This window comes from Anomaloglossus baeobatrachus, chromosome 4 (assembly GCF_048569485.1).
Source record: "Anomaloglossus baeobatrachus isolate aAnoBae1 chromosome 4, aAnoBae1.hap1, whole genome shotgun sequence".
In the NCBI taxonomy this organism is placed as follows: domain Eukaryota; kingdom Metazoa; phylum Chordata; class Amphibia; order Anura; family Aromobatidae; genus Anomaloglossus; species Anomaloglossus baeobatrachus.
In genome coordinates, this window is record NC_134356.1 from 262,356,754 (window position 1) to 262,428,842 (window position 72,089).

A 72,089-nucleotide genomic window follows, 5' to 3' on the forward strand; every position below is an offset into this window, starting at 1 on the left:
GATTCTGACATCAAAATAATGGAATGATATGTCCCTTTACACACACATAGTCCGACAATTAAATTAATGAAAAATATTAATTTATTGGAATTATAGCGATAAATAGTATAAAACCGCTATAATTATATTAAATATAACTATTTTCATTATGATTCAAATTAGTATTTTTTTTCTTTTTTTTTTACCCTTTTTTCATAGTGTTTGTATGTAAAAACTTTATTTAGTAGTGTCTTTGTAATCAAAACGCATCTGACTTTAAGCAATGGAAAAGCAGGTAAAAAGCGCTAAAAACGCGGCTATAACGCGGTAAAAGCACACGCTTATTAACCGCGATTTTGTGGTCAAAAGCAACTTTGGCAAAAGCAATTTCTGCCAGAGGATGCGTTTAGAACTGCAACTACGACGACGCAAAGTGCACACATAGCCTAAGACTATAAACTAAGTGTGCTTGCAGCAGTATGAAGAGTTTGATTTTTGTGTTTGGCAGTTTAATTTTGGGGATTTAGTATTTTTAAAAACCTCACAAATCACAAGAAAATAGTTTCACCACAAATGGCATCCATGCTTTTCTGTGCCACGCATGCTATTGCAGTTCAATGTGATAATAAATAGGACTGACCTGCAGTTCTGAATATAGCATACAGATAGGAGCAACAAAACATCTGGCCAATTAAATCCTAAAATATTTATCTTAATTATGTAAGTTAGATAGATGTTAAAATAGATAGGCTTCATTTTGTCTTGATGAGCAGCACATATATCGGTTTAAGAACCCTATGCTCAATAGTTAATAATATTCCAAACCCATTGACCGGCACAGCCTTCCATCTAATGTTTATGGCGACCTACCAACTCAACCCGACACATGATGCTCTCTCCCCATAGAAAACACATGAATGTGCTGACAAGTCCAATGGTCATATGTATAGGGGAATCAGCAGAGGTGGTATGTCGGCCAACCATGTGAGATCACTTGTTTATGACTTATCCTGGTGACTGCAGGACCCAGAATGTACTCGAGGCATAAATAGGAAAAGCTAGCTTCATTTCTACAATTCTCAGTTTCGAGAAAAAAAATAAAAACTATATATATATATTTTTATATATATATATATATACATATATATATATATATATATATACTGTATATATATTCTGTGAGATAAAATAATAATAATAATATTTAAATTTTAAGACATGAAATTAAACAGGTATCTTCTTTTTTAGCAACCTGGATACATATAACATTTCCATTGTTCATAATCCGTTTTCACTACAGGGCTGGAAATCCAAGTTGATCCTGTGGAAAATCTGTGCTCATTTGAGTACAATAAAGCTGTGTCTGTAAGTAGAAAGTCTAAATCCTGTTGAACATCCCTCTGATGTAATGGAAGAAACTGAAGTCCAGGCAAAATATTTTATACCATTAACAAAGTACCAATAAGACAAAATCTATGAATTATAGCATTCTCCTGTGCAACCTCTTATCAATGTTAGTTCACATTTCCCATTCATGACCTGTTGGAATGTTAGGAAATTCCATTTGGGAAATGTATGTACAGTATTATGGAAAGATTAAAATGAAGACTAGAGTTATAAGTAACTATAACAGAAATTTACAATAACCTCTGCACGACCCGGGACATATCAGTACATCGTGCTTCTCAGGGACTTCCCGACCTTGGACGTACCGTTACATCCTGGCGATACTGTTGGCAAACGAGCTGTGCCCACACGATCGCCGCCGGGGATTTGGTTTCCTGACAGCCAAGCCCCGGCTCTCACAGACAGGGATCACGAGGGCCTGATCGTTGCCATTGTGATCCGAGCTCGTCATGATGACTTCCAAGTTGCCAAACTATGGAAAGAGCCTGGAATCATACCAGCAGCATGATCCCAGGTGCTTCTGTCAGTGTGAAACTAAAAGTATAATGTATTGCAATGCTGGAGCATTGCAATACATTATGCCAGAGATCAGGGGAATAAAAAGTAATGTTCCATATAGGGAATTAAAAAAAAAAAGTATAAAAGTATAAAAAAAACTGTAAAAATATTTAAAAAAAACAAATGATTCCAGCAAATATGTATATTTATGTGGAAAAAAAAGTACATATATACATACTGTATATTTGGTATTGCTGCATCCATAGCATCCTGATCTATAAGACTGTTACACTAAATAACCCCTTCGGTGAACACTAGCATTTTAAAAAATCCTGAATTGCTGTTTCCTCTTGATTCTGCCTCACAAAAAGCAGAATAAAAAGCAATAAAAAAAATGATGTAACCCAAAATGGCATCAATTAAAACTCCAACTTATCCCACAAAAACAAGATCTCACATGACCCTGTCAGCAGAAAAATATAAAAACTATACACTTCAAAATTTGGTGATGCAAAAAAACGTTTTCGGAGCTGTACATAGAAACCCTGATGTAAGTGCTCAGCTTAGAGGACAGGATAAATGTAAACTGATCAAAAATGTTCTGCACACCAAATTGCCACCAAATAGCATTCAACTCAATCCACAAAAACACAAGTCCCCCTAACTATGTGGAATTTTAGTACTTTGAACCAGGACAAACAGTGTTTTCAGGCTAAAATTTTACTTTAGCCCCAAAGTTTTAATTCACACAAAGGGTAACAGTAGAAAATGGACAGGACAATTTGTTATGCAATTTTTCCCAAATACGGCAGTATCTCATATGTGGTTGTATACTACATATTGAGCACATGGTGAAAATCAGATGGAAAGGAGCACAACTTGGTTTTTAGAGCACAGATGCCATTATAGATTTTGGGCTTCATTATCCGAACAACTGAGGGGCCAGATCAGCAAAAATCCCACAAGTGACCTCATCTTGGAAAACTTTATGCATAAGGAATTCATCTAGGGGTGCCTTGCAGAATTCTATAACATTGGGACGTAGAAATATAACCTTTTAATGGTAAAAATATATTTTTTTATTGGCTGCAAATTTGTCAGTTACACATGGGTTAAAATGTGAAAATGGACCCCACAATTTATTGTGCAATTTCTCATGAACGCGGTGATGCCCAATATGTCATCAGAAGCTACTCTTTGGCTACACAGCAGAGTTGAGCAGGAAGGAGCGCTATATGACTTTTAGGCCACAGATTATGATAAAGTAAGTTGCAGGTGACATTTGTAGAACATGACTCAACAGAAGAAGGAAATCTCCAAATTTGTAAGGATAATATACTAATAAGATACCCGAGTATACAGAATGTGAAAACCCCCAAAAATACCTCAGTATAAAAACAGCAGGAGACTCCTTCCAAGATGACCTCTGGTCTGGTTTGTGTTTGATAATCTTCTAATTTTATTACCACATATATTTACGTTATACAACCATAAGGGGTTACATTTTTTCCTTAATGCACTTTATTTGCACTATTGAGATTATGTATATTTGTTCATAGATGACTTTAAAGGGAACCTGTCACATACAATATGCATTCTGACCTATCAGCAGACGGATGTGTGCCCTAATTACACCTCCCTACCCATCCCTGTGTTGTAAAATTGTGTAATATGAAAGTAATAAAAATCATTTTATTACTTCCATATTTCCTATGTAAATAGCAGAGCTTGTTGCCCCATGGGTGTTGCATCGCCCTGATTGCGTTTGCATACTTTCCATGGTATCACGCCCCTGTGGGCGTGATACTATGGATTCACATGAGTGACATCCCCCGGCATTCCTTCAGACTCCGCACGTGTTTTCACTTACCATTCCCGCAGCCTTTTCCGGGTCTACACTTGCCGGCTTCAGACGCGCTCTGCGCATGATCAGACTCCTCTGATCATGCGCAGAGCGCGTCTGAAACTGACAACGAGCACCCGGAAAAGGCTGCGGGAATGGTAAGTGCGCACAAACGGGATTCTAAAGGAGGGACGAGGGGGCGTGATACCATGGAAAGCATGCAAACGCCCACAGGGCGATGCAACGCCCATGGGACAACGAACTCTGCTATTTATATAGGAAATATAGAAGTAATAAAATGTTTTTTATTACTTTCATATTACACAATTTTACAACACAGGGATGGGTAGGGAGGTGTAATTAGGGCACACATGCGTCTGCTGATAGGTCAGAATGCATATTGTACATGACAAGTTCCCTTTAAGCCCACTATTCAGCCCTAGTAGCCTGTTCTTACTTATGTTAAACACATGCATACCTTCTATCATTAATTATATATACTTTTGGTTTTGGACTGAATAATAGATACTTTACTAGATCTACTTTCAGCTTCATTGACTATGCTTTGAACTGGTGATTGTTTGATTTTATGTCACTTCATTCAGCCATAAAGTCTTACATGCATTACATTGTGCACTGCATCTGCACTTTTTGAGACCAGTATGGGCAGTTCATTCTTCAGACCCGTATTCTACACATGAGACAATTTTTTCACATTTTTGGATGTCCTCCTGCTTCTTCTGTTCATCTTCCATTTTAAAATGTCTGTCTTTTATTGTTTATATCATATTTTGCATCAACATATTTGATTATTAGTCTGACATTTGCAGAGCCCCTAATGTGTCAGAACAGCAGAAACCCCCCAAAATGACCTCCATTGTAGAAATTGCACCTCTCAATGAATTTATCTACAACTGCTGTGACTATTTTGTAGCATCCATGCCATACCTTTTTGTTTCTGGGGAATTGCAAAAATTGTCATGTGGTGTGCTGCTCTATTCGCACCAGGTGTCATGTCGACTTTGAACTCTGTTCACACTGCAGTCTGACACGCCACCTGGTGTTTCTGTGCTGCTTAGTCAGAGTCGGGCGTCCACCAGTTTTATGCTCGTTGGTAATCGGTCTGGCAGGACTTAATTCCTGCTAGCCTGTGTGTTGCTGCTAGGGTCACAGGTTACTAAAGGCCTATCACAGCCACCTCTGACCTTTAAAAAATGGTTCCTTCATGCCGAATATAGCGAAAGCGATACCGGTCTTTATCCACGGTAATTCAGCTACTGGAGCACTGTTGTATGCTATCTTGGTGTGTCTTGAGGATACCCTTGTCATTATGTATTTCCTTCTTTTCTTTATATCTCCCCTGTACACATATTGTCTTTACCTCCGAGAGTGACTGCTCTGAGTGAGTTTTAGTTCCTCGCTGTCTGTCTATTTGTGTGGGAATTTATCACTCCAGTCCTGGCCCCTTCCGGGGTGGAGCTAAAGGGGTAAAAGACCAGGGCTTCTCAAGAGTTGGGGTTCACAGGTGTACCTGTGGGATAACGGACAGTTAGGGGCTTCCCTAGCCTGAAGGCCAGTTTAGGAGTCCCAACTTTATTACTATTGTGACACAAATATGCCAGTTTAGTGCCCATACATTGTGCCCCCATATATTATAACACCCCTACACATACACACCGTGTACAATGCTAAGTGAGCTATCCCCACTCCAATAATGCCACACACATGGTGGCTTACTGTGGGTTAGCACACAGTGGGGTTCAGAAGGAAGGGGCATTTGGATTTGAGAGCACAGACATCACTGGATTTTATTTGGGGGTTGGAAGCCATTGGTTTTCTAGAGTCATCGTCGTACCAATAATGTGGGACCCTCTATATTTCCAGTGACAGATGACGGACCTGAGTAGGGTCTGGGATTGTGTGGGATAAGTTAGGGGTTTTATTATTAACATTTTGGGGTACAGAACATTTTTTAATACTTTCAGTATAAGGCTGGGATCACATTATTGTGTTCTGCGCTGAGCACTTACGTCGGGGTTTCCACGTAAATCCCTCAAAAGTGTGATTCAGATGAAAGCCCCGACGGAACCACTCACTATAATGAGGCAGAAAGAGATACTTTTCACTCCGTTTGGCATCTGTTCCGGCGGTATCCATCTTTTTAGGTGTGCACAGAATTATGGGCATCCACATTTGAGCACTAAAAAGATGTCTAAAATGATGGGACACGTCCATCTGCCTCATTATAGTGAGTGGTTAAGTCAGAGGGTTTTTTCTGAATAGTGGTTTTTGGAATTTGCATGGAAACCCTGACATAAGCTCTTGGCGGAGAGTGCAGGATAAATGTGAACCGAGCCTTATTCCGATTTTTGGGAAGTAGACTGAAAATATAGACAATAGTACAAGAATACTTCTTATTTTTATTTATTCGTAGTTCACCGTGCAGTATTAGTGACAGGACGGATTTATTCTTCAGGTCAGTGTGATTACAGTGATACCAGATTTATAGAGGTTATTTATGTTTTGCTGTTATCACACAGTAAAAATACTTTTTTATAATAAATAGTTTTTCAGTAGCAATCTTCTGAGAGATATACCTTTTTGCGTTTTATTCAGGTTTTTCATACGCAGAATTAACAAAATCTAGCAATTCAGTTATTGTTATTTATATTTGTTTGCGCAGTTCACTGTGCGTAAAAGTGATCAGACCCAGTGGCGTAACTACCGCGGTCGCAGCGGTCGCGATCACGACCGGGCCCGGGTGGTTAGGGGCCCGGCGGCCGCCAGGCAGATCATCAGCCAGCTCCTGTCAGTGTAAGAGGAGCTGCGCTGATCTGCCACAGACCACGCGGCCGCTATTTGACCCGCTGCCGCCGCCAACACCGGGCCCCCAAGCCTGGTGTTAGCGGCGGCATCGGGGCCCCCTGCCTGGTGTCAGCGGCTGCGGCGTCTCCCCCGTCACCGCGCACAGTAATGATGAAGCATAGCGTGGCCGGTGCCGCGCTATGCATCACCATTCTCCCCCTGTGTGGTGACGTCACTCCCGCGCGACTGCTGTGCTGAGTTCACAGAGTGCAGGACGGGAGGATGCCGACCGCACCGCAGCACCGGGAGAACGAGCAGCGGGTAGGACGAGCAGCGGTGAAAGAGGAAAGTGGTGAGGACAGAGCAGCGGCTGGGGATCGAGGAGAGCGGTGAGGACAGCAGCGGTGGAAGGAAGAGAGAAGGTGAAGACTTGTTGTTATTTTTTGTTTTGTTTTTTTACTACAAATTAGTGAGTAAACGGTGGCCAGAGGCTTGGGAAGGCAGTTCTGGGGAAGCTGCATTATTATACATGGAAGCCTGAAGAGGCTGCTTTATACATGGAGGTCTGAGGAGGCTGCATTATATATAGAGGCCTGGAGAGGCTGCTTTATACATGGAGGTCTGAGGAGGTTGCTTTATACATGGAGGTCTGGGGAGGCTGCATTATTATACATGGAGGCCTGGAGAGGCTGTATTATACATGGAGGCCTGGAGATACTGCATTATACATGGAGGCCTGAGGAGGCTGGGTGCATTGTTATACATGGAGGCCTGGAGAGGCTGGTTGCTATATTATACATGGAGGCCTGAGGAGGCTGGGTGCATTGTTATACATGGAGGCCTGGAGAAGCTGGCTGCTACATTATACATGGAGGCCTGAGGAGGCTGGGTGCATTGTTATACATGGAGGCCTGGAGAGGCTGGCTGCATTATTATATATGGAGGCCTGGAAAGGCTGGCTGCATTATTATACATGGAGGCCTGGAGAGGCTGGCTGCATTATTATATATGGAGGCTACCTTATACATGGACTATGGGGGTGATTTTTAAAACATTGGGGACTATGTGGTGCAGTATAATATATGGAGAACTATGGGGTGAATTATAATATATGGAGAACTATGAGAAATTCATTATAATAATTGGAGGGCTACTTTATACATGGAGGATTATGGGGGTGCATTATAATACATGGAGGACTATGGAAGTGTATTCTAATATATGAAGGGTTATGTGGGACCCTTTATACTATTTGGAAGGCTATGTAGGGGCCATTATTGTATTTGGAGATCTATATACAAGGGGGGACAAAGATACAAGCAGGGGATGGGAACGTTTTGTGCTGAGGGAAAAAGGCTCTTTCCCTCAGCACCCAGCTTTCCCATGCTCTGCTGTACATCTCTCAGCACCCAGCTTTCAAATGCTCTGCTATACATTTTCTCTCAGCACCCAGCTTTCCCATGCTCTGCTATACATCATTTCTCAGCACCCAGCTTTCCCATGCTCTGATATGGGAAAGCTGGGGGCTGAGGGAAAGATGTATAGCAGAGCATGGGGAAGCAGTGTGCTGAGGACAAGATGGATATCAGAACATAGGAAAGCTGGGTGCTGATAGAGGGAATTCAGATCATGGGAAACCTGGGTGCTGTGGGTAAGAGCCAAGTGTCAGCATCATTATCCTGTACCCCGAGTGTCAGTGTCATTATCCCGTACCCCAAGTGTCGGTGTATGTGGAGGGGGGGCCCAGATCTGAACTTTGCACCGGGGCCCATCAAACTCTAGTTACGCCCCTGATCAGACCAATTTATTATTCTGATTAGTGCTTTTACAGTGATACCAGATTTCAATATTTATTTTTCCTACTTTTACACATTAAAAACTATATTTTACAGAAATAATTTTTGACATGTGACATTTTGATCAAATTTTATTGTCAGTATGATGAAAAAATACATTTTGGCATGTTATGTACTATTATTTTTTGCGGTTTTCTCCATATGAAATAAATAAAATGACTTCTTTACAGATCGGGTCGTTCCTGACAGGGTGATACCAATTATGTGTACGTTTCTTTTTTTTATTTTTGTTTCAACACAAAAGCTTCGTTTTTAATGACGAAACGTCTTTATGTGATTTTTGTGCACTTTTCTGTCTGGTTTTTGTTTTTTTAATTTACTATCTTATTTTATTTAGCTTTTTTACTTTTTCACTAAGTCCGATGTTTGGGACATTAATATTTTTCACTTTGATCTATTGTACTGCAGTACATGAGACTTGTCAATGTCTCACTGACAGAGACTGTTAGACCCTGCTTTCTGCAGGATTTAACAGGCCACCATACCCTGGGGTTATCAGATGACCTTTGCGTACCATGGCAATGATCGGCATCCGTGATTACGATCGTGGGAGGCCGATCCAACCAGAGGTGGTCTTTTAACTCTCATTTAGCCTATTGGGTACCGCTGTCGCGATTGGCAGCGGTATTAAAGGGTTTCATGGGCCCAGAACAGTTGCAAATCCAGTCAGGGCCGATGCCCCCAGGTGTCAACTGCAATATACAGCTGTCACCAGTGGGAATTTCACCCACGGGAGGTGCTATTAACTTATTCCTCAGTGCTATTAAAAAGTGGCACTGACGAATAAAGCCTCTGAACGACCGACATTAAAAGGCGTATCGGCGGTTAAGGGGTTAAATAGGCCATTCATAACACATTTCCTTTAAATGTTCAGTAGTGGCTTATATCATCATAATCTTGCATAACCCTGTATAACTAGCGCCTTCTCGTTCCTAATATAAGTTGATACGATTTTGCCTAGACTCTAAATGTAACTTTTCTTGCTTTTATGCTTTTCTGTATCCCATGAGTGGGTAATGATCAATGGAACTATTTTAAGGTCCATTTACAATGCATTTATCTTAGCTTAATTTAATTAAGTCTAATTCGTGAAGTATCTATTACCATTTCCATTATCCTATGGAATGGCTCTGCGCAGAATTGTAGCTGTATCCCAGATGTACTCTGTTAACAGTGAAAATGGCAATGGACTATGCTTCTTAATTCAATTTTATAATTTCTCAGTGTGATCAAATGGTTTTTATACAATGTGTTACATACCCCAAATCTGGTATTTTCTATGCATACTGTCCTATAGCATGGATCCAGAAAACCCATCCAGTCACTTTCACTGGAGCATTCTGGAATGTCTGTTCTGTGGGCAATAAACTACATGTCATTCATGACCTTTTTACCTCTCGCACTCAGTCCTTCTTGGGCCTCACCAAAACATGGCTGACTTCCTCCAACATTGCCTCCCCTGCTGCACTGTGTTACAGTGGCCTTCACTTCACCCACACTCCTCGCCCTGGCAACAGGGTCTTCTACTTACTAACAACTGCAGCTTTAACCCAATTTTACCTTTACCCTCTCTTATCCTCCCTTGTTTTGAAGTGCATTCTGTCAACATCTGCTTTCGCTGCAACCTCCAAGTGACTGTCATATAACAACCCCCAGGCCCAGCCACTGCCTTCATCGACCAATTTTCTACCTGGATTCTTCTTTCTCTCTGTGACTTCAACATCCCCACTGACACCTGCCAGTCAGCAGCTTCCAAACTCCTGTCCCTCTCTTCATCCTTTGGTCTAATTCAGTGGTCCACCTCTGCCACCCAGAAAAATGGCCCTACACTGGATCTTATGTTCACCCGCCTATGCTCCCTATCTAACCCCCCCTCTCCCCCAATCTGACCACCACCTACTGACCTTTTCAGCCCTGTCCTTCACACCTGCTTTCCTTGTCCAGCGTCTAGCACAGCTCCGCAGAAACCTTACACATCTTGACATCTACGCCCTTTCTGACTCTATTCTACTGCTGTCCTCCATATCTTCACTCCATGACACAGACAGTGCCACCGTTTTCTATAACGCCACTCTTGCATCAGCTATTGATTCATTGCTCCTCTAATGTATGGCAGAATATGACAAATCAATAGACAACCCTGGCACAATAATCTCACTAAAAAGCTTTGGCAAGTGTCTAGGGTTGCTGAGCAGCGCTGGAAGAAAATGTACTCTCAGGAAGACTTCACTGCATCCAAAAAAGCAATTCACACATTTCATTGTGCCCTCACCTCTGCTAAGCAGGATTATTTTAGAGGCCCTCATATCTTCTTTATCCCACAACCGTAAACAGTTATTAACTCCCTCCTCCGCCCACCACTGCCCGCTCCGACCTCCCTCATCTCTGCGGAAGACTTTGGCACATATCTCAAAGACAAGATTGACCAAACAAGGCAAGTTTTTTCTGCTGAATGACCACAACTCCTTCATATAACAGACTATTGCCCTTTTGCCATAAACGTCCTCCCCACCATCATTGAAGGAGAGCTTACACATCTTCTCTTGAAATCCCACCTCACCACTTGCACACTCAACCTCATCCCAACTCCTCCCCAACTTCACCACTACTCTCAAGCCTTAACCCATCTTTTCAACCTATTTTTAACCTCTAGTACCATTCCTTCTGCTTTCAAACACACAAACAATCACACGCATCCTAAAGAAACATACCCTTAATATGACCTCTACTACCAGCTATCGCCCCATATCACTACTCCCATTTGCTTCCAAACTCCTCGAACAGCACGTCCATGCTGAACTTTCCTCCCACCTCTCATCTAACTCACTCTTTGACAACCTACAATCCGGCTTCTGTCCACACCACTATTATGAAACTGCCTTGACCAAAATTACTAATGAGTTACTTACTGCCAAAGCTAAAGACACTTCTCTGTACTCCTCCTTCTAGACCTGTCCTTAGCCTTTGACACTGTTGACCACTCCCTCCTACTACAGATCCTCTCTTCCCTTGGTGTCAAAGACCTTGTCCTCTCCTGGATCTTCTCATACCTTTCCAACCACACTTTTACTGTCTCCCACTCCTACACAACCTCTTTATCCCGCCCTCTCTCTATTGGTGTCCCTCAAGGCTCTGTCCTGGGACCTTTACTCTTCTCCATCTATACCTTTGGCCTTGGACAACTCATAAAGTCCCGTAGATTTCAGTACCACCTACATGCTGATGACACTCAGATCTACCTTTCTGGCCCAGATGTCACCTCTCTGCTGTCCAGAATCCCAGAGTGTCTATCAGCCATATCCTCCTTCTTCTACTCTCACTTCCTAAAACTTAATGTGGGCAAAAGTGCCCACCGGACCACAGGGGGAACCTCAGTTTACCCTTTGGAAGCAGGGTCTTGACTAAGCACCTGCCGTGAGGCAGAATGCCAGGTGCCACTCCCATGGCAGCGACTGGGACTGTGGCAGCTGAGTGGTGCAGGGTAACAGCAGGACTGGGGGAACAGCAACTCAGAGCATCACAAGGGGCACAGTCCTGAAGAGGAACAGGCAGGATTGGCACCAGCAGACCAAAGGACATCAGGCGCAAGACACCAGGCGCTGGACGTCATGCACGGGTCATCAGCTGGCACAGGTCATCGGGTGGCACCAGATATCAGCCACAGATCATCCGCTAACTCAGGTCATCAGGTGGCAGCAAACATCAGGCATGGGTCATCTGCTGGAACAGGTCATCAGGCGGCCCCGGTAGTCAGACACGGGTCATCAGGGATAGGTCCAGAGGCTCAGGAACTCAGGTAAGAGTTGCAGCAGGGTGGTTCAGGAACAACAGACCTGAACCACAACAGGGTGATATGGGCACACCAGGCATGAACCTCAGCAGGGTGATGATGATACAGCAGGTACTCAGGACTTCAGGGTGAACATGCAAACATGACTTTATTCACAAGATACAGGAGGACTTTGGGTACATCACATGGTAGGTAACACAACAGGACTTCAAATACAAAACATACGGACAAGGCTGGAGTCTAAGAACATGCTGGTAATTGAGTACGCCAATCCCTAAATACGCAGGTACGTGAATATGTTGGATCCTCGGTTAGCCGGACTACAGACAGGTTACCAGACTCAGACAGGTGCCCGGACTCGGACAGAACACTGGGCTTCAGCAGCAGCAGACACCAGCACTGCAGCAGCAACACAAACAGGACAAACACTTATGTAAACCTCATAAAATGCAATACCGTGCGATGCTCTGGTGCCTCCTATCAGGGGGAAGGAGCCTAAAATAGCTTATGCCTCCCAGCGATAGGTTAGGGACACCTTAGCAAGGTGTGCACACCTTAGCAAGGTGTGCACACCTCCCTATAAAGGAACAGGAAGTGTGTGCGCACACCCTCTAGGCTGGAGAGCAGGAAACCCCACACAACATGTACAGAGCCTGCAGCCAAGGCGAGAGCAGAGTCGACAATCACGTTGGTATCTATGGGGGGACCAAGCAGGGGACTGCATTTATACATGGACGGCAGAGAAGAGGGAAGCAGGTACACTGCACAAAGAGCAGAGTTCCACCAGCATATTAGAGGAGCGAGCGCTACACTGACACTCACAAGGGCATCCGCGCGGGGGGGGGGGACGAGCTGGGGACTGCACCACAGGTGGGTGGTGGAAAGGAGGGAGACAAGGGGTACTGCGCAAGAATGTAGAGGAGTGCCGGCATTCTAGGGGAGCCAGCGCTATATGCCTGCAGTCTCCAATAACCCCACTACCTCACCACTGCCGGAGCAGCTGCCTCACCACCGCCAGAACTGCCGCCTTACTACTACTCCACCTACTGTCTTTTCCGCACTATCCTATAGAATGTAAGTCCGCAAGAACAGGGTCCTCTCCCCTCTGTACCAGTCTGTCTATTGTAACTTGTATATGTATTTTGTATGTAACCCCTTCTCATGTACAGCACTATGGATCAATGGGGCTCTATAAATAAATATTATTATTATTATTATTATTATTATTAATAATAATAATAGACACCAGAAGAGTCACAAATAAAATGTATTAGCCATTATGGATGATGTAATTCTCCTCATTCATCCAGAGTTTTTAAACAAGTGTAAAGGTTTGTGCACATAGTGCCTTTTATACATAGACACAAGTGGCAAATTTTAAACAGGCGTCCATTTTCTGGAAGTGGCTTGGCAGTGGTATTGCCATTATTCTTGCAGAGACTCCTCTGGCAACTTTTTCTCTATACCGGGAAATATAGAGTCCTGATGACTTTTTCAGCATGTCACTTGTTTTAACCACTTCACAGTTTCTGAACCCTGAAGCGGTGAAAAGAAGTAACAAAAGACAGATCATGTTCACAGCAATGTCGTTTTACCATTGTTGTGCAAAATGTTCATTTTATGGGGCGATTCTGCGGTGCCTTTCCAGGCAGATTACATTCATAATTTGCCTGAAAAAGACACTGTGTTCACATGGCCTTAAGGCCGCTTTACATGCAGTGATATCGCTATCGATATCGCTACCGAGCGTACCCACCCCCGTCGGTTGTGCGTCACGGGAAAATCGCTACCCGTGGTGCATAACATCGCTAACACCCGTCACACTACTTACCTGCCTAGCGACGTCGCTGTGACCGGCGAACCGCCTCCTTTCTAAGGGAGCAGTTCGTTCGGCGTCACAGCGACGTCACTATGCGGCCGCCCAATAGACGCGGAGGGGCGGAGATGAGCGAAACAAACATCCCGCCCACCTCCTTTCTTCCTCATTGCGGGCGGCCGCAGGTATGAGGTTGTTCCTCGTTCCTGCAGTGTCACACATAGCAATGTGTGCTGCCGCAGGAACGACGAACAACCTGCGTCCTGCTACAGCAACGATATTTGGGAAGTGGACAGCGTGTCAACGATCAACGATAAGGTAAGTAAAATTGCTCGGTAATGGTCGTTCCTGCGTTTCACACGCAACAACGTCGCTAACGAGGCCGGATGTGCATCACGAATTCCGTGACCCCAACAACATCGAGTTAGCGATGTCGTTGCGTGTAAAGCGGCCTTTAGGCCATGTTCACACACTGCATCTTTTGCTGCATTTTGGTGCGTTTTTGAGGTCACAAAGATGCACCTAAATGCATGCATTTCCTTCTCCCAGCAAAGTCGATGAGATTTCTATTTTGCTGTCCACACAGTGCATCTTTTTTGGCTGCATCTTGGCTGCGTTTTTTAAGATGCAGCATGTCAGTTCTTTTTGCGTTTTTGAGCCCTTCCAGTCAATAGATTTGAATTAAAAAATGCATTGGGCAAAACGCGGGGAAAAAAAACCTTAAAAAATGCATCGCGGTGCGTTTATGGTGCGTTTTTTGGGACAAAAACGCTGCATCTTTTTGGTAAAAAAAAAAGATGCACTGTGTGAACATAGCCTTAAGATCTGTTCACACTAATTTTTATTCTTATTTCTTTTTAGCAGATCTTCATCAAAGTTCTCCACAAAAAAATGATACAAAAACTTTCTGAAAATGTTTCAATTTAATTTACATGACAAATCCACTTTGCTGTTCATATAAGAAGTTTGTTGAGCTTTTTTATTTAAGAGGATTTGAAAAATGCATGATGGAAAAAGAAAACTGTCACTTCTTTGAAGAAGATCCTAAAGGAAATCTCTCCAAACTAAGCAATGCTAAATCAAAAGGCTGTAAACAACTCTTCAGGAAATAAATTATTCCAATAGTCTTCAAAACCATTTCCGAAAACTATTCAGGAAAACTAAATATCTAAAAAGTATCTAAGTTTCAAGAGTTTCCTGAAAACTCATGTTTTTGAACTCAAAAATCTCAGTGTGAACATAGCCTAAAGGTTTGTTTACATGAACCAACCAGTTGCAATAAACGACCGCTTATCAAGAACATTTTTGCGGATTGAGGGTTGTTTAATAGCCAGTTTACACAGGCAGCCCGTACTTAATAACACGTTCTAAATGATGTTTAGTAGGTCATTCAGTATGATTGGACTGCCATTGTTCTCGATGGCATAGGTTCTGTTTACACAGTTTGATGCTGTCACTCTCCCGATGCCTCGGCACAGCTCCTTACCCGCTGATCCGGTCGCACCATCCCGGCACCGCTCCGTACCCACTGATCCAGCCTCACCGTCATTGCACTGCTCCTTAACCACTGCTCCAGTCCACGTGTCCACCGGTCATGGCTGCCGCTCACGCTCGTGCTCTCCTGTGTCCTGCTCCTGGTCTTATGAGTCTGACTCTGAGTCTTAGCCACATGGTTCTGTATAGGACCAGGCCGCGCCCACTCTCCTGGTCTTATAGGCCCAGCACACCTGCAGCAGGAAATGACATGAGGCTGTGCTGGGTATATAAGACTGGCCTTTCCATGTGGGCAGCGCCTGATCAACGTGTCTTGAAGCCTTGTCTTGTTAGCTAGATGCTCAGGTCCCCTTGTGCTGTGTCCTGGACTACTGTTGGTCTTCCCTACCCGGCACCTGTACCAGTATACCGTACAGTCTTAGGAACTCCGTGTCCCCAGTGACTTTGTTCTTCCTGTCCCCTGTGGGACGCGGCTCCCGTCCCGGCCACGCCAGTGCTCCGGCTGCCGTGTACCCTACCCCCGGTGGGGTGCTCGGTCCAGCGGATCCACCTCCTGGGTCTACCAGTCCTCCCGGTCCTGACAGATTGATCAGGCCATGGATCCCGCTGGAGCACAAACGTCTGAGCTGGCTGAACTACGCCAGGAACTGGTGAAACAGCGTGACACCTTACACCGCATACTGAAGTTCCTGACGTCTGTGAACCACCGGTTGTACACGTTACAGACCGCCGCCTCGTCTCCGTCGACGCAGCAGACAGCGTCTAAGTCCGAAGCTGTTGTCCCCTCGGCTTCGCAACTCCGCCTCGTTGCTCCGCCTCGCTATGCGGGGGATCCCAAGACCTGCATTTCAAGTTGCTTCCCCATTTGTTTGATTCAGACCAAGCTAAGGTGGCCTTTCTAATGTCCCATCTGGAAGGCGAAGCATTGGCCTGGATGAATCCTTTGTGGGAGAATGAGGACCCAGTGACCACCGACCTCCTGGAATTCCTGCAGGCCTTCCGTGATACCTTTGATGAACCGGGACGCACCACCGTGGTTACCTCCTCGCTCCTCCGGCTACGCCAAGGAACCCTGACGGTGGGCCAGTACGCCATCCAGTTCCGCACGCTTGCCTCCGAGCTAGGCTGAAACAACGAGGCATTGACAGCAGCCTTTTGGGAGGGCCTGTCGGGCCGCATTAAGGACGAATTAGCCGGTCGTGACGTTCCCCGTACTTTGGACGCTCTGATATCCCTAGCCACCCGGATTGACCTCCATTTCCAAGAGCGAACCAATGAAGTATCCCGGGAGAAGCGACCAATCCGTCACATCTCCGTTCCGCAGAGGTCTACCGTTCCCCCGCCACTGCCGTTCTGCGATTCTACTCCTGAACCAATGCAAATTGACTGACTGAGCCAAGCTGAGCAACGCCGTGCAGAGCGACTCGCCCAGGGCCAGTGTTTCTATTGTGGAAGCAGTTCACATCTGCTCCGCTCATGCCCTGAGAGACCAGGAAGACCCCGAGTCCAAGGGATGGTGGGAACCGCCACCCTTGGTACCGGAATCCCCTCAGTCCCAGTTACACAGACTGTCCAGATAACGACTGAGAAGACCCGGTTCACGGCAGAGGCTCACATTGATTCGGGGGCAGCGGGTAATTTCATCCTACAAGCTACCGTGGACCGTTATCTGATACCGGTCATCCCGCTTGAAAAACCCCTCTGGTTCGCCTCCGTGGACGGAAAACCGTTATACGAACCCGTCGTATATACAACCGAACCCGTGAGACTCCGTGCTGGTGCTCTGCACACTGAGACTATTGCTTTATACAGTTAGGTCCACAAATATTTGGACAGTGACACAAGTTTTGTTATTTTAGCTGTTTACAAAAACATGTTCTGAAATACAATTATATATATAATATGGGCTGAAAGTGCACACTCACAGCTGTAATATGAGAGTTTTCACATCCAAATCGGAGAAAGGGTTTAGGAATCATAGCTCTGTAATGCATAGCCTCCTCTTTTTAAAAGGACCAAAAGTAATTGGACAAGGGACTCTAAGGGCTGCAATTAACTCTGAAGGCGTCTCCCTCGTTAACCTGTAATCAATGAAGTAGTTAAAAGGTCTGGGGTTGATTACAGGTGTGTGGTTTTGCATTTGGAAGCTGTTGCTGTGACCAGACAACATGCGGTCTAAGGAACTCTCAATTGAGGTGAAGCAGAACATCCTGAGGCTGAAAAAAAAGAAAAAATCCATCAGAGAGATAGCAGACATGCTTGGAGTAGCAAAATCAACAGTCGGGTACATTCTGAGAAAAAAGGAATTGACTGGTGAGCTTGGGAACTCAAAAAGGCCTGGGCGTCCACGGATGACAACAGTGGTGGATGATCGCCGCATACTTTCTTTGGTGAAGAAGAACCCGTTCACAACATCAACTGAAGTCCAGAACACTCTCAGTGAAGTAGGTGTATCTGTCTCTAAGTCAACAGTAAAGAGAAGACTCCATGAAAGTAAATACAAAGGGTTCACATCTAGATGCAAACCATTCATCAATTCCAAAAATAGACAGGCCAGAGTTAAATTTGCTGAAAAACACCTCATGAAGCCAGCTCAGTTCTGGAAAAGTATTCTATGGACAGATGAGACAAAGATCAACCTGTACCAGAATGATGGGAAGAAAAAAGTTTGGAGAAGAAAGGGAACGGCACATAATCCAAGGCACACCACATCCTCTGTAAAACATGGTGGAGGCAACGTGATGGCATGGGCATGCATGGCTTTCAATGGCACTGGGTCACTTGTGTTTATTGATGACATAACAGCAGACAAGAGTAGCCGGATGAATTCTGAAGTGTACCGGGATATACTTTCAGCCCAGATTCAGCCAAATGCCGCAAAGTTGATCGGACGGCGCTTCATAGTACAGATGGACAATGACCCCAAGCATACAGCCAAAGCTACCCAGGAGTTCATGAGTGCAAAAAAGTGGAACATTCTGCAATGGCCAAGTCAATCACCGGATCTTAACCCAATTGAGCATGCATTTCACTTGCTCAAATCCAGACTTAAGATGAAAAGACCCACAAACAAGCAAGACCTGAAGGCTGCGGCTGTAAAGGCCTGGCAAAGCATTAAGAAGGAGGAAACCCAGCGTTTGGTGATGTCCATGGGTTCCAGACTTAAGGCAGTGATTGCCTCCAAAGGATTTGCAACAAAATATTGAAAATAAAAATATTTTGTTTGGGTTTGGTTTATTTGTCCAATTACTTTTGACCTCCTAAAATGTGGAGTGTTTGTAAAGAAATGTGTACAATTCCTACAATTTCTATCAGATATTTTTGTTCAAACCTTCAAATTAAACGTTACAATCTGCACTTGAATTCTGTTGTAGAGGTTTCATTTCAAATCCAATGTGGTGGCATGCAGAGCCCAACTCGCGAAAATTGTGTCACTGTCCAAATATTTCTGGACCTAACTGTATGTCATCCCGAGAATGGCTCCCGTGCTCCTGCTGGGTCTGCCCTGGCTACAACTCCATGACCCTGACATCAGTTGGCGCTCTGGCGCAATCACTCGCTGGAGTCCCTCGTGCCATGATAACTGTCTACAGCCCATTCCTCAGCCCCTGGCACCTGACCCTGTCATGTCGCAAGAAGAAGAGGAAACGACGCAGTCCAGCGTTGTACCACAGCTCCTGGCACTTGTGCCTGTAGTACCACCGGAACCAGAAGAAGAGACGACGCAGTCCAGCGTCGTTCCACCGTCCCTGGCAATTGAGACTTTGATACCACCGACTTCTGATGATGTGACAATATCCTGTGCCCGGTCCGAGGCACCAGAGCCGGTCGTTCTTGATACCTTCTCTTCTACCGCCTGTACTACCGATCCGGTCGTCCACGATTCCCGTCCTGCTTCTGCCCGTCCGCCTCTTCTTTCTGTTGCCACTGCCAAGGGTTCTTCGGCTAAGCGTGGTGCGGTCAAGAAGGTGGCACGGGGTCAGCAGTCCTTCCTTACCTTTGCGTTGGGTTATGGTCCGGAAGCTCGGTCCGGTGTGCCCCAGGGGTACTTTGCACGGAGGGGGGGCATAAAGGGGGGGTACTGTCATGCTCCCGATGCCTCGGCACCGCTCCTTACCCGCTGATCCGGTCGCACCATCCCGGCACCGCTCCGTACCCACTGATCCGGCCTCACCGTCATTGCACTGCTCCTTAACCACTCATCCAGACCACGTGTCCACCGGTCATGGCTGCCGCTCACGCTCGTGCTCTCCTGTGTCCTGCTCCTGGTCTTATGAGTCTGACTCTGAGTCTTAGCCACATGGTTCTGTATAGGACCAGGCCGCGCCCACTCTCCTGGTCTTATAGGCCCAGCACACCTACAGCAGGAAATGACATGAGGCTGTGCTGGGTATATAAGACTGGCCTTTCCATGTGGGCGGCACCTGATCAACGTGTCTTGAAGCCTTGTCTTGTTAGCTAGGTGCTCAGGTCCCCTTGTGCTGTGTCCTGGACTACTGTTGGTCTTCCCTACCCGGCACCTGTACCAGTATACCGTACAGTCTTAGGAACTCTGTGTCCCCAGTGACTTTGTTCTTCCTGTCCCCTGTGGGACGCGGCTCCCGTCCCGACCACGCCAGTGCTCCGGCTGCCGTGTACCCTACCCCCCGATGGGGTGCTCGGTCCAGCGGATCCACCTCCTGGGTCTACCAGTCCTCCCGGTCCTGACAGATGCGTTGCGAGAACTATGATTTTGTATGTAGCACAAAACATGATTTCAGCCGATGAATGAACATTTTGCTAATTTGTTGGATTGGCAGCCTGTTTAGACTACAAGATATCGTGAACTGTGTTCTTAAGAATGCTTGTTTCTTCATCTCCTGCGATCCCTTCTGTCTTTGGCTGGCTGTAGACCCGCTTTTTCATCCAAGGGGGTATGGTTTTGCTAACTTCTATCTTACTGCTACTGCAGCCAGTTGTCTTAGGCCTCTTTCACACGTCCGTGAAAATCACGCACGTTTTGCATGGACGTGTCAAAGGTGCGTTTTGCCCTCCATGAGCCATCGGAAGCAAGTGACAGCAGCGGCAGAGACAGCAGGGCTGGAGAAGGTAAGTAAAGGTTTTTTATTTTTCTCGCAGACACATGTGTTTTCCCCGGTGCGTGTCACACGGAACACATCTGATTGGTCCGTTTGCGTTCCGTGTGACCCGTTTGCGTTCCGTGTGACACCCGTGATGCCGGAGAAAAACTGACATGCTCCACACGTACACATGGTCCATGGCAGAATACGCACGATGGCAGAATATGCACGTGAGTGCAGACCCATTGATTTTAATGTGTCTACGTGTGCCCGTGTCTCCGGTACTTGAGGAAACGGACCAAACACGTACCGGAGAAACGGACGTGTGAAGAAAGCCTTACAGCCACAGATAAAACTGTGAGGAGGAGGAAGACTAGGGGCACATGACTGAGCACCTGAGACATGTGAAGGGGCGAGCCAGGTGATAGCCATCACCCCGGGTACTCCCAACGGCAGCAACAGTATTCCCAATTACCATACACTACGGGTGGCGTCACAAACTATATACATATGTCCCCTGTAAATAGCCCCTTGTTCATTTGAGTGTGGCCCCTAGCCCCCGGGTCCGGATACCCTCGAGCAATGACTCCCGGATCCGAGTGCTTCGACTGCTGCAGCGGCGGCACAAGTGCGTGGTGCCCCCTATGTTTGAAGGCAACTTTAAGACCCTACCCTAGCCCGGTCCCCATTGGGGAGGGCAACCTGGTGGTGTATTTGAGTGTGTAAGTGGTGAAACCGGTACCGACCTCCTCCGGATACTGGTTAAGCACTACACCTTAAATCAGGTGCAGCACTCTGTGGCGACTGAAGCCTCAGGGACAGTACACTACTCCAATCCCCCTATCCCTCCTACCACCATCTTTAAGCCCCGGATTCTGGTCCCCATAAACTTATATAGAGACCGGCATCCGACCAGATATCCTGGATCAATTCTGGGCTGGAACTGGGATATTTTGTTTAACTCAGACCTGCCGATCCCAGTTATCTGCAAGTCGACCCATCACTAATCTACAGTAATCAAGCATTGAAACAGATCCAGCAGTAATCCATTGGCAAAAACGTTGTGCAAGTAACTTTTTTGTCCAATTTGAAAAAATTGATTTTTGCATGATCCGTTTTTTTAACATGGAAGTCTAAGGAAAATGGATCCATTAAGCGATTGCTATTTACTGATCCAGTAAGCAAAAAATGGATCCTTTACAAATGAAAGAAAAACGGATGGCTAAATGACACACTGCGGCAGCTTGTCCTAGAACTAGACCATTCTAAGTGGGTCTCCTTGTCTGTATCATTAGCCCTTCACCCAAAGCATCTCCCCTGATGAATACTGGCGGAGGAAACGCGTCGGGAGGCTTCTTGGTGACGACCTTTTAGGGCCATTCTATTTAGGGTCAGCTTGGTACTGTCCTTGTAAGGGCTGGAGTTAATGGGGTGTTGAGGAACTAGCTAGTTCTTGCCAGGGAGAGAGCTCATGCCTGGTCGTGGACAGCTACCCGACTGATCAACACTGATGACCCCCTCGAGCAACTGACCCGGACCTACATATGGGTGAGAACAACCCTTTATATCAAGTGTGAAATAGAAAAAGGAGGAATGTGCACCGCACAGCTTACCTATTGGAGGTAGTGTAGTAATCCCGTTCCAAACACTATTCAGTGTGGCTGTTGCCTGATAACATTCTTGGCTTGCCGGGTATAACCATGGGACTTTATTCTGATCTTGATGGATGAAAAAGTCACCTACCGAAGTGCTATTGCCCAGCTAGAGCCAGTAAATCCATAGAACAAAGGAAGACGGGCAGCACTCTCCAGTATTCTGGGACTATTTTATTTTTCAATGCTGACAGGTGATACAGACATGAGGGACTGGAGGGAGGGGAGCACGAGGACGACGGTACCGTTTCGCACCACTAAGGGCGCTTTCACGGGTACCATCGTCCTTGTGCTCCCCTCCCTCCATTCCCTCATGTCTGTATCACCTGTCAGCATTGAAAAATAAAATAGTCCCAGAATACCGGAGAGTGCTGCCCGTCTTCCTTTGTTCTTTATATCAAGTGTATAACTGCACATTGTGAGATTTATTGATCCAGATATATTAATCATCAGGCAACATTCATACATATATGTTACCGCCATAGCCATACTCATTTAACTTAAATCCAGGAGACACCACTGTGGCCTTGGTTTGTTTCCCTCTGGGTAATGGTTGGCACTATTGGGCTAACATACAGTTAGGTCCAGAAATATTTGGACAGTGACACAAGTTTTGTTATTTTAGCTGTTTTCAAAAACATGTTCAGAAATACAATTATATATATAATATGGGCTGAAAGTGCACACTCCCAGCTGCAATATGAGAGTTTTCACATCCAAATCGGAGAAAGGGTTTAGGAATCATAGCTCTGTAATGCATAGCCTCCTCTTTTTCAAGGGACCAAAAGTAATTGGACAAGGGACTCTAAGGGCTGCAATTAACTCTGAAGGCATCTCCCTCGTTAACCTGTAATCAATGAAGTCGTTAAAAGGTCTGGGGTTGATTACAGGTGTGTGGTTTTGCATTTGGAAGCTGTTGCTGTGACCAGACAACATGTGGTCTAAGGAACTCTCAATTGAGGTGAAGCAGAACATCCTGAGGCTGAAAAAAAGAAAAAATCCATCAGAGAGATAGCAGACATGCTTGGAGTAGCAAAATCAACAGTCGGGTACATTCTGAGAAAAAAGGAATTGACTGGTGAGCTTGGGAACTCAAAAAGGCCTGGGCGTCCACGGATGACAACAGTGGTGGATGATCGCCGCATACTTTCTTTGGTGAAGAAGAACCCGTTCACAACATCAACTGAAGTCCAGAACACTCTCAGTGAAGTAGGTGTATCTGTCTCTAAGTCAACAGTAAAGAGAAGACTCCATGAAAGTAAATACAAAGGGTTCACATCTAGATGCAAACCATTCATCAATTCCAAAAATAGACAGGCCAGAGTTAAATTTGCTGAAAAACACCTCATGAAGCCAACTCAGTTCTGGAAAAGTATTCTATGGACAGATGAGATAAAGATCAACCTGTACCAGAATGATGGGAAGAAAAAAGTTTGGAGAAGAAAGGGAACAGCACATGATCCAAGGCACACCACATCCTCTGTAAAACATGGTGGAGGCAACGTGATGGCATGGGCATGCATGGCTTTCAATGGCACTGGGTCACTTGTGTTTATTGATGACATAACAGCAGACAAGAGTAGCCAGATGAATTCTGAAGTGTACCGGGATATACTTTCAGCCCAGATTCAGCCAAATGCCGCAAAGTTGATCGGACGGCGCTTCATAGTACAGATGGATAATCACCCCAAGCATACAGCCAAAGCTACCCAGGGGTTCATGAGTGCAAAAAAGTGGAACATTCTGCAATGGCCAAGTCAATCACCAGATCTTAACCCAATTGAGCATGCATTTCACTTGCTCAAATCCAGACTTAAGACGGAAAGACCCACAAACAAGCAAGACCTGAAGGCTGCGGCTGTAAAGGCCTGGCAAAGCATTAAGAAGGAGGAAACCCAGCGTTTGGTGATGTCCATGGGTTCCAGACTTAAGGCAGTGATTGCCTCCAAAGGATTCGCAACAAAATATTGAAAATAAAATATTTTTTTTTAGGTTTGGTTTATTTGTCCAATTACTTTTGACCTCCTAAAATGTGGAGTGTTTGTAAAGAAATGTGTACAATTCCAACAATTTCTATCAGATATTTTTGTTCAAACCTTCAAATTAAACGTTACAATCTGCACTTGAATTCTGTTGTAGAGGTTTCATTTCAAATCCAATGTGGTGGCATGCAGAGCCCAACTCGCGAAAATTGTGTCACTGTCCAAATATTTCTGGACCTAACTGTATATGGTTATATGCCTGTCACCAACTCCATATATGATATTATATTATGTTATTATGTGAGGTTTGGTTCCCACTGGAACACACCAAATTTAAATTTAAACAATAGACAGGATTGCATTCTTTGTACCTTTCACCCGGATCAAAGCAGTTTACCTTACAGTGTCCATGAACCTTGGATACTGACGTGTTGTTGAACCTTTTGGTATTCGTCTGATAAATTGGATATTTCTCCGACTGTTACCATCTCCTAAGGCTATGTGCGCACAGTGCGTTTTTCGCGGCGTTTTTGCGTGTTTTTCGGGTGCGTTTTTGGCCTTAAAACTGCAGGACTTTGCTTCCCCAGCAAAGTCTATGAGTTTTCATTTTTGCTGTCCGCACACATCTGGTTTTTTTACCTGCGTTTTTGAGTTAAAAAAAAAATGGACATGTCAGTTCTTTCCTGCGTTTTTCTGCGTTTTCCGCCCATGCAATGCATTTGAAAAGCGCAGCAAAGCGCAGAGATCAAAAACGCAGCAAAACGCAGCCAAAAACGCACCAAATCGCGGCAAAAACGCATGCGTTTTTTGATGCGTTTTTTCGACGCAGGTGCGTTTTTGTGAGTTTTTAGCGGCCAAAAACGCACAAAAACGCAGCGTCAAAAAGACGCAGTGTGCGAACCTAGCCTAATTGTGTGGGGGTTCCAACACCCTTTTTGTTGTGGTCCTTTTGGACATGAATAGTGTTTTCTTTTGTTTGCACAATGTTTTCATGGTTGCAGCACTACGCAACTTTTTATGGAAAGTATAATTAAAAGTTATGTATTATCCCCTCTATTATTGCTGATACTTACCTTTATATTGAGAGGCGTCATAGGAACGGCTTATCATTTCCCGTTTCTGTATTTGCTGGTATTTCTAAATAGCAATCAGTTAACGGATCTGTTTTCCATAGAATCCAGTGTCAAAAAAATGGGTGCTGCAAAAATCATTTTTTTCAAAGCAGACAAGAAAGTTGTGTTTGCAGAATGTTTTTGCCAACGGTTTGCTTCTGGATCCGTTCTGATGGATGAATAATGGACATTTAAACTACACTTTAAACACCATGGGACTTTCCTTTAACGACTTATCAGCTCATAGCTTGCCACTGTCACATATTAACTGGACGAGGACAGGGATATGATAAGTTGGATCATTCATAAACAGTTCAAAGACAGAAAGACGTAAGTAAATCTTGTAGCAAATAGTTTAGAATTCTTAAACTCTTTTGACGTGTGTTAACAAGTACTTTATGAAAGAATTTACCTGTACAGTGGATACACAGCATTTTCTATAAAATTACAATTCTCGTAACCAAGCTTCACATTATTCTTTTGTGATATAATTAGTGGATATACTTGCTGTACTACAGTACCGTATATTTTCATAATAAATGGTGAATTCCATATAAACAAGCAGTGTATTTCTTTGTGTTAGGTTCATGACAATGGGCATGCAAATACTTTTATTTACCTTTGCCAATACCCTCTGTATGTTATTAGAGGTGTTTGTGTACTGCACACATAGAGTCCAATTGTAGAACTCTTTATTCTAAATTGTATATAGCTGTTTGGTTCTTGTAAGGTTTAATTTGCGGTCCTCTACATGCAGGCCATACATACTAAGGACTCATGATTTAAAATGCGTGAGTTTGGACCAAGAATTGGACCACACTGGGGCATGTCTCATTTGTGGTATAAATGAAGATACATTTATTCACACCACTGAACCAAGCTTCACCTAGAAAAATTGGCAGAGCTTCCCTGGTGCTGATGTAAATAGGTTAAAAGTTGCATCATTTACCAAAAACTGTTGCAACATTTTTATGCCAGAAAACTGATAAATAGTGACCCTGTAATATAATGTGTCTGTGTGACTCCTGATCGAGAAAATATTCTGCTCAATTACTTATCAATGGATTTATATTTTTCAACTCTAAATATTTGACCAGTTTACTGTATGGGCAGAAAACCCCCTCTTGGAGTCTTCACATTAACCCCACCATCTTCTAAACATACAATATGGTGCTCACTGTACTGTAGTATTAAAGCTTTATGATTTGAGATTTCTCATAAGGGTACTTTCACACTTGCGTTGTTTTCCTTCCGTTACAATCCGCCCTTTTGGAAAACAGCGGAATCCGTTAACGGATTCCGCTGTTTCCCATAGACTTGTATGGTTGACGGATTGTACCAAAAGGACCTGCGTTGCTTCCGCTGGGCGACGCTCCGTTGCTTCCGCCCAGCGGGAGGAACGCAGCATGTAACGTGGTTTTGAGCAGCAGAATCCTCTGGATTTCACTGCGCATGTGTGACGCCCTGGGCAAGCCAGGGGTCACAGATCATGACGCCACCACACCCTACACCCCAGATAGGTACACCAAAGCTACACAAAAATCCTTGTTGCCTTCCTCCAGGGGCTGATGTCCACACCAGGGGGTGGGCCAGGCGGTTGGCTCCGCCCACCGAGGAGTTCACAACCCTTGAGGCGGGAAAACCAGGAGTTAAGCTAGGGAAGTGAAGGAGTGTAGACAGAACAGTTAGTGAAGTGGAAGTGAAGTGGTAAAGGAGCAAGAGAGAGGAGTAAAGGTGGAAGAAGAAGTGACAGTTGAGGAAGCCTGAAGTTGGTCCAGGTGTGTGCCCCGGACTGAGACAGCAAGGTCAGCAGACGGCGGTGACCGTCTGCAGGAGAGGCTGCTTGGAGGTTGCCGAAAGGACCGTGGACGGGTGGTGGCCCAGCGTACCGGAGCGGTATACAAAGAGCAGTCAGCACCATTGGCAGGGGCCTTTCGGATCCCGGCAAGGCTAGGAGTCGCCGTGAATTTGCCAAATCCGTCAGTGAAGGGGACCTCTGGGTCTCCCAACAACCAAGTCCCGATTGAAGGCAACAGTCCAACCGTTAGAGAGAGACACCGCCACCGCCAAGGCACCAGTTTCTCAGGGCCAGCACCTGCGGGCACAGAGGGGTCCTCCGGCACATATCCAAGTCGGGGAGCGGGTTACCGGTGGGAACCCATCGCTACCAACATCATCTTAGGTGCAGGAAAAGGGACCATCACCGTCAACTACTGGGGAAAAGCAACAGCAGCCGTCCGTGGGAACCGTCTTTCCAGCCGTGTGTTTTACCGAGAACTGTGTCCCCGTCTCAGGCTGAGTGAGTACCACAGTGCCGTGAGGCACAGCGCTGCCCCCGCGTCCCTGCACCCCACCAAGCCCTGCACCGGCCCCGCCATCCCTCATCACCCACCTCATCACTGGGCCCCGGGACAACTACCCCCTACCCACGGAGGGGAGAACCAACAACTTTTCTGCTCCCTGTCACCGCTCCCGGGATCCCCATACAGAGCAGCGGTGGTGTCCACACAATCACCACAACCGTGGGTGGCGTCACGGACAATAAACAATCCCAAAAACCAATCCCCTTTCACTCACGGGCAAGGAGTGCCGCTCGAGTCCCCGGGATCCGGCCCATCGCTCGAGCCACCGAGCAGCAGCAGGCCGCAACAGCAGCGGCAGCCAGACCCGAGCAGTGGGAGAGCGCAGCGTCCCCTCCTCTGCCCGTGACAACTTGGCGTCACGAACAGGATCTTACCGCTCTGCCGTTGGGTAGAGGTGCGCCTTGTAACTGCCGGAGGTGTCCGGCCGGAAAATTTCGGAAGTCGCCATCTTTGGCTCGAAAAGTTCCCTCTCGAGCGTCTTCTCGAGCAGTGGAGGCGCGAAGGCCAAAACCCCGCCCCTATAGAGGAGGGGCCGAAAAGAGGCTAAGGGGGACGAAATGGCGACTGGTCGCATGTAGCCGCGGCTATAGAAGCAGGGACGCCAGGACCCTGCGGCCATTGACTGGTTCCTGGAAGAGGCCGCTGCTAAAGATGCTGAGTCCGACCGACAACACCGTGGTCCCCGCGCCTGGCCCCGCAGCGTGGGTGGAAGTCCGGACCGTCCAGCTAAGCAGCCGTCTGCAGGTCCGCATGCAGCTCCTCCTGGAGGAGTGGGAGGCCGACATGGCGGAAGTGGTGGCGGCCATACGGAGACGCGAGGTGGAGGGAGTCTTGGAAGGGAGGGTAAGTGACCCACGCCCCTGTACCCCTAGTGGGTCGGTCATTGCGGCTGAGGGACCCCGTCCATACCCGCTCGCCCTGCTACCTCCCCCGCTACCCATGTTGGCTGCTGCTACCCCGCCACTAGGCCCGCTACCACCACCACCGGTAGCGGTACCCTGCCAATCCGCCCTGGCGGACCGACCTGCAGCAGAAGCTCGTGGCCGCCCTGATCCGCTTCCATGGAAGAAGCCGAAGGCTGAGGCCGTCAGCAAAGATGCACCGGAGGCACGGCGGGGATGCAGCTGCCAGGAGGCAGAGCAGGCCATGTCACAGCGGGGTCCCTCATTACTGAAGGTGCCGGTCGTAGCCGACATGGAGGGACTCTGGCTGGGTCCGTCCCCCGCACACGCTGAACCGGAGCAAACAGAAAGTGCTCCCGGCTGGGAGCGGCGGCAAGAGCAGCTGCGCAGGGAGATCGATGCCCGAGAGGGGTGTAGAGCGGATGTGCATGCCCGCATGAATATGGAGGAAGATCACCCGCAGCGAGCTACCATCAGGGTCCAGAGCGGTGCACCATGTGAAGGTGGCACTAGAGCCCCACGAGTGAGAATGGACTGTTGAGCCGCAAAAGGCAGCGGTCCACCGCTGCAAGTTGTCCCCGTTGGGACCACCTGTGTATGTTTAAAAGTGTTGAAAGTTTTTGCAAAGATGAAAATGATGAAAGATTACCGAACAGTCACCTGATTGCACTGTGATTTGGGAACCGGCCGTTGCCGGCATTGTTGTCCCCGTGGGGACCATCTAGCTGCATAGGAACTTCTATGGACAAGCCCGAGAACTTGCAGGGCAACCACAAACATTAGTGGCTTGTAAATAAAAATCTGTTGTTGCAGCTAACCGTTACCGCCTCCGAAGAGGCAGGTTGGAGGGAGGGCCCGCAGTGGAGCAGGCTGGGGCCCAGCCACCACAGGAACCGGTGGCTACCCTCTGGAGGGGAAGGATAGATCCCGCTCGGGTAACTGGTTCAGGACAGGGGTCAAGGGGTGCTGCCTGGGTTTTAGGGGCAGCATCAGGGCCAGGTTACTCGGGTGGGAGAGAGCGGTAGCCGCAACCGTTTGAAATGTTACGTAACGTTTAAGAAATTAACCTCCCGATGTGGGATGAAGTTATTTTACTTGTATGTCATGTTTTTATATCTTTTCAGAAAAATAAAACCGGTGTTGGACGGGCAGCCCGCGGACGGTCTGCATTTTGCTAAGGGGGAATGTGACGCCCTGGGCAAGCCAGGGGTCACAGGTCATGACACCACCACACCCTACACCCCAGATAGGTACACCAAAGCTACACAAAAATCCTTGTTGCCTTCCTCCAGGGGCTGATGTCCACACCAGGGGGTGGGCCAGGCGGTTGGCTCCGCCCACCGAGGAGTTCACAGCCCTGGAGGCGGGAAAACCAGGAGTTAAGCTAGGGAAGTGAAGGAGTGTAGACAGAACAGTGAGTGAATCGGTAAAGGAGCAAGAGAGAGGAGTAAAGGTGGAAGAAGAAGTGACAGTTTAGGAAGCCTGAAGTTGGTCCGGGTGTGTGCCCCGGACTGAGACAGCAAGGTCAGCAGACGGCGGTGACCGTCTGCAGGAGAGGCTGCGTGGAGGTTGCCGAAAGGACCGTGGACGGGTGGTGGCCCGGCGGTACCGGAGCGGTATACGAAGAGCAGTCAGCACCATTGGCAGGGGCCTTTCGGATCCCGGCAAGGCTAGGAGTCACCGTGAATTTGCCAAATCCGTCGGTGAAGGGGACCTCTGGGTCTCCCAACAACCAAGTCCCGATTGAAGGCAACAGTCCAACCATTAGAGAGAGACACCGCCACCGCCAAGGCACCAGTTTCTCAGGGCCAGCGCCTGCGGGCACAGAGGGGCTCCTCCGGCACATATCCAAGCCGGGGAGCGGGTTACCGGTGGGAACCCATCGCTACCAACATTATCTTAGGTGCAGGAAAAGGGACCATCACCGTCAACTACTGGGGAAAAGCAACAGCAGCCGTCCGTGTGAACCGTCTTTCCAGCCGTGTGTTTTACCGAGAACTGTGTCCCCGTCTCAGGCTGAGTGAGTACCACAGTGCCGTGAGGCACAGTGCTGCCCCCGCGTCCCTGCACCCCACCAAGCCCTGCACCGGCCCCGCCATCCCTCATCACCCACCTCATCACTGGGCCCCCGGACAACTACCCCCTACCCACGGAGGGGAGAACCAACAACTTTTCTGCTCCCTGTCACCGCTCCCGGGATCCCCATACAGAGCAGCGGTGGTGTCCACACAATCACCATAACCGTGGGTGGCGTCACGGACAATAAACAATCCCAAAAACCAATCCCCTTTCACTCACGGGCGAGGAGCGCCGCTCGAGTCCCTGGGATCCGGCCCATCGCTCGAGCCACCGAGCAGCAGCAGGCCGCAACAGCAGCAGCAGCCAGACCCGAGCAGTGTGAGAGCGCAGCGTCCCCTCCTCCGCCCACGACACATGCTCTTTTTTTTTAAATCACAAACTTTATTTTGGCTCGCGGTGGCCGAACGTTCAGCTGAGCGCCCGGCCGTCGGCAAGTCACAGCGCTCAGCTGATCACCCGGCGGTCGGCTGCAGGGAGCGATCAGCTGATCACCCGGCGGCCGGGAGCGATCAGCTGATCACCCAGTGGCCGGCTACTGGGAGCGATCAGCTGATCACCCGGCGGCCGGCAAGTGACAGCGCTCAGCTGATCACCCGGCGGTCGGCTGCAGGGAGCGATCAGCTAATCACCCGGCGCCCGGCAAGTGACAGCGATCAGCTGATCACCCGGCGGCCGGGAGCGATCAGCTGATCACCCGGCGGCCGGGAGCGATCAGCTGATCACCCGGCTGCAGGGAGCGATCAGCTGATCACCCGGCAGCCGGCTACTGGGAGCGATCAGCTGATCGTTCACAATAAAAAAAAAAAAAATCAAAACAGATTCCGTTGTTTTGCAGCATCCGTTGCATCCGTTGTGCCACTATATGCAACACATCCATTGCATCCGTCTCACAACGCAATGCAACGGATACCGTTCAACGCAAGTGTGAAACTAGCCTCATAAGATACAATTATTACATATTTACCACAAAAATTTTGTTTTAGCCCTAGATTTTACATTTTCACACAGGAAATGGGTAAAATTAGTATCAAAATTTGTTACACAATTTCAGCTGAATTTGGCAATATCCCACATGTGGCTGTACAGTATAGTAGGCTCCATAGCAGGTAGTGCAGGAGCCAATGACTGCACGGGGTTAAATTAAGGGAAAATTCCAAAATGACCATGTTTGTAAATATATGGATTTACAGGCATTGTAATTGGGTCAGGGATGAGAGGGAGGGGTAAAGAGGGGTACATAAGATCCCTTCCCCTGATTTGGTATTTTGGTCCATACTCGGTTCCTAGGTATGTCGTTTGTCACAGCTTCCAGGTTGTTTGTGCCCTGAGAGAATCAGATGCTCACTGCCAGGCATGGGGAATGAAGATGGTCAGGGCCCAATAAGGTGATATAAAAGGTTTGGAAATATCGATTAAAAATAATAAAGCTGTGGCCATTTCCCTACCCAACATCGGTCTGTGGTGAGATTTATTTAGTTATGGTTGGTTAGTGCTAAAGGTTATTTCATTGAGGTTATTAAAGTAAGTAAAGTCGAGCAGTCCTGCTTTGCCACATTGCTAGACTCTGGAGGAAAGGAGCGCTATTTGACTCTTTGAGTGCAAATTTTCAAACAATAGTTTACAGACTCTATATACAGAGCTCCTAAGTGACAAAAGAGCAAAATCTGCATCAATTGTGGAAATTGCACCCCTCTAGGATTTTATCTACAGTGATCACTTTGACTCCATGCATGTTTTCCAGAAACAAGCAGCAATGGATGTTGAAGTGTGAAAATGGAAATCTGCCATTGTAGTGGTTATTCATTTTAGAGCCCAGTACATTGTAGTGCCCATGGATGGTACCCAGCTCGTGCTTCTGGAGACACGCACCTTGTAATTGAAGCGGTCTCTCCTCAGTATAGAAATGCAAAACATGGATGCTAAATGTCGCTGAAGCACACTGTGGGACTGAGAAAGAAGGGAAACATTTGGATTTAGGAGTGAAAATTTTGCTAGGTTTCTTTTTTGGGGGAGCCATAGCACTTTTCCAGAGCCTTAGTGCTACCGGTAACGTGGAAGTCCCTTATATTTCCATTAACAGATGATGGACATGAGTAAGGATTTGTGTTTTTATGGGTTGAGTTGAATGCTATTTTGTAGCAATTTAGATATAGAACATTTTGGATCAGTTCACTTGTATCCTATGGTCTATGGTGAGCACATCCATCCATCCATGCATCCATATACATCTTCGAAATACGTGATTCAGATGAAACTCCCAACAGGTCCATTCACTAAAGAGGCAACAGAATTATTCTGGACTCGGTTTGGCCTCTGTTCAGAGGTATTTGTTTTTTCAAAGGTGCACAAAACTGTCCTTGACTGCATGGTTTCCTCTACCTCCACAATATCAACAGGGTCATCATCATGTAGCCCTTGCTCAAAATTTTAAGAAAGTAAACAGGCCAGCCCTCACTCAAGGTTTTTAGAATGTCATCAGTTGGCCCTTGGTCCAAATTTTAAGAGGATAAACAGGTGGCCCTCACTCATAATTTTTGGAGGGTTATTATGTGACTCTTGCTCTTAATTTTTCCAGAGTGTGTATGATGTGCTCTTTCATATTTTTTCAGGTTGTGTATAAGGCCTACTTTTACAATTCTCTGACATATATAGATGTATACCTCAAAGGGTTAAATGTTTTTCAGCCTTTGCACTAAGTGCATAGGCTTTACCAGTCTAGGAATCCCACTCCTTAAAAATGAGGAGGAAAAAATCTGAAGCCCTCCTCTACGTGTCTTCCAGAGTGTTTTGCAGTCCTTCCTTCTAATTTTTGGCAGCTCTTACACATAATGCATAGGCTTTATGAGTCTAGGAGTCCCACTACCTAGACATTTTAACAGAACGTGTATGAGGCCCTGCCTTATGTCTAACACAGGGTATATCGGAGTCCCACTTCCTTCTAATTTTTGGTTCTTGCAATCAATCTCCACATAGACTTTGTAAGGGACTATGTCACACACACCACATGCCCAGATAAGGTAGTAAAATGTTAAAATTACATTTACCAGTCACTACCGGTTGGTATACTTTTATTTTCCCCTTTACTACATCATCTACTGTAGCCATAGGCGAAAGGGAAATATGGTGAGAGATGGCCCATCTATTAAGGGGTTGAATAGGTGTTTTTTTTTCTTTTTTATGTTGCCTTATGTACAATTAATTTTACAAGAAAGAATGTTTCCTAACATTTTTTCCTGTAAAATCCATTTTATCTTCACTTTTGTATGTTTTATTGTCAGTCCGTATAAGTGGAATAATACTCTGACAACATTGTTCCTAGCAGTGACCTAGAAGTTAAAGATGTGCATCTTCCTCATGCTGTTCTCATTCTTTCGAGCGCTGTTTCCATTCACTTCTGAGATTTTCCTGTCTCCCCAGCCCTCGAGTTTCCCATTGACCTCTATTATGCTTGGTACTTGAGTCGAGCCCATCCAAGCATCCGACCTGGTGGATTCCAGTACTGATCACTCAAGAATTTTAGTGCTCGCTCATCACTAGTGCCAACACTTCCAGCCAAGACTGTTAAGCAACGCTATGGCATTACTGTATATAGCACAAGCAATCAGACGATCGCAGGGTAAAGTACTGTAAGTGGACTATTAAAAATAGTGAAAACAAAAAAAAAAAGTTTAAAAAACATAAAAGTTCAAATCACGCCCCTTTTGTCCCATTAAAAATAAAAATAAAAAATATAAACACATATTATCTCTGCAGTAAGAAAAGCTCAATCTATCAAAATATAAAAATAATTAACAGCGATCAGTAAACATTGAAAACACAAAAATTCAAGAACGCCAAAATTACGTACCACAAAAAATTCTATTAACAAGTGATCAAAATGTCATATGTATGCGAAGGTGGTATCAATAAAAGCGTTGTATCATTTCGCAAAAAAATAAGCCATAGCAAAGCTCCATCAGCTGAAAAATAAAACATTACAGGTCTTGGAAGATGGCTGCACAACCCCCAAAGGTTTTTTTTGCAAACTTCAATTTTCTTTTCATCATTCAAATAATAAAAAAACCCGGACAGTTTGGTATGGCAGTAAATAGTATGGATGAGGAGAATCCTATTTCAAGGTCATTTTTACCACAAAATGTACACTGTAAAATCAATTCTTAAAAAAAAAAATCAGAATTGTGTTTTTTTTCACAATTTCTCCACATGTGGATTTTTTTAACAAATTTTATAGTACACTATGTGGTAAAATGAATGGTAGAAAAAGCTGCCTGGTAACAGATAGTGCGCACCCAAATCATATTATGTAAAAGCATGATCTTTATTAAGAAATACAAACTGACAAAAACAAAAGAAATATTTCATTAAAAACATAATTTCCAAATAAATTGGGACAGGATATCCTACAGGAATGTCACCTAAATAATATACAGACACTGGCAGTAATATCTATACAATAGTATCTGGCAGGCACCCTATACAGAGGGGACAATAGATAGTTAAGAAAGATCCAAATGTATAAATCATCCTAACACTAGATAACAAGGGCATAATTTAAATAGCCATCAACAAATAGTTGCCAACATTGCACTGACTGCCATAGAAAATGAAAGAGTACCCAGCGCCCTGTATTACCTACTACCCTACGCGTGTCTCTACTTCAGTAGCTTCGTCAGGGGTTGTTTTTGTCAGTTTGTATTTTTTAATAGAGAAAATGATTTGGGTGTGCAATTTCTGTTAGCACGCAGCTTTTTCTCCCTTTTTTTGAATTAATTTTTGTGTTTGGACTGCATTGTTAGCACCCCAATCTGTACAGTTAAATGTGATTATTTTTGTGGTGCCCACTGGCTTTCTTTTCAATTGGTAAAATGAATAGTGTATTTCAAAAATACATCTGATCCCTCAAACAATAAGCCCTCATATGTCTATGTGGACAGAAAAAAAAATTATACCTCTGGGAAGAAGGGGAGGAAAACATAAAAAACAAAAATTGCTCGCGTCATGAAGGGATTAATATGACTACTGAAAACATCATGATACAAGCAAGTCTATCTCGAGTACTAGTAAGGCTGGTTTCACATCAGCGTTTTTTTGCCTGACGGCAAAAAAACGCAAAACGCATCTAAAAGGATCCTGCGGATTGTACATGCAACGCATGTGACCGCAATTGTTATTTTACTGGATCCTTCTGCAGCAGGACACAAAATTTATCGGCCGGCACTGGAGTCAGCTGATCGGTAGTCAACTGAACTCCTGATCTCACAGCCCGCACATGCTGTGGATGCAGGTTAACAGCAGTCACTGGCTGCTGCCATCACATGTGACCGTGTGCAGGCTGTGTGGTCAGGAGTTTAGCTGAGTTCAGATCATCTGACACCAGTGTCGGACGATTGTTCGGTGTCCCCAGCACCAATCGCAGCGTTTGTGGGCTGTGAGGTCAACTGAGTTCGGCTGGTACTGGAGTCAGCTGATCTGAACTCAGCTGACCTCACAGCCCGCACACGCTGCGATGGTTGCAGGGGACACAGAACAATCGTCCGACACTGGAGTCAGCTGATCTTCACTCAGCTGAACTCAGCAAGCAGAACAAGTAATCAGATCAGCTGACTCCATTGTTGGCAGATTACTTGTTCTGTGTCCCGCTGCATCCATCGCAGCGTGTGCGGGCTGTGAGGTTAGCTGAGTTCAGATCAGCTGACTCCAGTGTCGGCTGAACTCAGCTGACCTCACAGCCCGCACACACTGCGATTGATGCAGCGGGACACAGAACAAGTAATCAGCCGACACTGGAGTCAGCTGATCTGATTACTTGTTCTACTTGCTGTGTGGTCAGGAGTAGGGATGAGTGAGCAGTAAAATGCTCTATGGGCGAGGCCCATGTCTATTTTTTTATTAATTAATTAAAAAATAAAAAAATAAAAAACCCAAACACATAACCCTAAAAAAAAAAATGTGTGGCCTCCCGTTGCATTTTCTATAGAAAAGGGTAACCCAAGCAGCTACTGGCTGCTAACCCCCACTGCTTGGTGTTACCTTCACTGGCAATGGAAAATCCAGGGAAGCCCTTTTTTTTTTAATATTTTTGCCGAAAAACTAAGAAAAAAATGACGTGGGCTTCGCCCAATTTTTGTATGCTAGCCAGGTACAGAAGGCAGGTAGGGGCTGCCCCCAACCCCCAGCTGCTTATTTGTACCCGGCTGGGAACGAAAAATATAGGGAAGCCATTTTTTTTAATTGTTTCATGAATTTCATGAAATAATTTTTAAAAAAATGACGTGGGCTTCGCCCAATTCTTGTGTCCATCCATGTACAACTAGGCAGCTGGGGATTGGAATCCTCAGCGCAGGGTAGCCCAAGCTTTCTGGCCTCCCCCCTGCTGCAAATTGCACCCCACAGCTGCTCCAGAAAATGGCACTTTCATAGAAGCTCCATCTTCTGGTGCTGTATCCAACTCTTCCAGCGGCCCTGGAGCCGGGTGGCACGCTGGGTAATAAGGGGTTAATACCAGCTTTGTTTTACCAGCTGATATAAAGTCCGACATTCTTAATGTCAGGCCAAGTTTGACCCAGCAATTAAGAATCTCCAATAAAGGGTTAAAAAAAAGACACCACACAGAGAAAAATTATTTTATTAAAAATAAATACACAGACACACTTGAATCCATCTTTATTACTCTCTCTCACCCCTCCACGATCCTGGTCTTCTTTCTTCTGTCTTCTTTCTTCAACTGGTGCAGCGCAACTATATCAAAAAAGCACAGGGGAGGAACTACTTTCTGAGCATGCTCAGTACAGACTAACAGGATTCTGCTTACCAGAATGTGGTGACTTCTGGTAGAGCAGGATCCGGCTCATTGAAAAGCATTGCAAGTACTGCCGCAATATGAAGGATCCATTGAGATGCAGTAGTTTGTCGGAGGTCAAAAACGCTACAAGTAGCGTTTTTGAAAAAAGATAACATCCTGCATCTTACCAGATCCAGTATATGCCGCACGCAACCGCAAGTGAACGCATATTGCCGTGATTCCATTGCAAATGCATTGAAATGACAACGCATTTGTAAAGGATCCAGTCATATGTTTTATCTTTTTTTGCCGACCGGCAAAAAAACAGTGATGTGAAAGCAGCTTCAAAGTTGTTGCCTCCCTTGAGTAAACTGGATATGCAGGTATCCAAGCAATTTGTTTTTTTTTCCAGTGAAGTACCACCACAACACCGATCCGTGTATCCTTGATCTGAAATATTGTATTGAGCCAGTGAGGTTAGGGGCACTCCCAAGTTCCTTTCTGGCATGTTATATTGTGTTTTTCAAGTTTCGCAATGTAATGTGTGCATTGTATCTTGTAGGCACTGGGAGCCTTGGAAGAAATGGGGGCTCTTGTTCCTGTAAAACATATAGTGAAATGCTCCAAGTGTCTCCTGTTGACAACCCGGTACCTGAAAGTGTTGGCTGCAGGTGGTAGCCATCTGCTGCATGTGTTAAAGAGAATATTCCTATTAGGCCTTATTCAGAAGTCCGTTTTCTTCTCGTATGTGAAAAAAGGACCGTTGTTCATCAGTGTTTTGGACAAGATATGAATTAGTGGATGGGCTTTATAGAAGCTGACCTGCTTACAAGTTTACTGCATTGCTAGCGGCAATTTCATTTGTTCTCATTCTTTTTAGCACGGATTACATAATCGTGTAGACTCAAGCATAAACTCTTGTGAGAACCATCTGGAATCCTGATCGTGAGCAGGTTTTTGTTGGATTTGACAAGAATTTCATGCTATAACTTGATCTTATGAACTGAAATTGATCTGTTGCTCCAATTAGCTAAACATTTTTGCAGACGAGAAAGTAAAAATCAAAGATCTGACGAAATGATTTACCAAAATGTTTTTTTAAACTATTTCAACATTCATCTCGTACCTTGATAGAACATCATGTGAAAGGAATGCGGAATCAAGTTGGGACAGTGTACTTCAATGGACAAATGTGGAAAGAAAAATAGAGCAATGCCCAAGCTATTGCCCCTCAATTCATTGTGGTGTTTGAGTACAAATTGTGCCACTCCTGCCAGAGGACAGGGATAGATAGAATTTAGGACTTAATGGAAATCGGGCAGGTGATTCATGCTGCCCAAACTGTGGGCATCAAGAATTACAGCCTATTTAATCACTGCTGCCAGATGTATTGTTCTCTGAAATACCCTGGTGTTTCAGAGAAAATATACTTTGAAGAACTGGAAGGAACCATAACTGTAGGCCAGATAAATCCAGCACTGACGCTGGCCATCTCTTCTGAGCACTGCTGCAGGTAATTGACAGGTCTCTCCCTTACATGCACATAGAGAAAGACCTCCCAATCACCTGCAGCAGCGCTGGGAAGAGTCAGCCAGGGGCAGCAGCAGACTAGTCTTGTCTCCAGCTACAGCCATCTATGCATTATGCTAAAAGTAACCTTGTATACGGCCAAATCCATGTTTGCTATGTTAAAAATCACACTCTTGGGCTAAGTTTCCATGATGAGTATTTGATAATCTCTGACAGCGAGATTTAAAGAGCGCTGGCGGGGATCGCGTCATTCCTTGCTCCCACTGGCGCACCTCTGACATCATCATGAGGCACTGATAAGTTGTTATGACAGCCAGGGGTCAGCTGATGACACCTGTGTCTATCACAACACTCTTCCTTTGAACGTTGGCTGCGAGGCGGCGTTCATAGGAGATCATAATTTCAGCTATATAGATCAGTGCTGATGCCTTGCTTTGTAGTCCAAATAGTGGCATTTTGCCCAGACATGGATGTTTTTAACCTAGATAGTGGCATTTAAGTTAGGTTCCCGGATTACAGAGATTACATTGCTGTTGGTTTCCGGGCTTACATGCATTGGCCAATACATAAACTAAATATCTCTCTTTTGCAGTAATGCAGTACCATTTTTTCCCTTAAACATTTTTGGCTTTTCAGTGTGTAGCTGTATGCATTTTATAGCTGCTCTGTATAGCAGACATGATTGGATAATTACAGCTTCAAGTCTCCTAAGAGGACTAGTAAATACAATAAAAAAGTAAAAGTTTTTAAAAATATGAAAAAAAACAAAAGTTCAAATCACCCCCTTTTTCAAAATAATACAATTACCAAAAAAAATACACATATTTGGTATCACTTCATTCAAAAATGTCCGATCTATCAAAATATAAAATAAATTATTCCTACCGTATCAGTAAATAGCGTAACAAAAAAACCCCAAAAAGCCAGAATTTCCAGTTTTGGCCGTAGCAACAATGCAACAAAAGGTGATCAGAACATCAGATATGTTTGAAATTTCAATCACAGAGGACATGAGATTTCTCTATATATATATAAACTGCAGAGATGCTGTGTTTTTGTGTAGAGGAAATACAAAGTGTCAAATATTCATTTGGAAACTTAAAATAGGTGGACAAAATCTGCCCTGGGGCTCATTATTACATTTCTCTTTATGCCCGGGTTCAGCAAGGGCTTGCAAGGGAATTCAACAAAAACAAATTGCCACCATTCTTCAATAGTATAGGCAAAAAAGAGCCCAATACTTACATTATAAATCCAGTCGCAGTGCAGACAGACCAATAGACCACTGCCGGTCTGCGCTTACTTAAGCCGGTGGCTATAGCAGCTTATCACCTGCCAAATCAGTTATTCCCCGTGCCTAATCCCTTATGATTCAAAGGACCTTGCTGTTTACTACACATATTTTAGTAATTTAATTCTCAATATAACATCCTATATCTAAAAACGAATCTGCACTATTGGCATTTTGACACTAAACCACCCTCTAAAATACCTTGATTATTCCATAGGGGTCATAAATCAAGCACAGTCCTATTTTTAGTCCTTGACTTCCATCCCATCTTAAAGTATTATAGCTCTCTTTAAAATGACAAGCTGCATAATGGAAGAACTGAGAACGTGACTACTATGTATGGACATAACTGAGCAGCCCAGGACTGAGACCGCAAACATTTCAGGCACCATTAAACAAAGTTGACTTTAAAAGCCTTTATGCAGAAAAGGAATCACTCAGGTTCACGGACGAGATGAAAAATCAGTGAACTCAATGGGTCCTGCATGTGTCGAGGATATTAAAGTCTTAGATTGTTCTTTTTCCGTTATTGAATCACTTTGTATGGTAGTGTGCTTATATTTACACTAAGGGAAGCAAGTTACAAACTATATATGACATTCAATGTGTCTGTGAATAAATTTATGCTTCATCTAAAGGACTTGTTCACACCCGTAGGTATTGAAGGGGAAAAAAGCAAAGTGCATATTTTTCAAACTAAACACTCATATTGATATCTTAATAATAATTGACTGTACAAACATTGCCCCAAAATAAAGTGTATGTAGCACTATATACTGGGACCACAAAAAGCCAAGCACCCATGTTATCATACAATGTACGACACAAACCATTTCAATGCCCCTTTGGTCCAGCGCAGAGGTGGTCCCCTCACATTGCTCTCTTTACAAGATGCTACTGTGTTTCTCCATAAATAAGACAGGTTCTTATATTATATTTTGCTCCGAGATGGGCTAGGGCTTATTTTCAGGAGATGTCTTAGGCTAGTTTCACACTTGCGTTGGACGGCTTCCGTAGCACTGCGTTGTGTGACGGATGCAACGGATGCGTTGCATATAGTGGCACAACGCAATGCTACGGATCGTACCAAATAACAGAAAGCTTTATTTATTTATTTTCTTCTTTACAGTACCGGCAGCTGACTATTGTGAACGATCAGCTGATCGCTCTTAATAGCCGGCGGCCAAGCGCTCTCACATGTCGGCAGCCGAGCGCTCAGCTGAGTGCCCTGACATGCCGGCGGCCGAGCGCTCAGCTGAGCCCTGACATGCTGGCGGCCGAGCGCTTAGCTGAGCCCTGACATGCCGGCGGCCGGGCGATCAGCTGAGCGACCTGACATGCCGGCGGCCGAGCGCTCAGCTGAGCGCCCTGACATGCCGGCAGCCGGGCGATCAGCTGAGCGCCCTGACATACCGGCGGCCAAGCGCTCAGCTGAGAGCTCTCACATGCCGGCGGCCGAGCGCTCAGCTTAGTGCCCTGACATGCCGGCGGCCGAGCGCTCAGCTGAACGTTCGGCCACCGAGAAATAAAGTTTGTGATAGAAAAAAAAAAAAAAGAGCATGCGCAGTGAAAAATAAAGGTTTCCGCTGCTCATAAAAACGTTACAGGCAGCGTTCCATCCGCCCGACGCAGCGTCAAAATAACGACACTGCGTCATCCAGCGGATGCAACGCTGACACTTGCGTTACAGTGCGTCATCCATACAAGTCTATGGAGAATAGCGCAGTGCGTTAACGGACTGCGCTATTCTCTATGGTGACGGACTCCACTGAACGCAAGTGTGCAAGTAGCCTTAGTTTGTTTCCATGAACAACAATCCACATTTATTCTTGAACACAAAAATAAATCAACAACTATTCAAATATAGCAATATTCACTAGATATAAATATAATCTGGCTGGGAGTGTGTTGTCAAAATGGATGCATGGTCCCCCGCTTTAATTATGGACAAGAATAGTCTGGGAAGAACCTCCTACATTAAAACTGTGTGTGACCACAAATTGGAGTACTATATTCTTATATTAAAAATACAAAACCCTTTATTGATACAATTACAACATGAAATCATTATATGTAATAAAATACATTGAGAGGTGGTATATCAAGGAAAAATCCAGAATACACCCAAGGAATTGGAGATGCATATTCAGCTAATATGCAAAATATACAGTACAGAGCAGCCTGTCTACTCTTCAGGTCCTCTAAACTCCTGCAGTTAAAGGACCTTTGGTGACATCATGGTCACATGACTTTCCTTAAGGACCTTTGGTAACATCAGTCTTAACCTCAGAATAGAAATGTTGAGAACCCCTAAGAGAGTGGGGGCCCTGAAAAATTACCCAGTTTGCTCCACCTTCCACCTAACGCCGACTGCATACTAGCCTGTCTCCTCTTCAGTTCCTCTAGACCAGGGGTGGGCAATTAATTTTCCCATGGGGCTGAATAAGAAATTGGGATGGTTTTAGAGGGCCGGACTAATGTAATTAACTCAGTTCTACCCAATACTGTATATAAAAATAAAAAAGTAAGACAGAGTATGAGTTGATCTACATGCAGCTTGTAAGCTCATGTTCACACTGGCCATAGGACAAAGAAAAACTAAGACAAAAATAAAATGGACATATACCCTGCTGTAACGGAATAAAAGCATAGTGCATATAAATAAACATAGGGTACTTAGTAAACGCTGTTTTTGATAAAAAAAAAAGCATAAAGCCATCCCACCGCGATGTATTTGTATTTTGTATTTAGTACAAATAGGGTGTGGCCCTCTCTCTCAGTGAGCTGGGTATTTCATTCTATGCTTCCTATGGCTGTGTGTCCAGTTGGGACCCAGTCACTCTCTGCCCTTATTCACATTGAGGCCTATTTTGACCCATGGTAAGGTTTTAATATTTGAGAGTGTAGGTACTGTCAAAACTGGGTCGCGGTGGGATGGCTTTATGCTTTTTTTGATCAAACCAAGTACCCTATGTTTATTTATATGCACTATGCTTTTATTCAGTTACAGCATAGTATACGTCCATATTATTTTTGTCTTTGGTTTTTACAATACTGTCTATAGTATATATACTATCTTTTCATAAACAAACAGTAAGTTAAACAAAACAAAGATTCAATGAAAATATAGAGGTCAGTAAGTGGCATACAGATTACTGGGATTAGTGGGGGGTATACACATTACTGGGATCAGTGGGGGGCATACACATTACTGGGATCAGTGGGGGGCATACACATTACTATGATTAGTGGGGGGCATACAGATTACTGAGGTCAGTAAGTGGCATACAGTTAGGTCCAGAAATATTTGGACAGTGACACAAGTTTTGTTACTTTAGCTGTTTACAAAAACATGTTCAGAAATACAATTATATATATACTAGAAGGTGGCCCGATTCTACGCATCGGGTATTCTAGAATTTACGTATTGTGTAGTTCATGTATGATTTTTGTTATATATATATATATATAGATGTTGTTGTGTGTAGTTACCAAGTGTTTGTGTAGGCGCTGTACATGTTCTGGATGTTGTGTGGGTGTGATGGGGGGTGAGAGCGGTGTTGTTTGTGTGTTGCGTTGTTTGTGGAGCGCTGTGTGTCTGTAGCGTTGTGTGTGTGTTGCGCAGTTTGTGTGTGTGTGGTGTGTTTTGGGGGGAAGTATGTTTTGTGCAATGTGCGTGTTGTGCGGTATGTGCGTATATTTGTGTGTGCAGCGTTGTCTGTGTGTGTGGGTGTCTGTGTAGGGCAGTTGTTTGTGGTTCCCAGTGTGTGTGTGTGGTGTGGTGTGTTGTGCAGTGCGCGCGCGCGCGTATGTGTGTGTGTTGGGGGGAGGTGTGCACTTCCCATCGTGCTCCATCCCCCATGCAGCGCACTCCCCATCGTGCTCCATCCCGTATGCTGCGCACCCCCCATCGTGCTCCATCTCCCATCCTGCGCACTCCCAAACGTGCTCCATCCGCCATGCTGCGCACTCCCAAACGTGCTCCATCCGCCATGCAGCGCACTCCCCATCGTGCTCCATCCCCCATGCTGCGCACTCCCAAACGTGCTCCATCCGCCATGCTGCGCACTCCCCATCGTGCTCCATCTCCCATGCTGCGCACTCCCAAACGTGCTCCATCCGCCATGCTGCGCACTCCCAAACGTGCTCCATCCCCCATGCTGCGCACTCCCAAACGTGCTCCATCCGCCATGCTGCGCACTCCCAAACGTGCTCCATCCCCTATGCTGCGCACCCCCCATCGTGCTCCATCTCCCATCCTGCGCACTCCCAAACGTGCTCCATTCGCCATGCTGCGCACTCCCAAACGTGCTCCATCCGCCATACTCCGCACTCCCCATCGTGCTGCATCCTCCATGCTGCGCACTCCCAAACGTGCTCCATCCGCCATACTCCGCACTCCCCATCGTGCTGCATCCCCCATGCTGCGCACTCCCAAACGTGCTCCATCCGCCATGCTGCGCACTCCCAAACGTGCTCCATCCGCCATGCTGCGCACTCCCAAACGTGCTCCATCCCCCATGCTGCGCACTCCCAAACGTGCTCCATCCGCCATGCTGCACACTCCCAAACGTGCTCCATCCCCTATGCTGCGCACCCCCCATCGTGCTCCATCTCCCATCCTGCGCACTCCCAAACGTGCTCCATTCGCCATGCTGCGCACTCCCAAACGTGCTCCATCCGCCTTGCTGCGCACTCCCAAACGTGCTCCATCCGCCATGCTGCGCACTCCCCATCGTGCTCCATCCCCCATGCTGCGCACTCCCAAACGTGCTCCATCCGCCATGCTGCGCACTCCCCATCGTGCTCCATCTCCCATGCTGCGCACTCCCAAACGTGCTCCATCCGCCATGCTGCGCACTCCCAAACGTGCTCCATCCGCCATACTCCGCACTCCCCATCGTGCTGCATCCCCCATGCTGCGCACTCCCAAACGTGCTCCATCCGCCATGCTGCGCACTCCCAAACGTGCTCCATCCGCCATGCTGCGCACTCCCAAATGTGCTCCATCCGCCATGCTGCGCACTCCCAAACGTGCTCCATCCGCCATGCTGCACACTCCCAAACGTGCTCCATCCGCCATGCTGCGCACTCCCAAACGTGCTCCATCCGCCATGCTGCGCACTCCCAAACGTGCTCCATCCGCCATGCTGCGCACTCCCAAACGTGCTCCATCCGCCATGCTGCGCACTCCCAAACGTGCTCCATCCGCCATGCTGCGCACTCCCAAACGTGCTCCATCCGCCATGCTGCGCACTCCCAAAGTTGCTCCATCCGCCATGCTGCGCACTCCCAAACGTGCTTCATCCGCCATGCTGCGCACTCCCAAACGTGCTCCATCCGCCATGCTGCGCACTCCCAAACGTGCTCCATCCGCCATGCTGCGCACTCCCAAACGTGCTCCATCCGCCATGCTGCGCACTCCCAAACGTGCTCCATCCGCCATGCTGCGCACTCCCAAAGGTGCTCCATCCGCCATGCTGCGCACTCCCAAACGTGCTCCATCCGCCATGCTGCGCACTCCCAAACGTGCTCCATCCACCATGCTGCGCACTCCCAAACGTGCTCCATCCGCCATGCTGCGCACTCCCAAAGGTGCTCCATCCGCCATGCTGCGCCAGCATCAGCCTCTCCGTCTCCAGCATCAGCCTCCCCATCCCAGCCTTCCCCAGGTTCAGCCTCTCTCCTCTCAGCCTCCTCCAGCACGCCGTGCTCTTCTGCCGACACTCACAGATCCGATCGCATACACTCACACACACCCACACACACCCACCCGATCGCATACACTCACACCCACCCGATCGCATACACTCACACACACCCGATCGCATACACTCACACACACCCGATCGCATACACTCACACACAAAGACACACACACTGACGATATTGCACATACGCGCTGATACTCACAACATCCGGGGATATCACATGCTTCTGGCCATGTGATCCCCCGGCAGGTCCTGGAAGCTCACAACAGCACAGTATCGCCGCCGAGAAGCAAGCGATATCCCAGGATGTTGTGAGTATTTGGATGCGATGTGATGTGTGAGGTGTGTGTGAGTGTGATCTGATTTGTGTGTGTATGTGTGTGTGTGTGTGCTGTTATGTGTGTGTATGTTCCGCAGCTGCAGGACCTTGATGTGTGGATGCGATGTGATGTGTGTGTGAGGTGTGTGTGAGAGTGAGTGTGAGCCGGTGTACACTGGTAACTATGAAACACATCGGGTAACTAAGGGACCTTAGTTACCCGATGTGTATAATGGTTACCAGCTTTCACGGCCTCCGTCAAGATCCCAGCATCGCAAGGTTATGTCTGGCGCTGCCGGGATCCTGACGGAGCCGGTGTAGAAGCAAGCGATATCCCAGCATGTTGTGATGTGTGAGGTGTGTGTGAGAGTGAGTGTGAGAGTGAGTGTGATCTGATGTGTGTGTGTGTACTCACCTGGGAATCGGAGCTACGTGTCAGTTGGGCCAGAGCGAGCGTGCATTGCGTGAGGGGGCGGGGCCTGCAGAGAGCCGGGGCGAGAGGCCAATCCGTGTGGGGGGCGGGGCCATGGCGAGCCCAGCGGCCAATCAGCTTTGTGTCACCGTAAGGACACAATTTCGGAGCATGACAGACAGACAGATAGACAGACAGACAGACAGACAGACAGAATAAGGCAATTATATATATAGATAATATGGGCTGAAAGTGCACACTCCCAGCTGCAATATGAGAGTTTTCACATCCAAATTGGAGAAAGGGTTTAGGAATCATAGCTCTGTAATGCATAGCCTCCTCTTTTTCAAGGGACCAAAAGTAATTGGACAAGGGACTCTAAGGTCTGCAATTAACTCTGAAGGCGTCTCCCTCATTAACCTGTAATTAATGAAGTAGTTAAAAGGTCTGGGGTTGATTACAGGTGTGTGGTTTTGCATTTGGAAGCTGTTGCTGTGACCAGACAACATGCGGTCTAAGGAACTCTCAATTGAGGTGAAGCAGAACATCCTGAGGCTGAAAAAAAAGAAAAAATCCATCAGAGAGATAGCAGACATGCTTGGAGTAGCAAAATCAACAGTCGGGTACATTCTGAGAAAAAAGGAATTGACTGATGAGCTTGGGAACTCAAAAAGGCCTGGGCGTCCACGGATGACAACAGTGGTGGATGATCGCCACATACTTTCTTTGGTGAAGAAGAACCCGTTCACAACATCAACTGAAGTCCAGAACACTCTCAGTGAAGTAGGTGTATCTGTCTCTAAGTCAACAGTAAAGAGAAGACTCCATGAAAGTAAATACAAAGGGTTCACATCTAGATGCAAACCATTCATCAATTCCAAAAATAGACAGGCCAGAATTAAATTTGCTGAAAAACACCTCATGAAGCCAGCTCAGTTCTGGAAAAGTATTCTATGGACAGATGAGACAACGATCAACCTGTACCAGAATGATGGGAAGAAAAAAGTTTGGAGAAGAAAGGGAACGGCACATGATCCAAGGCACACCACATCCTCTGTAAAACATGGTGGAGGCAACGTGATGGCATGGGCATGCATGGCTTGCAATGGCACTGGGTCACTTGTGTTTATTGATGACATAACAGCAGACAAGAGTAGCCGGATGAATTCTGAAGTGTACCGGGATATACTTTCAGCCCAGATTAAGCCAAATGCCGCAAAGTTGATCGGACGGCGCTTCATAGTACAGATGGACAATGACCCCAAGCATACAGCCAAAGCTACCCAGGAGTTCATGAGTGCAAAAAAGTGGAACATTCTGCAATGGCCAAGTCAATCACCAGATCTTAACCCAATTGAGCATGCATTTCCCTTGCTCAAATCCAGACTTAAGACGGAAAGACCCACAAACAAGCAAGACCTGAAGGCTGCGGCTGTAAAGGCCTGGCAAAGCATTAAGAAGGAGGAAACCCAGCGTTTGGTGATGTCCATGGGTTCCAGACTTAAGGCAGTGATTGCCTCCAAAGGATTTGCAACAAAATATTGAAAATAAAATATTTTGTTTGGGTTTGGTTTATTTGTCCAATTACTTTTGACCTCCTAAAATGTGGAGTGTTTGTAAAGAAATGTGTACAATTCCTACAATTTCTATCAGATATTTTTGTTCAAACCTTCAAATTAAACGTTACAATCTGCACTTGAATTCTGTTGTAGAGGTTTCATTTCAAATCCAATGTGGTGGCATGCAGAGCCCAACTCGCGAAAATTGTGTCACTGTCCAAATATTTCTGGACCTAACTGTAGACATTACTGGGATTAGTGGGGGGCATACACATTACTGGGGTCAGTAAGTGGCATAGACATTACTGGGGTCAGTGGGGGGCATATACATTACTGGGGTCAGTAAGTGGCATAGACATTACTGGGGGCATACACATTACTGGGGTCAGTGGGGAGCTTACACATTACTGGGGTCAGTGGGGGGCATACATATTACAGAGGTCAGTAAGTGGCATAGAAATTACTGGGGGCATACACATTACAGAGGTCAGTAAATGGCATAGACATTACTGGGGTCAGTAGGGTGCATACACATTACTGGGGTCTGTGGAGCATACATACTGGCCCTGGGGGGCTATGGAGCATACATACTGACAGTGGTGGTCTGTGGGGCATACATACTGGCCCAGGGGACGCTGAGTGAACAGGCTGGCAGCACTGGAAGATGCTTAGGGCCCAAGCTGGCAGCACTGGAAGATGTTGAAGGCACAGGCTGGCAGCGCTTCAGGTTGCTGAGGGCACAGGCTGGCAGCACTGGAAGATGCTGAGGGCACAGGCTGGAAGCACTGCAGGATGCTGAGGGCACATGCTGGCAGCATTGCAGGGCGCTGAGGGCATATGCTGACAGCACTGCAGGACGCTGAGGGCACAGGCTGGCAGCCCTGCAGGGCGCTGAGGGCACAGGCTGGCAGCACTGCAGGATGCTGAGGGCACAGGCTGGTAACACTGCAGGACACTGAGGGCACAGGTTTGCAGCACTGCAGAACGCTGACGGCACAGGCTGGCAGCACTGCAGAATGCTGAGGGCACAGGCTGACAGCACTGGAGGACTCTGAGTGCACATGCTGACAGCACTACAGGACGCTGAGTACACATGCTGGCAGCACTGCAGGACCCTGAGAGCACAGGCTGGCAGCACTGCAGCAGCAGAACCTGAGGGCTCCTCTGTCTGCCTTCTTTGAGTCCCCTGTGTGTCTGCCTTTTCTATTGCAGGCACAGGGGGACCTGAGAAGACACAAGTCCTGGACTCTCTCCTGCTCTTCTGTCCTGCAGGCACACTGCTCTCCCCACGTACAGGCACAGTACTCTTCCTGCTGCTAATGGTTCACATTTCTTCAGTTGCAGAAGAGACGTTTTTGGAGTGGCCGCTGTGGAGATGAGCCGGTCACAGGTTTCTGGGTAGAAGGGTCAGGAAAAGGGGCGTGGCCAGCATTGAGAGAGCAACAAGAGGGGACAAGCAAGACATCCAGCATTGAGAGGGGGCGTGGACGACAGCAAAAGGGGCGTGGCCAGCAGCATAGATGCCATAGAAGGCATCCAGAGACTGGGGCCAGCATCCAGAGGGGGTGTGACTGGCAGCAAGAGGGGGCGTTATTGGCAGAGTTCAGGGATGTGGCAGTCGCTTATCACCGCACTGCAGGATACAGAGTTCCCATCCGTGAGAGCAGGGCTGAAACTTAGAATCGTAGATCAGGCCATACCTCCAACTCTGAGCAAAGACGGGTGGGCCGGTCACAGACAGTAGGCGGGCCGGATGCGGCCTGCGGGCTGCCTCTTGCACACGTCTGCTCTAGACTCCTGCATTGGACCTTTGGTGACATCATGGTCATATTACCATGATCTTACTAAAGTTCCATAACCAGTTTTAACCTCAAAATGGAAATATTGGAGACCCCAAGAGATTGAGGACCATAGGCAATCCACCAGTTCACCTCCTCCTAAATGCCGATCCTGACTGTAACTAGGGCTTATCTTCGGAGCAGGGCTTATATTTCAAGCATACTCCAAAAAGCCTGTAAAATCATGCTAGGGCTTATGGTTGGAATAGGTCTTATTTTTGGGGAAACACAGTAAAAGCGAAGTGCTTTAGCTGCTGGTGAGTGCTGCAGCCAATCATTGACATGTGTCCGAGTGTCTATCTGACTTGTATTACCACTTTCCCATAAAACATTACACAAGTCCTCTGAGACCAGTAACAGGCTGCAGGGTTCACGTGCCAATGCAGCATGTCATTGCTCGCAGCTTGTAAAGAAACTAGATGTGATGACGGAAGCATCTGTGATGAATTGGTGAGGGATTGAAGAGGTGAGTAGCATTTGTTTTTGTTATTTTATATTTGTGACTCTTTTCGCACTGTAGCATATACTACCCATAGGAATATGGTTCTAGAGTTCAGTTAGATTTTTGTCACAACAGGATTTGCTACTCAAATATTTAATAAGAATTGGCTATCTGCTACTTTTCTATACCTCCGCGCTGCTAATGGAGTCTTTGCGTTTCGAAGCATGAGGCATCTTCTTCAGAACATAAAATTATTTTGTAGTTTGATGTCCTGAAAGAAGCCTCATGCTTTGAAATGCATAGACTAATAAACTACTTATTTACTCATCCTGATCTCCTCCATTTGCAGAGCGGAATTAACCCCTTCTCTCCTGTTACTCTTTTTACAGCGGGTCTTCAGCAGCCTTTTTATGCTTCTGTTCCATGGTTGTGGATATACAACCCCAACCAGGTGAGCACATTAATCATACATACTCCATTTACCACCCTGGTAAGCCCCTATTTGCGCTGAAGTCATTCCAGTGATCATCCTTCCTTCTTATACTTGTCACATGAATTGGCTAACTGTTAATGCCGCAATACACATTAGTTAACTCTCGACTGAATGATGGTTTGAACAATTGTTTGGACAACAGCCATCTTGGCTGGCTCTTCCGTACACATGAGAGCTAGATCAACATGCCGGATTGATATTTCCCCCAACAATCACCGGTTTTGTGATGTAATAGCGACCTCCCCAGCGACATTGCAGTCTGTGACACACATCAGCGACCTGGCCCCCGCTGTGAGGTCGCTGATCACTACAAATCTTTTAGGACATTTTTTTGGTCCTTTTTTCCTGCTGCGCAGCATGCATCGGTCTGTTTGACACCGTTACAATGACATCGTTAGTGACTTAGAACCCAGCCAGTAGGCGTGCTATAGTGTTCCCTTTCCCGCCCCCTTACCTCCGATTGGTGGTCGCTGTTGCGTTCTGATTGGGCGGCTTTCACTGAAATGTAGGCAACTTTAGGGCTTCTGTCCTTTGTTTCACAGCTACCTTGTTCCTGAGCGTGCTGGTTTGCGGATCATTAGAGAGTTCTCCAGTCTGCAATACTATAAAGCCTATACGGTAAGCATCATTTGATTGAAGCTGTATTGATGCTGTATAGATAAACCAGTGTGGAGTCGCTGCATAGAGAACTCCACAAAGATTCGCTAAGCAACACAGGCTCAGGACAAAGGATATACAAGCACGACTTTTGCCAATCTTTCCAAGCTCGGGGTCGCCAATAAGAACGCACTAGCGATCACCAATCGGAGCTGAGGGGGGCGTGTAAAAAGGACATCTAGGTGGCTTCAGCGCCAAACACCACACCCCTAACATAGGTGTGAGTCGTCAAATAGCTGCTGTGTGACACGTCCCCAATGCCCAGCAAGATCGTTCTGCAGGTCCGTATCACTGCTGCTTCTTTGGCCAGATCTGCCAGCAACTTTCCAATGATCCCGGCCAGGTCGGGTGGGATCGCTAGAAAGTCTCAGTGTGTAAAGGGGCCTTTAGTTTTAAATGCCCACTAAAAGAATCACCTTCTAGTCTCTAATCTTCTGCAAGTTTACAGTCAGAGAAAGCAAATACACAAATGACATATAGATGAATAAACTGAATGGATCTCAAATGATGAGACAACTTTATCTAATGTGTATGACTTACAAAAATAAGTAACCCTTAGAAAAACTGCCTTGCTTCAGTAAGCTTCTATACGCCACAAGAGAACATGACTGACATTTGTGATAAATATTGGTTATGTTCTCCTGTAAGTTCTAGGATTAGTACAGTCTTGTTTTTTTACAGCTTGGATAACTTCCAGTGGTAAATGTCAGTTAATAAATACAATAGTATAGTGGTGTAATCATTAATTATTAAGTTGTCAATTATTTTTTATCTCATAGCTTTTTTTAAAGACAAGATTTAAATTTTAAAATTTAAAGTGAAGGGTTTATGTTTTTTTTAGCTTGCTGGCAAATGGAGTTGTAATGTATCAGAGGTAGACGCTCAAAGGGGTAGTCTCATCTCCAAGACCCCTATCCTAATACTTAGTAGGTGTAATAATGATAATATTAGCACCAGGTTGCACCACTGATACTGTATGTCCACCGTGTTGTTGACAATAACTAATAATGATAAATTGTAATAGCAACAAGAAAACGTTATGGCATTACGGAAACCATAGGATGATGTTGATGATATCCAAATCAAATAATATAATAATGTAAACAGAATTTTCAAAACATCTCTATTTATTTAATATCGAATATGAGCACCACACAAAGAAGTACGGGCACTTAGACGCCTTGGCATGCTATCAATGAGGTTATTAATGGTTATTAATGGTTGTCTGAGGAATGCATTGGTACACTGAATTCACTTAGACTTACAAATCATCAAGAGCCACTGCTGGCAGCTTGCCTTGCACCTCCAGTAGGAATATTCAGTCCGGTTTTCCTCTCCCATGTACATACACGTAATAAAGGAAACTAATTTATAGGTATCATTAATCAATATTGGGGGGATACTCCCCTTGCGAGACCCACAAAGTTAAAGGGAGAATGTAGAAACAACATGTAGAATGGATATACAAAGCCTACACGTCCTTGTTAAACTTCCAGGTGTTTCTCATGTAAAAAATCATACCAAGAAGAATCATTTTAGAACTTTTTCTAGCTTTACTTTTACCTATTGTCTGTGCAATTCGATTGAAAAATAAACTGAAACTTCTTTGGGTAGAAGGAAAAAACTAAAATAATGTAGCTGGATAAACATGCATACCCTTAAACTAATACTTTATTGAAGTACCCATTGAATTTATGGCATCATTCAGTCTTTTTGGGTAGCAGTCTATCAGCATAACACATGTAGAATTGGCAATCTTTGTCCACTCTTCCTTGCAGTAATTCTCCAAATCTGTGAGATTGTAAAGGCATCTCCTGTGTACAACCCTCTTCAGGTCACCCACAGATATGGAATTGGATTCAGGTCTGGGCTCTAGCTGGGCCACTTCAAAGTGTTATTCTTCTTCTGATAAAGCTATTTTTCTGTTGATTTGGAGGTATGGGTTATGATCATGCTGAAAACTTAAATTCCTCTTCATCTTTTTAGCTGAAGCCTGTATTGAAAAATTGATATTTGGAACTGTTCCTAATTCCTTCCACCTTAACTAAAACCCGACTTCCAGCTGCCAAAAAATAGTTTCAAAATGTAATGCTACCTCCAACATGCTTCATAGTGGGTATGGTGTTCTTTTGATGATATCATGTGTTGGCTTTGCACCAAACATACCATTTGTTATTATGGCCAAAAAGCTCAACCTTGGTGTTATCAGACCAGAACATGTATTCTCACATGGTTTGGCAAACTTGATGTAGGTTTTGGCAAAATATAGCAGGGCTTGAATGTTTTCCTTTGTAGGAAGTAGCTTAAGTCTTGCCACCCTACCCCACAGACCAGACATATGAAAAATATGGGCTATTATTGTCACATGAGGTACATAACCAGTATTTGCCAGAAATAGCAGAAAAATGAGAAATGCACAGGTCACTGGAGAAAATTGAAGGTGGTGGTGCATGGACAACCTGCTTCAGCTGGCAGGTGAAGAACAAAATAGAGGTGAAAAAATCCAGTACCAGCAAATAAAATCTAAAAATTTATTTAAGCATAATTAAAAATCCCATAACAAAAATGGTTAGGGCGGGTACAGAGCAAAGAAACTTCAACGCGTTTCAAGCGAAAAAAGGCTCTTAATTATGAAGTAGCTTTTGTCTTGCCACCCTACCCCACAGACAAGACATATGAAAAATATGGGCTATTGTTGTCCAATGAGGTACAGAACCAGTATTTGCCATAAATTCTTTAAGATACCTTAATGTTGCTGTAGACCTCTTGGCAGCCTGCATTTTTAGGTAACGTAAATGTTAGGCCAAATTTAAGCAACTTTTTGATGACCATGTTCACTGTGTTCCAATGTATCTAATACCATGACTTTTTTTGTACTCTTCTCCTAACTGATAACATTAAAAGAATTTGATCCCTTAGCTGTGTAGTAAGTTGTTTATGAATCATGGCTCTAGAGGTAAACTGCAACTAAGAAAATACATGAGAAATCCTACTAAAACAGCTAAGCTTTATATGGAGTTAATCACTGTAAATGATGGCAGCTGAGTAGTGACTACAATTTAATATGAGTTTGATTAGATATTCTGAACACAACTGCATCCCCAATAATAAGAGGCTGCTCAAACTTATGCAACAATATTATTTTAATTTTTTCTTGTTATTTACAGTGCCTTGCTAAAGTATTTGGCCCCCTTGAATTTTTGATCCTTTTCTCACATTTCAGGTTTCAAACATAAAGATAAAAACATTTTCATTTTATGGTGAAGAATCAACAACAAGGTGATCTTGTGAAGTTGAACGATATTTATTACTTATTTTAAATTTTTGTAAAAAAATAAAAAAAACTGAAAAGTGGGGCGTGCAATATTATTCTGCCCCTTTACTTTTAGTGCAGCAAACTCACTCCAGAAGTTCATTGAGGATCTCTGAATGATCCAATGTTGTCCTAAATGACTGATGATGATAAATATAAGCCACCTGTGTGTAATCAAGTGTCCGTATAAATGTACCTGCTCTGTGATAGTCTCAATGTTCTGTTTAAAGAACAGAGAGCATCATGAAGACCAAGGAACACAACAGGCAGGTCGTGATACTGTTGTGGAGAAGTTTAAAGCCAGATTTGGTTGCAAAATGATTTCCAAAACTTTAAACATCCCAAGAAGCACTGTGCAAGAGGTCATATTGAAATGGAAGGAGTATCATACGGCTGCAAATCTACCAAGACCCGGCCGTCCCTCAAAAATGTAATCTCAAACAAGGAGAAGACTGATCAGAGATGATGCCAAGAGGCCCATGATCACTCTGGATGAACTGCAGAGATCTACAGCTGAGGTGGGAGAGTCTGGCCATAGGACAACAATCAGTCGTACACTGCACAGTTCTGGCCTTTATGGAAGAGTGGCAAGAAGAAAGCCATTTCTCAAAGATATCCATAAAAAGTGTTGTTTAAAATTTGCCACAAGCCACCTGGAAGACACACCAAACATGTGGAAGAAGATGCTCTGGTCAAATGAAATCAAAATCGAACTATTTGGGCACAATGCCAAATGATATGTTTGGCGTAAAAGCAACACAGCTCATCACCCTGAACACACTATCCCCTCTGTTAAACATGGTGGTGGCAGCATCATGGTTTGGGCCTGCTTTGCTTCAGCATGGACAGGGAAGATGTTTAAAATTGATGGGAAGATGGATGGAGCCAAATACATGACCATTCTGGAAGAAAACCTGTTGGAGTCTGCAAAAGACCTGAGACTGCGACGGAGATTTGTCTTCCAACAAGACAATGATCCATAACAAAGCAAAATCTACAATGGAATGGTTCACAAATAAACGTATCCAAGTGTTAGAATGGCCAAGTCAAAGGGGTACTTTGCACGCTGCGACATCGCAAGCCGATGCTTGCGATGCCGAGCGCGATAGTCCCCGCCTCTGACGCAGCAGCAATATGTGGTAATTGCTGGCGTAGCGAACATTATGGCTATGCCAGCTTCACATGCACTCACCTTGCCCTGCGACGTCGCTCTGGCCGGCGATCCGCCTCCTTATTAAGGGGGCGGGTCGTGCGGCGTCACAGCGACGTCACACGGCAGGCGGCCAATAGGAGCGGAGGGGCAGAGATGAGCGAGATGTAAACATGAGTGCGGGGAAGCTATGGAGATACCATACTGAATGGGGGTAGAGACACACTGGGTGAGGGGAAGCTATGGAGATACCATACTGAATCAGGGGTGGAGACACCATACTGAGTGGGGGCTGTGGAGATATACTGAGTGCAGGGAAGCTATGGAGATACTATACTGAATGGGAGGTGGAGACACCATACTGAGTGGGGGGCTATGGAGATATACTGAGTGCGGGGAAGCTATGGAGATACTATACTGAATGGGAGGTGGAGACACCATACTGAGTGGGGGCTGTGGAGATATACTGAGTGCAGGGAAGCTATGGAGATACTATACTGAATGGGAGGTGGAGACACCATACTGAGTGGGGGCTGTGGAGATATACTGAGTGCAGGGAAGCTATGGAGATACTATACTGAATGGGAGGTGAAGACACCATACTGAGCGGGGTGTTGTGGGAGCCGTTATACTAAGGGGGGCTATCGTGAATGGGAATCATCTTACTAATCTAAAAATAAATAAATATGATTGATGAGATTTTGCTTTAAAATTATTTCCCGTTGTACAACAAACCTGCTTATTTATAAGTAGAAACCTGAGCTGCAAATAGCTAACAATTATCTTGTGGTTATCAAACACTTGTAGTGCCTCATTGCTACAAGATCATGAATGACATCTCAAGGACTCTGGGGTGTCTGTTAAGATCATGTGTGAACTTCTTCACCTTTCAGATCCACTCTTGTGCAGATGTATCAGACGGTGTTATACTACTACATATATCCTGCACAGATTGCAGTTACTTGAGTTAAAAAGGCTTATCTGGCAGCATATTATTTTCTTGGCTAGTGGAGGAGGAACATGCTTGTTAACACCTGTTCTCGCCTTGCATGGTGGTATTTGAATCTGTCTACTCTGTGTTAAATTTAAGTACGACTGACAAAACAGTCAGGTCCTATCCGGATTCTGGAGCCATTTACCATCATTGATGTAACAATTCATAAAAATATTTTCTGTATACATTTATTTTAGATGAGGTGACATATTGCATAGTGTGCTCCACATTAATAATGTTTAATGCATTCTTTGCACCTCATTAGACAGTTTATAGGCCCCCATACCCACTTGATTTTGCCGACCCTCTAATGTGTATGTGCCACGCAACGAGTGTGGCGAGTGCGTTCAGACCAACTGAAGTCTGACACACAACGAAAAACACACCTCAAAAACACCACAGACAAGGGGTACACCGGGAAAACAGTCAGGGAACTAGGGAGAGGGTAGATGGACACCTCCTATCCTCACCTGTAGCTGTCCCTACTCTCCTAGCCAGTCCCTGTACAGTCTCTGCAACTGTCGCCAAGCAGCACCCGGAGAACCTGGGAAACCCTATAGATCCCCTGACTAGTGAGAAGTGGGTGAGGTTCACTATACCCACCGCTGCACTAATAAGTCAAGAGGGTAGGGGAGACATTCAGTGGATAAACAGCCAAAATGGAGAGGATACAACTTCAAGAGAATCCCCAGCAGCTCCTTCCAACAAAGCGGCTTGCATATAGAAGGCTTTGTATCTTCAGCAAGGATTGCTGGGAAGACACCTCTATTTAAACTTAAAGGGGGCGTGGCTACAAAGCAGTTGCAGCTGAAACACTTAGCTAGGACTGCTGGACAACAAAACTGACATTAACTCCTGATGTACTGAGAGAAATGAAACCACATTTAAATGAAGAGTTCGAGATAGAAATGAGGGATACCAGCCCTAAATTCGTCACTAGTCTCCAGAAATAGACAGTCGACCGTGACAGTATGGGGGCGCCAGCCGCCTGACGGTCAGGAGAGATGTTGATCGTGTATGTCTGATTTCGGACTTACAGCTGTATCGCTCTCCCAGAGATAAGCCACCAGGCGATATGTCTCATAGAGAACACAGGAGCACCGAGTCGAATAGGGCTCTTGTGTATGGGAGAGTCGGGTGAGATGGTTGTCGGCTGAGTGGTTGACCAAAGCATTGTTCAGCTTACAGCCATCTGATGTGTAAGGCAAGGCTATAAGTTGTAAAATATGCCAATTTTTTTCATGGTATGTGTTATTTTCTGATGAAAAATACTAGTGTAAAGTATTCCAACCAAGAAGTGGGATCTGAAAAAGAGAAGTGACCAACATATCTCGCAAGGTATCATACAGTGTGTATTTGGTATCATATAGTATGGATTTGTGATACATTTGGCACGGTTTCTGATTTTCTGGCCTAGTTTTATCCTATTCTTTACAATATGCTATAATTATCCCAAGTACCCTCAACTTCAAATATCTGCGCTGACTCCAGGGTCCACAGTCTGACTTTCTGCCCTGCTTTCCTGTGTTGTCACAAGGGGGCTGGTTAACAGATTCTTATCAGTAGCTAAGCCAGTCCCTTTTTTTGTCATCACTAATGCATAGAAAGAGAATGGGATTGGCTGAGCACAGGTCATGTCCCAACACAGAAAATTGTCTCCTTGGTAGGTCAGAAGTAGAGCAACCAAAACTGGGATATCTGAATATTAGGGATATCTGAATATTGTGCCACCTGTAGGGATGAGTGAACGGCTTGGTAATCCTAATGAGCATTTTGATGCTCTGTACTCGTTTCGAGAGTATAATGGAGGTCGATGGGGAACTCAAGCATTTTTCCGAAAAATCTTCCAGAAAAATGCTTGAGTTCTCCTTTGAATTCTATTTTACTCCATAAATGAGTACCGAACACCCGAGCATCAAAATGCCATTAGGCTTACTGAGCACCGAACAGCTCACTCATTGCTAGCCACCTATGATAGCTGAAGCATATTAGTAAGTTCTATAACTTCTTATTGTAAGCACATTGAAATAGATGTTTTTTAACTGGACAACACCATTGAAGGACAAGATGGAAGATAACTACTGTATATACATTTTACAATTCATATCATACAAATAATATTGATATCTACTGATGATATTTTCTTCAATAATCTATTATACTGTTACCATTGTTACAAACAGAACTGAAGTGCTTTCGAGACTTTTTCTTTTAGGAGTCATGTATATGGCTATAGTACGAATGTGAAAGCATTTGGCTATCGGTTCTTGAGATCCAGTGCAGCTTCAAAAGACCAAAGTCAACAATATTTTCTTCTTTGGTCATTGAATGAATATTGGAAGCTACCTGAATATGGATGTATATACATACAGTATATACTAATAAAAAAAACGTATTAAAGGGAAACTATGACCAGATTTGATGACTATAAGCTGCAGCCACCACCAGTGAATCCTTACAGTGCCTTGTAAAAGTATTCAGCCCCTTGAATTTTTCAACCTTTTCCCACATTACAGGCTTCAAACATAAAGATATACATTTTAAATTTTATGGTGAAGAATCAACAAGTGTGACACAATTGTGAAGGTGAACGATATTTATTGCATATTTTAAATTTTTGTAAAAAATAATAAACTGAAAATTGGGGCGTGCAATATTATTCGGCTCCTTTAAGATAATACTTTGTAGTACCACGGTTTGCTGTGATTACAGCTGCAACTCGCTTTGGGTATGTCTCTATCAGTTTTGCACATCAAGAGACTGAAATTCTTTGCCCATTCTTCCTTTGCAAATAGCTCGAGCTGAGTGAGGTTGGATGGAGAGCATTTGTGAACAGCAGTTTTCAGCTCTTTCCACAGATTCTCGATTGGATTCAGGTCTGGACTTTTACTTGGCCATTGTAACACCTGGATACGTTTATTTGTGAACCATTCCATTGTAGATTTTGCTTTATGTTTGGGATCATTGTCTTGTTGAAAGACAAATTTCCGTCCCAGTCTCAGGACTTTTGCAGACTCCAACAGGTTTTCTTCAAGAATGGTCATGTATTTGGCTCCATCCATCTTCCCATCAATTTTAAACATCTTCCCTGTCCTTGCTGAAGCAAAGCAGGCCCAAACCATGATGCTGCCACCACCATGTTTGACAGTGGGGATGGTGTGTTCAGGGTGATGAGCTGTGTTGCTTTTACGCCAAACATATCATTTGCCATTGTGCCCAAATAGTTCAATTTTTATTTCATCTGACCAGAGCACCTTCTTCCACATGTTTGGTGTCTCCCAAGTGGCTTGTGGCAAACTTTAAACAACACTTTTTATGGATATCTTTGAGAAATGGCTTTCTCCTTGCCACTCTTCCATAAAGGCCAGATTTGTGCAGTGTACGACTGATTGTTGTCCTATGGACAGACTCTCCCACCTCAGAAGTAGATCTCTGCAGTTAATCCAGAGTGATCATGAGCCTCTTAGCTGCATCTCTGATCAGTCTTCTCCTTGTTTGAGATTACATTTTTGAGGGGTGGCCGGATCTTGGTAGATTTGCAGTGGTATGATACTCCTTCCATTTCAATATGATCGCTTGCACAGTGCTTCTTGGGATGTTTAAAGTTTTGGAAAATTTTTTGCAACCAAATCCGGCTTTAAACTTCTCCACAACAGTATCACGGACCTGCCTGTTGTGTTCCTTGGTCTTCTGTGCTTTAAACAGAACACTGAGACTATCACAGAGCAGGTGCATTTATACGGAGACTTGATTACACAGAGGTATATTATATTTATCATCATCAGTCATTAAGGACAACATTGGATCATTCAGAGATCCTCAATGAACTTCTGGAGTGAGTTCGCTGCACTGAAAGTAAAGGGGACGAATAATTTTGCACGCCCCACTTTTCAGATTTTTATTTTTTACAAAAATTTAAAATAATCAATAAATATCGTTCACCTTCACAATTGTGTCCCACTTGTTGTTGATTCTAAAAGTTTTTATCTTTATGTTTGAAGCCTGAAATGTGGGAAAAAGTTGAAAAATTGAAAAGGGCTGAATACTTTCGCAAGGCACTGTATATACTGCATTCCAGAATACTGTATATAAGAGCCCACGCCGCGATGTATAACATAAAAAGCACCTTTTATTGTACTCACCTAGTAGGGTGGTCTGATCTGATGGGTGTCACTGCTCTCCGATCCGGAGTTTCCTCTCTCTGGTCCGGCGCTTCCTCTCTGCTGCAATCTCCATCTTCCTTCTTCCCAGCCCAGTGTGGATGACGCGCCTACGTCATCCACACAAGCCGACATTGTGGTCCTGCACAGGTGCACTTTGATTTGCCATGCTGACATCAGATCAAAGTACTGCAATGCGCAGGCGCAGTGCATGTGCACTACAATTCTTTGATCTGCCCTCAGCAGTGCAGATCAAAGTGTGCCTGCGCAGAACCACAATGCCGGCCTGTGTGGATGACGTAAGACACGTCATGTACATAGGTAGCCCTCAGAAGAAGGAGGATGGCGATAGCCGCAGAGAGGAGGTGCCAGACCAGAGAGAGGAGGCACTGGACCGGAAAGCAGAGACACCCATTAGATAAGACCGCCTTTTTCGGTGAGAATTATAAAAGTGTTTTTTACATTCGACACAATAGCCTCAGTTCTTATATACAGTATTCTGGAATGCTGTATATAAGAGCTCAGTAGAGGTGGCCGTAGCTTATAGTCGCCAAATCTGATGATTGGTTCCCTTTAAAAAAAGGAGTGATAATACTTATTGCATAATAGGACCAAAGTGTCATTGGGCTATGCTCAAAGCATTGCTGCGCCATTTTTTTATGCAAATTATATGTGGTTTATTACAGTTCCAGCAAAAGCTATGCGCATGAAAAAATGATACAAAGACCGCAACAAAAGTTTTTGTGTCATTTTGAAGCGTTTTTGGTGAGTAAAACTAATTTTATTAAACATGTACTGATTACAGAGCCCAAATAATCCACACCCAACAAACGCTGAAAAAACTATGCGAAAAAATAGCATTTTAAATGCAAAGTTTTTACTGTCAAGGGAGCTGGGTTTGACTGTATAACAAAAAAAAAGTAAAAATGCTGCGTGTGAACATAGTCTTAAGGCTACTTTACACGCTGCGATATCGGTCCAGATATCGCTAGCGTGTGTACCCACCCCCATCTGTTGTGCGACACGGCCAAATCGCTGCCCGTGCCGCACAACAACGCCCAGACCCGTCACACATACTTACCTGCCCGGCGACGTCGCTGTGACCGGCGAACCGCCTCCTTTCTAAGGGGGCGGTCCGTGCGGCGTCACAGCGACGTCACTGAGCGGCCGCCCAATAGAAGCGGAGGGGCGGAGATGAATGGCCGGAACATCCCGCCGACCTCTTTTCTTCCTCATAGCGGCCGGGAGGCAGGTCAGGTAAGGAGAGGTTCCTCGTTCCTGCGGCGTCACACATAGCGATGTGTGCTGCCGCAGGAGCGACGAACTACATCGTTACTGCTGCAGTAACGATAATCGAGAATGGACCCCATGTCACCGATGAGTGATTTTGCACGTTTTTGCAACGATGCAAAATCGCTCATCAGTGTCACACGCAGCAACATCGCTAATGCGGCCGGATGTGCGTCACAAATTCCGTGACCCCAAAGACTCCCTATTAGCGATGTCGCAGCGTGTAAAGCCCCCTTTACTGACTATTACGCTGCTTTTGTGAAGTTTTTGATACAAATTCATTCATGCTACAAAATAGGCGTAATGTACTCACGAAAACTCAGATCACATGATTGGAGCATGTACTACATGATACGGCTGTATGAATGTAATGTGCATTCCTCTGGAAGGACCAGAGGCCTAATGTGAAGACCTTGATATATATCATGTTTCCCTCCATTGCTGTAAACAGAAGCCAGAAAGTGTCTGTTCCCACTTCTGCTACTGCAGGACAACTGCTCACTACTTTTATGTCATGGGAAGCGTATGAAATCAGTTATGAATAATACATTGATTCATCCCGGGCCTACAATAGTTGTTCGGACAATTCTCTTTTTACTCCTTAACTTCCCATTTCATGTGTTGGGGACTTGCAATTTTCTGTAATTAGGTAGTAGATCCAATGAATCCACAAAGAGGACACTATGCAGAACACATGAATCAGTGAGAAGCTTTGTGTCCTCTTAGATGATATAAAAATAATGTAGATGGCTGTTACAGATGAGCAGAAGCCATCACTGGACTGATGATACAGAGTCATGTTCTCTTCTAATGGGTCTACTGAACATCTAATAGTCTGGTGGCCAAATAGTGGACTTCATACTGGAAACAGTATTTCTCAATGCAAAACCATTAGGTTTCTCTTCAACACAAACAGAATCCATAAAAATGTCAACACTTGTCGTCACCAACCAGAACAGAGTGTTCCTTCACATTTATTTAGTTTGCTAGTATGTGATTGTGGTGTGGCAGCCTTCATCATATCACCGGTGTTTTTTAATTAGAGCAGAACATAGCTGGATTTTTCATGTCCTGGGTTTATTTTGTAGGTCTAGGTCCAGGATAGGTGACTTGGAGGGTCCTATCTGAAGAGGTTGCCTTGTCTTGGCTCACAATTTAATCCAAAGGTGCATTGAAGGAGTTATCCTTAGCCGGGCATTGCACACTACGACATCACAGGTGCGATGTCGGTGGGGTCAAATCGAAATTGACGCACATCCGGCGTCGCAGTCGATATCGTAGTGTGTAAATCCTTTTTGATACGATTAACGAGCGCAAAAACGCCGTTATCGTATGATCGGTGTAGGGTCCGACATTTCCATAATGCCGGTGCAGCGACAGGTACGATGTTGTTCCTCGTTCCTGCGGCAATACACATCACTGTGTATGAAGCCGCAGGAGCGAGGAACATCTCCTACCTGCATCCCGGCTGCTATGCGGAAGGACGGAGGTGGGCGGGATGTTTACATCCTGCTCATCTCCGCCCCTCCGCTGCTATTGGCCACCTGACGTCGCTGTGGCGCCGCACTTTCTAAGGGGGCGGGTCGCCGGCCAGAGCGACGTCGCAGGGCAGGTAAGTTCGTGTGAAGCTGGCGTAGAGATAATGTTCGCTACGGCAGCTATCACAAGATATCGCTGCTGCGACGGGGGCGGGGACTATCGCGCTCGGCATCGCAGCATTGGCTTGCGATGTCGCAACGTGCAAAGTAGCCCTTAGACTAGGTCATCAATATCCAATTGGTGGTAACCAGACATCCCCCGCAGATCGGCTGTTTGCAGCTCCCACTGTGGCCGGATATAAATGGTGTACAGGACTGGAACACCACAGCTTTGTATCTGCGTAATGGGCATTTTTGGTGCTGCATTTCTTTCAATAGGAGCTAAGCTCCAATACCTGAAAATGGCAAATCTAAATTCTAATATATACTCGATGCGTATTCCATACATATTTTGGAACTATTTACTATTTTCTGATGAAATTCTCATTATGAAATTGTGTTTGTGTTTTTAAAATTGCCATTAACTAACATGGGTCACACATTACCTGACTGCAAACAATGCACAAAACAGGAAAAAGATTAATAGTGATCCGGCAGATTTCACGTGAAACCAGTTCAAATAAAGACGATGCATCAGGAGACCAAATGACAACCTGTCAGCATATGCACATGTACTGTATATGGGTATCATAAAAGAAAATAGGATGTCACCGTGTTTCAGAGAATAGTAAACTAGTAATGCTCTGTATAAGTGTAATGCACCAGGATAGGATAAGACTGAGTTAACATAAACATAGAAAATATTAGTACAGAATACTATTGATTAACAGGGTTTTCCCAGGAACAAAGTACATTTTAATCTATAGATCTTAAAATAATAACAAGCTCTATGGATGTGTTTAAAAATTGTTCCTGTGCTGAGATCTTATATATGTGCCCCTGCTGTGTACTGTGTAATATCCGTTTCTGATGGTATAAGGACATGGTCTGATCATACCATATCCTCGTCAGGGGAGGAAGCAAAAGAGAGTATATGGAAAGCACATCATGAGATCACAGCTGATTCTTTCTGTGAGGTAAAACATTTCTATGCCTGATAACAATGTTTACCTCACAGAAAGAATCAGTTGCGATCCCATGCTGTAATGTCTGTATAGTCTTTTACTTCCTCCCCGGTCCAAAAGATGTGGTATGATCAGACCATGTCCCTGTACGGTCAGACACAGCCATTACATAGTACATAGCAGGGACACGTATATAAGATTATCTCAGCACAGGAAAAAAATTTACCACCTCCAATTGTGAAAATTATTAATATTCTAAGATTTATTGATTAAAATGTACTTGTTCGTGGGTAAACCCCTTTAAGTAAAAAATGTAAAACATAGAAGTGGGTACTATGTAGAAACCAATAATGAAAATATTCAGAATTGTGAAAGCAAACAATAGTTTATCTATAGAATAGTGCACTTCTTGGAGACAATTTAGAACAATATAAATTTAATCTGCACTCCAATACCATGTATACTGTGTATATATATATATATATATATATATATATATATATATATATATATATATACAGAACAGACCAAAAGTTTGGACACACTTTCTCGTTCAAAGAGTTTTCTTTATTTTCATGACTGATAATTGTAGATTCACATTGAAGGCATCACAACTATGAATTAACACATGTGGAATGAAATACCTAACAGAAAAGTGTAAAACAACTGAAAATATGTCTTATATTCTAGGTTCTTCAAAGGAGCCACCTTTTGCTTTGATTACTGCTTTGCACACTCTTGGCATTCTCTTGATGAGATTCAAGAGGCAGTCACCGGAAATGGTCTTCCAACAGTCTTGAAGGAGTTCCCAGAGATGCTTAGCACTAGTTGGTCCTTTTTCCTTCACTCTGCGGTCCAGCTCACCCCAAACCATCTCGATTGGGTTCAGGTCTGGTGACTGTGGAGGCCAGGTCATCTGGCGTAGCACCCCATAACTTTCCTTCTTAGTCAAATAGCCCTTACACAGCCTGGAGGTGTGTTTGGGGTCATTGTCCTGTTGAAAAATAAATGATGGTCCAACTAAATGCAAATCGGATGCAATAGCATGCCGCTGCAGGATGCTGTGGTAGCCATGCTGGTTCAGTATGCCTTCAATTTTGAAGAAATCCCCAACAGTGTCACCAGCAAAGCACCCCCACACCATCACACCTCCTCCTCCATGCTTCACGGTGGGAACCAGCCATGTAGAGTCCATCCGTTCACCTTTTCTGTATCGCACAAAGACACGGTGATTGGATCCAAAGACCTCAAATTTGGACTCATCAGACCAAAGCACAGATTTCCACTGGTCTAATGTCCATTCCTTGTGTTCTTTCACCCAAACAAGTCTCTTCTGCTTGTTACCTGTCCTTAGCAGTGGTTTCTTAGCACCTATTTTACCATGAAGGCTTGCTTCACAAAGTCTCCTCTTAACAGTTGTTCTAGAGATGTGTCTACTGCTAAAACCCTGTGTGGCATTGACCTGGTCTCTAATCTGAGCTGCTTTTAACCTGTGATTTCTCAGGATGGTGACTTGGATAAACTTATCCTCCGCAGCAGAGGTGACTCTTGGTCTTCCTTTCCTGGGGCGGTCCTCATGTGAGCCAGTTTCTTTGTAGCGTTTGATGGTTTTTGCCACTTTACTTGGGGACACTTTCAAAGTTTTCCCAATTTTTCAGACTGACTGACTTTCATTTCTTAAAGTAATGATGGCCACTCGTATTTCTTTACTTAGAATTTGTATAATGGCAAGAAAAAAGCAGCTAACAGTGTATTCAGTAGGACTATCAGCTGTGTATCCACCAGACCTCTGCACAACACAACTGATGGTCCCAACCCTATTTATAAGGCAAGAAATCCCACTTATTAAACCTGACAGGGCACACTTGTGAAGTGAAAACCATTTCCAGTGACTACCTCTTGAAGCTCATCAAGAGAATGCCAAGAGTGTGCAAAGCTGTAATCAAAGCAAAAAGTGGCTACTTTGAAGAACCTAGAATATAAGACATATTTTCAGTTGTTTCATACTTTTTTGTTAAGTATTTCATTCCACATGTGTTAATTCATAGTTTTGATGCCTTCAATGTAAATCTACATTTTACAGAGTCATGAAAATATAGAAAACTCTGTGAATGAGAGAAAACTTTTGGTTTGTACTGTATGTATATATATATATATATATATATATATATATATAAAACTTATTTATATATATATTTATATATATTATTTATTTATATATATATATATATATATATATATATATATATATATATAAAATCTGCATTACAATATAGGTCTTGTGAGACTGTGACCGGGGTTATCTATGACGGCCGGTACGTCTCGCCCCGGTTGTGCTCACTCCATGATAGAAAGTAACTCCACTCCGGGGTTAATGCTGTTTCCCTACAGGCTGAAAGGAGGGTTAAAAGGGAACAGGAAGATGGGCGTGGTGGCCTAGTGTGTGAGGGAGTGAACACAACTCCCTGAGTATCTGCCGGAGAAACAAGTGTATGCTGTATTGGACTTGTGATTTGTGCAATAAACCGTGTGCTGTGACCCTTGGTGCCTGGATCCCGTGTCTTCTGCTACGCAGCCGACCACGCTACCTCACAGTCTATAGAGAGAGGAATATTAATTACAAAGAAAACTGTATTGAAACACCCAACAACCCTCCAATCAGTGCAAACTGCAAAGTATTATTGTATAAATATAGTGGTTTTTATACGGGTGTCTGACTCATCGCCAATTCAGAAAAGTTCAAACGTCCAATTGTGAGTTCACGGCATTTGTAAAAGTCAGAGCATCTCAGAAAAGTCCTGACATATGAAGAGAAATGAAAACTAAATAAATCAGCAGTAGTTTTTATCAGATGGGAGTAAAGTATGTGTAGAGCGAAACAAAGTGCATGGTCGGGGGTGTCTCTACTTTTGAGAGCATGCCGGTCCGCAAGAAGTGTGTGATATCAAGCGAAACTCTTGGGACCAAAGCCTGATTGATATACAAGCTCTACGCATTTCAGAAATAAGCTGCTTCCTTCTCCTGACGAACACTGTTTAAACAGGCCTGTACTCACCTGACGAACAAGCAAAATGCTTGTTAGTGAGAGATTATTTTTAAGCATGCTGTTCTCTTGTCACACAGAGTTTTGCTCAAAACTCTCCAAGTGTCATGGCAGCATCAGACACTGTTCACACTACAGATTCTGACACTCCAAACTATGGTTTCTTTGGTGTTTCTGAGTCACACAAGCAGGCTTGGGCATCGACCAGCTGTGTGCTCATTAATGGTTGGGTTAGCAAGAGTTAATGTTTGCTAGCCCGCTGGTTACCTCTGGAATTACATGTTGCTGGAAACCTATCACAGATACTCCCCGCCTTTTTTAGATGGTGGAATCTGTCTTCTCATGCTAACTATAGTTAGTTGCTGTGTTAATCTGTGTGCTGGTGTGTGCCAGTCCTGCTGGTGATTATATTGCTTGGTGCTTGGATTTGTTGTGGAATCCTTTTGTCATCTTGTTGTTTCCTCCCTGCTCCTATTTTTCTCTCCTATTTTTGGTTTCCCCTGTTTGTCTGCGTCTCTTGGTTTTATTACACTCCTGTCCTGACTCTCCCCTGGGGTATAAGATCAGGGCTGGAAAGGAGTAGGGTCAGTATGGCGGCTCAGACATCCTCAACTTCAGAGGTAACTCTGAGATAAGGGATAGTTAGGGTCCCCCTAGTCTGAGGGTCAGTGTAGGAGCCCCGTTGCCTGCTTCCTCTGATCATCGTGACATCTATGTGCACTGAATGACTGTATTAACAATCAATCTGTGAGCATGGAAGTGTCGTCTGCTTGTCTGAAGCAGCCATTAAACAACATCCGATCAGCATGTAAGCCTTGATCTGCCTGTTTAAACCCGCATCAAGGAGCCATTTACATTTCCTTTGGTAGGTAGGATGCACACATGGACATAGTCACGTCTACATAGGTTTGCTTAGCTACCAATCAATAAACTTGATTCCCAATTTTTGTGAGAAAACTAAATAGTATCAGTGCAGTCCTTATCTCCTCATTGTTTTGCTTCGTTTGTCTATTTGTTAAACAGGAAGGACATGTCTCTTATGACGTCAAAGCTGCAATATACTCTTAATGCAAATGAAAGCTTTCTCCTGTCATTAGTCTGGAAGTTATCACACAATAAAGGCACATGAATATAAAACAAGCATTATCACTGCTCAATGGCTAAATTGTTGTCACATGAAAGCATTGCGAAGCTTGGAATGAGGACCTTCATTATCCCTGACGTAAAACTAAAAGAGCTAAAAAGGAATTTACTTTGGCGTGTACCTGCAATGCTTTATTTTAAATAAGGGCACCGTCACACTTTAGTGACGCAGCAGCGATCCCACCAGCGATCTGACCTGGTCAGGATCGCTGCTGCGTCGCTACATGGTCGCTGGTGAGCTGTCAAACAGGCAGATCTCACCAGCGACCAGTGACCAGCCAGCAGTGACGTGCAAGCGACGCTGCGCTTGCACGGAGCCGGCGTCTGGAAGCTGCGGACACTGGTAACTAAGGTAAACATCGGGTATGGTTACCCGATGTTTACCTTAGTTACCAGCGCACACCGCTTAGCTTAGCGTGTGCAGGGAGCAGGAGCCGGCACTGGCAGCGTGAGAGCGGCGGAGGCTGGTAACGAAGGTAAATATCGGGTAACCACCTTGGTTACCCGATGTTTACCTTGGTTACAGCTTACCGCAGGCTGTCAGACGCCGGCTCCTGCTCCCTGCACATTCAGGATTGTTGCTCTCTCGCTGTCACACACAGCGATGTGTGCTTATCAGCGGGAGAGCAACAATAAAAAAATGAACCAGCACTGTGTGTAACGAGCAGCGATCTCACAGCAGGGGCCAGATCGCTGCTCAGTGTCACACACAGCGAGATCGCTAATGAGGTCACTGCTGCGTCACCAAAACCGTGACTCAGCAGCGATCTCAGTAGCAATCTCGCTATGTGTGAAGTACCCCTTAGTCTATAGAATGTTAAACAATTGGACCTGCAGAGAATACCTGATGATAGATTTGGTCCTCTAGACAGAAAATATTTTATACGGACAAAAAGATGTCTACTTTCATATTAAGCTATGTACTGTATATGGTTTAAAATAATGTTTCAGACACTTTATATCAGCTCTAACCATCTGCCCCTAAAAATCTGAGCAGAGCAACATGTGCTTGGATTTCATATGCCTGGTCTACAGTACCCTCTCATTTCTTTGGGTACTTAGGTTGTCTTCTACATTTTACTTTGGAGGTACTGGATGGGGTATGGAAACTTACAAGTCATACCCCATGAAAAAAATAATGCAAATTAGATGTCCTTCCAAAGGAAAAAACATCTCATGTCAGACAAAGCAGGCACCTGAACTTCTCTATGCTAAAGCGGGCTTTACACGCTATGATATATCTAACGAGATGTCGGCGGGGTCACGACGTAAGTGACGCACATCCGGCATCGTTAGTGATATCGTAGAGTGTGACAGCTATGAACGAGCAGAAATACTCACCTTCTCGTTTATCGTTGACACGTCGCTCATTTTCTAAAAATCGCATGTCTTGTTGTTCATCGTACCCGGGGCAGCACACATCGCTCCGTGTGACACCCCGGGAACGATGAACTGCAGCTTACCTGCGGCCGCCGGCAATGCTGAAGCAAGGAGGTGGGCGGGATGTTTACGTCCCGCTCATCTCCACCCTTCCGCTTCTATTGGCCGGCCGCTGTATGACGTCACTGTGACGCTGAACGTCCCTCCCCCTTCAGGAAGTGGATGTTCGCCGCCCACAGCGAGGTCGTTTGGAAGGTAAGTGCGTGTGACAGGGGGTTACAGCATTGTGCGACACGGGCAACAAATTGCCCGTGCCGCACAAACGATGGGGGCGGGTGCGATCGCAAATGCGATCGCACAATTAATTGTAACATGTAAAGCAGGCTTTAGAGGAGCTAGAAACTAATATCGGTCACACATTAGATGGTGGTTGGCCAAAATATGCTTTTGACCAATAGTTCAGATGACAGCCATCTTGGCCAACTCTCCCATACACAGCTGAATACTTTTGAGTTCTCTATGTGAAAGCCGCCGACTTACAAGAGAACGATGCAATTGGGAGTCTGCGATCAGACATGCGTGACCGACATTCATCTCACCCCGCCGTAAGTAGGCCAAAGCCACCAAACACATTAGACCATTGGTCAAAATTGTCAATATAGGCGAGTGTAACGACATTAGTCTGTATCAGGGGGCCTTAATGCATCTGTCTGATTTGGCTTATGTGAAATTGCTTTATGCCTTCTCAAGGAGAGCTGATTTGCAAGATCCCCATTTCCAAAACATGCTTATGTTCATCTGGTTCCATTAAAATTCATCCTAGTGTGTATTTATAAGATACTAGAAGGTGGCCCGATTCTACGCATCGGGTATTCTAGAATTTACGTATTGTGTAGTTCATGTATGATTTTTGTTATATATATAGATGTTGTTGTGTGTAGTTACCAAGTGTTTGTGTAGGGCGCTGTACATGTTCTGAGTGTCGCGGGGGGTGAGAGCGGTGTTGTATGTGTGTTGCGTGTGTTGCGTTGTTTGTGGAGCGCTGTGTGTCTGTAGCGTTGTGTGTGTGTGTGTGTTGTGCGGTTTGTGTGGGTGTGGTGTGTTTTGGGGGGAGGTATGTTTTGAGCAATGTGTGTGTTGTGCAGTATGTGCGTATATTTGTGTGTGCAGCGTTGTCTGTGTGTGTGGGTGTCTGTGTAGGGCGTTGTTTGTGATTCCTAGTGTGTGTGTGTTGTGCAGTGCGCGTGTGTGTGTGTGTTGGGGGGAGGTGTGCACCTCCCATCGTGCTCCATCCCCCATGCTGCGCACCCCCCATCGTGCTGCATCCCCCATGCTGCGCACTC